This window comes from Calliphora vicina, chromosome 5 (genome assembly GCF_958450345.1).
Source record: "Calliphora vicina chromosome 5, idCalVici1.1, whole genome shotgun sequence".
In the NCBI taxonomy this organism is placed as follows: domain Eukaryota; kingdom Metazoa; phylum Arthropoda; class Insecta; order Diptera; family Calliphoridae; genus Calliphora; species Calliphora vicina.
In genome coordinates, this window is record NC_088784.1 from 81,929,063 (window position 1) to 82,001,151 (window position 72,089).

Genomic DNA, 72,089 nt, shown 5'->3' on the forward strand with positions numbered 1-72,089 from the left:
GGACAGCCAGCCAACCAGCCAGCCAGACGGACATCGTTTAATCGACTCAGAAAGGGATTCTAAGTCGATCGGTGTACTTTAAGGTGGGTGTTAGACCAATATTTTTGGGCGTTACACACATCTGCACAAACGCATAATACCCTCCCCACTATGGTGGTGTAGGGTATAATTAAGAAGTTTTGGGAAAAACTTCACATACTCAATTCATACAGTTTATGTATAAATTGTGTAAGCGTTATGTTTGTTCTTAGCATTTCTACTACTATATAAGTACTAAAATATTCGCTTTGCAAACGCATTTCTAAACTTCTGAGCTAATTCAATTTTACCCTGATTTTCTGCATTGCAGCACACTAAAAAAGTCAAACAAAAAACACTCTAATATTTATGCATACAAAAATTTTACAAATTATGGTTTTATGATTTCTCTATTTTTATTTAAATATACAACTAAATTAACAAATAATATTTAATTAAATAAAAAATGTTGTATTTAAAATTTTTTGTTCACCCACGATTTGTTTATTTTGGCCACAAATGAGTACTTGTCTGCAATTGTTGACAACCCTTGTGGCTCGTAAATTTTATTTTATTTATTTATTTGTTTATTTATAATTTTAATATAATGCTTTTATTATTAGTTTGTTGTAGCTGCTGCTATCAAGTTGCTTCTGTTATTGTTGTTTAATTTTTCTATTTATTTATGTCTATTTGCTGAAAAAATTAACACGTTCATTATTCTTTTGTTTGTTTTTACGAATGACAAATACTAGATGGACATTTAGCGGTTGAGGGCCAGCCATATGAAATGACACAAAAAAACACATTGGTCAGATAACCCAGCGAAATTGTTATTTATTTATTTACTATTTTTTTACAGAAACCATGTAAAATACTTATGTCTATATCAGTTTGTAATTTCTTTATTTGTCATTTCCGACTCCACAAAGTATATAGTGATGGCTTAATATAAAAAAGGCGTAACTCGATTTTTTGTTACTTTACAGGAGAATGAGAAAACTTAATAAAATCCATCAATTTTAATATATGTATGTAATTCTTTTTTCATTGATATTTTAGAAAACAAAAATTAGTTACGCCTTTTTTATATTAAGCCATCGATATATTCTTTGTCGTTATAGATAGCGGATTCGATATAGACAAGTCCGTCTGTATATTGAAATCAACTTTCCGTAGCCCTCAAATAACTTACATACATGATGCACTAATCATTATGTCGGCTATAGACCCGGTTCAATTGATATTTAACATCAGCCCAGTTTAGATTTTTCACCCATTCTTGATCTATATCTGGATTACTATGTCATTAGTATAGACAATATGGATATCTAATCATAGATATTTCAAAGGCCTTTGTAGACAACGCCATAATAAGTCGGACCCTCAATGGGTCAAAATCGTAAATTTTTTTCACTAGGTAATAAATTAATTTTTTTTCCAAAAATATTTTTAAAAAATTAATTTTGAAGAAAATTAGTTGGTCATAAAATTTAAAAAAAAATTAATAAAAATTAAAAAAATCTTTATTTTTAAAATTTTGTTTACCAGAAAATATTTAAAATTTTCATTTTAAAGTTTTAGTTATACAGAAAATAAAACAATTAAGAAAGTATGGTCGGTCAAGCCCGACCATATAATACCCTACACCAAGTAAATGAGTAAAAATATTTTTCTTTTAAAATATCAATAATTTATATTCGTGAGTGATTTTCGGAAGTGGGCCTTATATGGAAGCTATGACCAATTAAGGACCGATCACCATAAAATTTGGTCGTGTGATTTATGTCTATATTAAAGTTAACTATGTTGAATTTTGTGTGTATACCAACATTTTTAAGCGATTTATGCACGTTAAAGTGATTTTCGGAAGCGGTTCTATATGGGAGCTAAGACTAATTATGGACCGATCGTAACAAAATTTGGTGACATGAATTTTGTATATATAATATATATATAACTTATTTAGAGCGAAATTTGTGTAGATACATAGATAAATTAAACATTTATGACCGATAAAGTCCAATTTCGAGGGGACATTTGTATGGTGGCTAGGTGAAATAATGGACCGATTTCAGCCAGTTTCAATAGGCTTGGTCCTTGGGCCGAAAAAGTACTATGTACCAAATTTGATCGAAATATCTTCAAAATTGCGACCTGTACTCTGCGCACAGGGTTTACATGGACAGCCAGCCAGCCAGCCAGCCAGCCAGCCAGCCAGCCAACCAGACGGACGGACGGACATCGTTTAATCGACTCAGAAAGTGATTCTAAGTCGATCGATATACTTTAAGGTGGGTGTTAGACTAATATTTTTGGGCGTTACAAACATCTGCACAAATGCATAATACCCTCCCCACTATGGTGTTGTAGGGTATAATTAAGAAAATCTTTTTTTTTAAATTTTGTTTACCAGAAAATATTCAAAATTTTAATTTTAAAGTTTTAGTTATACCGAAAATAAAAAAAACATTTTGGGGAAAAAAAACTCTGCGAGGTCCAGAGTTTTACAAAGTCTATCCATTAAATTGTAGACCAAATTTTATCGAATCGCATAGCTGCTTACAAAAAATTAGAACCAGTTTTGTATGAACCAATATTTTACTAAAAATTTAGCAAAGAGCATAGAGCCAATGATAAAAAATTTTATTTTTGGGATTTTTGAAAAGTCTTTTGGGAATTAGGGGATTCTCAACAATAAAGAGCTTAGATTAGATTATCAGGAATCCGTCGTTGTCCCTTTGTGTTAACTGAAAAATAGAGAAATAAAGAGGTCCGTATAGAGATGAAAAGAGAAGACGAAAGTCAGATAGAGTAAAGGTAGAAAGATACTAGGTGACCCAGAGGTGATGTCCGTGTGTGGCATGTGTGGTCTATTGCTATTTCTAATAAAGGCTTTGATGAAATCTAACTTCATGTCCGAGAGTTCAGAAAGACAATTGAAGGAGCGATGTCCTAAAAGTGACAAAATAGATCAAAAATCTTCATTCTGACAGCTTCTACAGAAGTCATTATTAGTAGGATCGTCCAAGCCTCCTTGCAAGCCTCATTTACAGTGTCCGATTAGCACCGCCACTGCATTACTTAATATCTTGCCCGCTATCGGTTTAGTCGAGACCATATCATTCTTGTAATCATACAGGTTCAACTCAATCTTGTCTGAGCAAGCTTAAAGTTACTAATTCGTTATCTAAATGGAATCCCGCAATACTTTCGCAATGACCTAAAATACTACCAAATTTTTTTAGTTTGTTCGAAAAAGGGCAACAACCCGTGCCGCTCGTCGCTCAAAGTTTTGAGGTGCATTTTCCGGGGGAAAAGATGCAATTTTGTCACAGTTTAAAAGAATCGAAATGTGTACGTAATTGCCGTTCTTAAGAGCACTTGGAGTCATTCGCCAAAATATGGCCCAAAAATTAGTTTTTTTCAAAAATCGCAAAATTTATATCGCACATACGGAAAAACTGTAGGAGGTATTGACATAATTTTTTCACATTTTTATTCTCTATTATGTTGTCAATAAATCCATATGTGATGATCGAAAAATTCTAAAATTTGTTTAACAAAATTTTTAAAAATTTGAAAATGGAATTTTGAAACTGCCATTAAAAAAAATTATTTTTGTTGGTCGTACAGGCGTATAGGTTAACGGTTTCCTACTAAGACAAAAACTCATATACAAGTAAATATATATATATATTTTAAGTAAAAATTAGCTCTTATTTCAATATTTCTCAAAATATGTTAATTTTGTTCCTAAGTTTCTTGTTCTAGTGGCCTGAGACACGTTAATGGCCTGGCGATTTTTTAATATGGTTGCCAGAAACATATATTTGTTTGCTGTAACCATATATATGGTTGATACAATCATGTGAATCGTAAGTTAACCATATTATGGTTACCACAATCATGTAAATGGTTACTGTGACTATAATATTGTTAAACATTTTGTAACACTATATAAATGGTTACAGTAACCATGCCCAATTATATTTTTTCTCTGCGTGTACCTCTAGGTACCCGAACAGTTGGAAAAATGCAAGAGTTGTGCCAGTGCCTAAGGTTAAAAATCCATCGGAATTATCTCATTTTCGTCCCATTAGTGTCGTGAATATTTTCTCTAAGATTTTTGAAACTATGATCAACAACCAAATGACAGGGTATGTAGAGGAAGAGAGATTTATATCTGAGGGCCAATCAGGCTTTAGAAAGGGTCATAATGCTGCGGGTCTTTCATTGAATATCACTGAGGAGGTTCGTATTGCTGTTGACCGGAAAAAACTAGCCTCTATTATCAGCCTCGACTTTAGCAGAGCGTTTGAATCTATTTCTCACGAGGTTTTACTTAATAAATTATTTTCCATATATGGGTTTTCGACCTCAGCTTGTCGCTTGATTGATACGTTTATTAGGGGCAGATCACAGTATGTTCAGTTTAGGGATTCAATTTCATCGACGAAAAATTTATTTCGGGGTGTCCCACAGGGATCTATATTAGGTCCACTATTATTTTTGTTGTATATCAACGATATTTTAAATAATTTATTTCCCTTGAGAGGTTTTCTGTATGCAGATGATTTACAATTAGTGGCAGTTTCTAATTCTGTTTATGAGCTGAATCTAATGATTAATCGGTGTATGCAGACTATTGATTCCTGGTGTGATGAAAATTTTATAATTTTAAATGTTTCTAAATCTAGGGCGATGTTTTTTGGCGTTAACGGTATGATGAGACCTGCAATTTCAGTAAATTGCGCATATATTAACATAGTTTCAATTATTAAGGTCTTAGGAATTCATGTTGATGAAGGCCTTATGTTTTCCCAAAATATTAATTTCGTGATTTCGAGAACTATATTTGTATTGAGGAGAATCTATAACACATGCTACAACTTGCCAGGGAGAATTAGAAAACAAAATGGTCATTTACTTCTTATGCCACTTTTGATGTATGGGTTGAAAATATTTTCTGGAACTAGTGCTACTAATTTGATAAGATTGAGAAGAATGTGTTTTAATAAGATCATTCGATACGTCTACCAACTGCGTCCTAGAGATCATGTTTCGGAATATGTTTTTGACTTATTGGGTTGTACTTTTGAGGATTTTATTAATGTTAAGTTACTTACAGTTTTTTATAAAACAATTAGTCATAATAATCCATCATATTTAGTCTCTAGATTTAATTTTTCGAATTCTTCGCGAACTTGCTCCCTAATAAGTCTCAGGTTTAATACAATTATTATGCAAAAATCCTTCGTTATACGTGTAATACGTTTATGGAAAAACTTAATACCATACAGTGATAGAAATTTTTCAAAATCTATCATAGTTTTTGTAAAAACTATTATTGGTCTCATGAACTGATTTTTAACTTATCGTTGTTGATAATCAATTTTGTTAAATAACTTATTTTTCCCTAAATTTATTACTCCATATTCGTGTATAGATATTAGTTTAGTATTTAATATTTTAAATTTCTTATAAAACTTTTGTGTTAAAATTATGTTTTAAATATGTAATCACACTTTGGCCTATGTTGGCTTTTAGATTACAATTAATAAATGAAAAATGAAAATGAAATGATAAATTTTAAGCAAAAATGAGCTTTTATTTTAATATTTCTCAAAATATGTTAATTTTGTTAATACATTTCTTGTTCTAGTGGCCTGAGACACATTAATGGCCTGGCTAATTTTTAATAACTTTAAAATTTTTTAACCTTTTATATCTTATTAGAAGGATATAAAAGGTTAAAAAATTAGAAGGACAATTATGTACACATTTCGATTCTTTTAAATTAACTTGCAAAAGCAATTACTTAATAGCAAAATTTTCAAACGCAAGTCGGCACGGGTTGCAATCATGATAGAAAGATTAAATTTCATATTTAACTATAGTTTTATATATGTAAAAAAATAGAGGGTACCCGTTCTAAAATTCCCAAAAAGGGACACTCTAATGAACATGTTAAGCCACATTCACTTAAATAAAATATTGTCTTGTTAATAAGCCAGCATTATTAAAAAAATTATATCTTTCGAGTTGTTTAAATAAATTTGTTTGTATTTGTCATGTGATATTTGTCTAATATTATTTCATAACTATTATAAAAAAAAACATCTTAAATTATTATTTAATTATGTAAGCAATGTGGCTTTTCAAGTTAAGGAAATCTACATTTTCGCAAGTATTATAAATTGAAAAAGCGACCTGACCGCCAATTTATAAAATTTTTTTTTTTTAATTATTGAAATCGCGTGTCTTATTTATTTAATGAACTAAGCCCTTTTAATTGTTTAATTTTTTTTAATATTTCATTTCATAATCGAAATTGTTTTAAAACGAAATTTTTTAACCGCCAAATATGTGACTGGGTAATGTTGTTTGTTATTAACAGACACAAAATATAAAATAAAACTAGTAATAAAGAAAATATCCATAAATCACGTACAAGTGGATTCTAATGATACATGTAGACAAAATGCATGTTTAACTACAAGCCATAACAGAAGAAAGACTGTTTGATGATTCAATGGCTAAATGGATGAATGAATGAATAAACGAATGCATCGTGTGTCAAAATAAATAAAAACACACTCTATTACGCGGTTTGCTTACTGGCTGATGAATCTCCCCATGGAGCTGTAAATCATCATGTACATACAATACAATATTAAATATATGCATAGTTTCTTTTTTTTCTAATGACAACTTATCGTTAAGCTTTATTTAAACATTTGTCATTTCTGTTATTAGAGTGATTTAGTGCACTTTATTCGTTAGTTTTGTGGTGATTTGTTTCATTGTTAATTTGCCGTAACTTTAACTCATTCTAGTTACTTGTATCGTTTGGGTAATATTTAGTAAATGAATGTTTTGGTTGTCTAGCACTCTGTTTTAGTACTAAGAACTAAACAAATATACTGGGTTTGTTTTGAGGTGGGAACAGTTGCTGCACCAGTACTGCGCAGAATCTCTCCTTATGTTATGGCAAATGTAAAGTTATATATTTTAAAAATAAAATTTAAAAAACCTTAATATTAATACAAGTACTTACTCACATTCAAATTGTTGAAAAAATTGTATTACTTTTTAAAAAAATCAGCCATTAGATTTGTTTATTTTAAGGCTTAAGTTAATATAGAATTGAAGGGCATAGAGTAGTACCTCGATAAGCCCCACGATTTAAAAAAAAAACCATAGCTATGCTTATTTAAATGTTTGTTAACAATTTATAATATTTGCGAAGAATTTTACTTCATAAACATCATAAGCCACATTCGTTATTTGTTACATCTTTGAACAGAATTATTAATCTTGATGAAGATAAATGTATAATTGAAGATTTTAGTTATATTAGTGATAATACAATGTTAGAAATTACCACATTCACAAGGAAAACGAATTTATTTAAAAAAAACCAAGCGAGATATTTTTAAGTTATGTTATTGCACAAACAAATGATTCATTTAAATAAATGTGTTATGTCATGTTTTTGCTGTAGAAAATCTATAGCGACACCACAGCAAATTTTTTATTGAAAATTATACATTTTTAGCGAAAAAATTTAAAAACAAGCTCAGAAATTCTTAACTTAATAACTATAACATTTAACAATGATAGTTTATAAACAAAAAAAATAGATTTCTTCTATTAAATAAATATTGACGAAATTGAAAGATATTTTTAAAACAAGTGACGATTAAATTTTTAGATGGATAACGATGTTCTACCGGACCAATCATCATACCACTAATTTGCCATCAGATACAGATTTTGTATTAATAGAAAAAGCCAACAGAAGTTTGCAATTCAAATTTATTCTCCAGAAGGTTGAAGTACAACAGTATATAGTTAAATCCATAAAAAAATAGAGGCATCATCATATAACGAAAATAAAAATGACCATTTTATATAGAATTAAAATGAAAAATATTCTAAATATCTTGTTTTTAAAAATAAGAAAAATATTCAATAAAATTTAGGCAACAACAACTTGATAAGCCACTTTTTATGCCCTTCAAAATAAATGTTTTATTTTGATGTATATTTCTCTCGCCTCCCACTAAGCGACCAAAAACCAAAGACCAAGTGTCCATTTTGGATTAAGAAAGCTAGATTTTGCAAAAAAAAAAAAAAAATAGAGGTTTTATGTCTTGAGTTGCAAAATGTTTATTTTGATATATATCCCACTCGCATCGCACTAAGCACCCAACAAGATCTCCAAGAAAACGACATAAGTTTTCATTTGAAAAAAAGTCAAAAATTTTATGTTTTGAGTTACAAATCATTTATTTTGATAGATACCCAACTCGCATCCATCTAAGCGAACAAATAGGTCTTCAAGGATAAGACCTAGCTTTCCTTTGAGAAAAAGGTCCCATTTAAAAAAAAAGTCAAAAAAGTTTGATTTCAGAAAAAAAATCCAAAATTTTTTTTCGAATCCAATAATTTTGGTGTTAATTTCATCCCGATCCGAAGACATCGATTGGACCGACTTGGATGAAATCTTCAGTGAATCTTCAGAATACCCTAGCGTGTGGGCGGAGGGGCGTGGCATAATCAAACCCTACACCAAGTAAATGAGCAAAAACATTTTTCTTTAAAATTTCAATAATTTATATTCGTGAGTGGTTTTCGGAAGAGGGCTATGACCAACCAACAAGTGATTTATCCTCGTTGAAGTGATTTCGGAAGCGGGTCTTATACGGGAACTATGACTAATTATGGACCGATCATAATAGAATTTGTTGACATGAATTCCGTGTATATAAAATTTATTTGGACAATAATTTGTGTAGATACCATTATAAATTAAATATTTAAGATCGATAAAGTCCCATTTCGGGAAGATATTTGTATGGGGGCTAGGTGAAATAATAGTTACAATAGGTTTGGTTCTTGGGCCGAAAAAAATATATGTACCAAATTTTATCGAAATATCTTCAAAATTGCGACCTGTACTTTGTGCACAAGGTTTACATGGACAGCCAGACGGACGGACGGACATCGTTTAATCGACTCAGAAAGTGGTTCTGAGTCGATCTGTACACTTTATGGTGGGTGTTAGACTATAATTTTTGGGCGTTACAAACATCTGCACAAATCAAATATGAGAGAGTAAATTTGATTTGGTAGTAATAGAGTATATTTGATATGGTAGTTTATAAAAATATATTGTCAAAAAAAAAAATGTTGATTGACCTTTCAAAAATGCTGATTTGCCCAAAAAAAAAAATTTGTTTGCAAAAAAAAAAAAATTTTTTGCAAAATTTTTTTTCTCAACAAAATAAATTTGTCGACCAGAAAAAGTTTTTTTTTTTCATTCGAGAACTAAATGAATAACTCTTCGCCTTCCACTTATAATAAAAATATAAAATAACGGTGAATTCATAAAAAATTATAGGTTTATTCAAATAAAATTTTGTTGTCATTTAGTCACTGAAAAATCGGGAAAGGGCATCTATGTCTAGAGACGCAAAAACAAAAGAAGAACACGGATTCAGTAAATGCGTCGTAGTGCATCTTCATCGGGAGCTGCCGAGACACCCCACCACAAAATCGAAAGACTAGAAGCCAATCGCTCCCGAATGGCTCGATCAATAAACAATTCTCAAAACATTTGTTGGACATCGGAAATGCAAGAATTCCAATTGATCCCGCCACAAATTAGATTGATTTCCCGCCGAACTTCTGCCAAATGCAAAGCCGTTGTCGACAAGTTATTGGACCATGAGGTCCAATTTCAAAACTTAAATTAGACAACACTTTCGCGTGTCAATTTTAAATTAAATCGGACTATACGTTTAGAATTTACATATTTATTTGCCACTTTTTTTTCTTTCTATACCACTGTGTGATATTTAGAAATAACTATTTACTTTGTATGGGAAGTGCCACACCCCCTTTTCCGATCTGTACAATTTTGGTTAAACTTTATGCACTGATAAGAATTTGATTTTTATAAAGTTTGAAGACTGTCACAATTATAGTTCTGCAGATATTCGAAAATAACTATTAACTTGGAATGAGTGGTGCAGCGCCTATTTTTAAAATTCCGTCCATTTTCAGCCAAGAAGTGCACAATGGTATCAAAATAAATTCCTCGAAGTTTTGCGTCTTTCACAACTATAGTTCACCAGATTCAGCAGATATTCCATAATAAATATAAACTTTTTATGGGATGTGACACGCCCACTTGAAATTTCCAAATAAAAAATGTCCAAGATATCAAGGAACATAAAGAAAAAATTTCAAGAGATTCGCACCAGTTGTTTTGGGTCGTATAAATCATAGACTAACAAACATATAATCCAACATACATTAATTTTTATTTATATAGATATATACAGTGGTGGCCACCAATTTAAGACAAATACTTGAATTTTTTTCATCAACTGAATTTTAAGTGCGATAGAGCCAAAATAAAAGAACCTCTAAGGGTATGAAATTTATTAATAATGTTTCTAGTTTCTGAAAAATGTTTGGAAAAATCGGTAAAACATATATGGACAAAGATATGTGGAAATACGTTGACCCACCTCAGCGAACATCCGCTGTTAATAACCAGTGTTTAAAAAACTAGACTACAAGTAGCAGTAGCAACGATAAAACACAAGTAGTCTAGTTAAAAAATTAATAAAAACTCGGAGTCAATAATTACTACTACTACTGCTACCTTCACATTTTGGTAGCAGTAGTTGTAGTAGTACTAAAAAAAGAAAAATTTAAAAGTAGCAGAGTAATTTATTTTCTATTGCTACCTTAAAAAAGAAAAAGTTTTGATGTAGCAGTCATTAGTTTTTTATCAATTCTGCTACTTTTAAAATTTAGTAGTAATAGAAGTAGCAGTTGAGGTAGTAGAAGAAGTAGTAGTTAAGTAGCAGTTGAATTAGCAGCTAAGTAGCAATTGAGGTAGCAATAAAATAAGTCAAAAATAAAAATCTTCAGCCAAAAAAGTGTGTTGTTGTGAATGTATAATTGTGTAAGTTGGTCGTGTTATAAACAAAACCTCGGCTTTTTTGTTATACACACAGAAAACACGATCTTTCTGTTAGAAACACGAACATCTAAACGAATAAAAGCGAATAATTCTTTCAAACTCTCTCAAAACAAAAACAACACACCGTGTTTAATTATGTCAATTTTGGTGTTATGACTGAAGATTTTTTTTTGACTACTTTTATTGCTACCTTAACTGCTGCATCAACTGCTACTTAACTGCTACCTTAAAAATTAAAACTCGATATAGAGCAGTAGCAATGATTTGTATTTTTATGCTACTACTCCATTTATAATTCATGTTTTATTGCTACTGCTCTGTTAAGAGTTTTATATTTTGAAGGTAGCAGTAGTTTTAAAAAAACAAGAAAACGCAAAAAGACAAATGCTACTGCTACTGCTACCGCTACATACACTTTTTTGAAGCAGTAGTTGTAGCAACAGTTAAAAATTTGTTAGTTATCGTAGCTTTTTAAACACTGTTAATAACATGATATGACCGAAACTAATGGAACTAAAAATACGAAATTTGGTCCGAATATTTTATAATAATAAAATTATAATGATATAAAAATGAGAAAATAAGTTGTAGAAACATTTTATGTGATCATGGTGAATATGTATGAATTGACACAGTCGAATAAAACACACTTGTGTGTTAAAACAGTCCTCATGCATACATATTTGTGGAAATATTTGAAAAAATAGTTGACAATTACATGGAATTTAGCAAACAATTTTTGTCTTAAATTCCTGGCCACCACTGTAGATGATTGATGATACGTTATTTTGATTAAGAAAACCATTCACTTAATGATACGTTATTTTTAATTTTGGCTATAACTTGATTATTTATGATAGCTGAAGTTTAAAATTTTGAACAGGTCAATGAACTTAACTAAACAAACTTATTCCGTTTTGCATATTCTACTACTGGTCATATAATAGGATTAAAATTAATTTAAAGGTTTTATTCACCAAATTTATAAAATTTCATTAATAAATTATCAAAATTGTAACACACATGGACCAGTTAAGTAATATGTCCTCTTTCCACAATTCACCTTTGAAGCAATTGGCATAAGTTTGCCTCAGAGCAAACTAAATGAATATTTAAAACAATATAAACATTTTTAAAGCCATGCAGTTGGAATTAATTTAATCTCTCACTTTTTTTACGACACTTTTTTTATTTAATTCTTCCTTGCAGGTTTTCTAGTTTTTGTTTGTCAATGTCCCTACCAATGTCACTGCTATAGTAGTTTTAATAAATATAATTTCTTTTTTTTTTGGTGGAATGTGTTGATTTGTAAATTTACTAAATAAAAAAGACAATTTTAAATGTTTTTTGCACACCTACACAACGACTTGGAATTAATGTGACTATAAAAATAAATTCCAGAGGGAACCGAAAAAAATAACAGATTCAACTAAAGTTCTGCCACATTTACTTTGTGCTTGTTTGTAAGCAGGATTCAGTTGTTGGGAGTAAGTTTTTCTTTTCTTTTCATTTTTTTTGGAACAAAACAGTCTCTGTTTAAAATTTTGTTGGCGTCATGGTGAAGAATAAACCCGCTAAATTAATGTGAAGTAAAATGAATAAACAGCAGGAAGAACTGCAAAAGAGTAGGTTTTATTTCTAGCTAAATTTTAAGGTACTACTGACAATAGGTTGACATTGGCCCGATAACATTTAATGAAAAGCATGAAGAAGTTAAGGGATGTGTTACGATTTTCTTTATGTTACTTATTTACAAAATTAAATTCCTTTAAATACCTGCTAGTACAAGTGATTGCTGTAATATGTAGTGGCAGTAGACGTTGTGGCAGTTGAACTTCTCTATAAGATGCATTAAAACTGCAGTCATATTAACACAGCAATGAAATACAATTTCCAACAGTGAGAACTGGGGCCAAGAATTGTGTGGGTTGCAACTGCTGGCAAATTGGCGAAAATGAAGAGATACACATGTTGCCAAAATAATAAACATGGATAAAAAAGAAAGGAAAGGAAACAAGGAAGCAGTGGCAGAAGAGCAAGAAACTGCTGCACTTAAAAAACAAGTTGGCAAATGAAATTTAAAAAAATGTCGAACAACAAAAAACTCTTCAAATGAAATAAAAAATTATCAAGAGTAAAACTTAAATGCCAACCATGCCGCCAAACATGATAAAAAACTACAACTCTACAAAAGAAGAAGTAAAATCAATTTACAAATTTTTTTTTGTTGTTTTTGCTGGTGTTGTTGTGTTTATAGAGGACCAGGAGTTACAGGGTGTTTTAGGCAATGATGAAATGTGTGATTTGAAATTTTAGAGAAATATTATGACTGTTTAGTGAATGGTATCTTAAGTAGATAATAAATTATCTTCTGCTAGGTGTCCAAATAATAAACTTTTTTTGTGATAAATAAATTTTCTTTTTCAAAACTTTATATGAGGAAAATTAAAAAAAAATTGAGATTTTGACAAAAATATTAAAAAATATTAAAATTTTTCTCGTCGTCCAAACATAAAATACAATATAACATTATCGGATAACGATTAGAGGTTACACACTTTATTTGAATTACAGATTAGTTTATAAGGATGACACGGGTTCAAATCAGAACCAGCATCCATAGAAACCAATAAATGCTTGAATCCTTATCCTTCTCAAAAAAACTTTGAAGTTTGAGGCACGGTGGTAAATTCCGGCCAAAAATTTTTATCTTTTGTTTATTAATTTTTATAAAATTTTGATGGTAAATTTTTCTTAACACTTAACACAGTATCATTATTATTTTGGCTATAAAGTAACTATATGGTTATTTATAGTGCTGTAAAGTCAAAGGTTTTTCTTGTCATTTTAATATTAGAAAAATGTGATTTTTTTACTTTTGAATCGAAGTAGCCTATGCTTTTTTCTTTAAACAATTTTTTTGCAAATTAGCACATGTTTTTATAAAACAGTTAGCAGTTAACTATTCCACCTGATTATTACGGAGTTTTTGCGTGTTCTTTTTATATAAAAGTGATTTGATTAAGAACTAGTTTTAAATCAATAGAAACTAAATTAAAAAAAGTTTGAAAGACCAGTACCGCAATTCTGTAACTTTTTAACGACAAAATTTTGTCGTTAAGTAAACAAAATTCGTTAGTTAACAATATTTATCGTTAAGAGATATTCCGAATTAAATTTTACCGATTATTTTCGTTAAAAATAGTCGGTAGATAATGAAATTTGTTGGTAGGTTAACGACAAATAAAATGTTCTAGTTAAGCCATAACGATAATTGTTTAGGATTTAGTTTTGTAACATAAATATTCGAAATAAATTGTTTTTTGAAAGTACGGTTGGTCAACTTTTTGTGTTTGTTAGATACGGACTGATTTGGGTTCTTATTATAAAAATTAACATGTTTTAATTATCTTTTTAAGATAAATTTGGACATATATTTGGTCAATTCACAAGGTCTCTTATCAGTCATATTGTCATAATGTCCTAACATATCTCGTCTCGGCGGCTCGGTTTAAACGACTCTTAGGCATTCGGGACAGGTCTCTGCTGGATGGTTACGATAACACAATAAACATAGCATAAATAGTAGTTTTATTTTAGGACTTTTTTTAGCTTGAAAAGCATAAAAACCACTGTGAAATATTAGGACATTATGAGACCTTGTGAATTGACCAATTATATTTATTTTGAAAAGCAATACAAACCACTGTGAAATATTAGGACAATATGACATGATAAGATACGTTGTGAATTGACCAATTATATTAATTTTAGAAAATAATATTCGAATTTTAAGAGCAACTTTGGGGCATAATATCCATAATTAACACATTTCTGGAGTGTATAATGTTTATCCCTATATTCAATTTCCATTTTTGGCGATGTGATACGATTATAAACTTATATAAAAGTTATAAAATCGTTTTTAAGACAGTATTCTAAGAAGGAAATTCATCTGAATTTGTCGACTGTCCTTATAACAACACATATCTAAATTGTGAATTAATGATCACTTGTGGTGGCATAGACATATGTATTACACTGGGTTACTTTTATTTTTAGAAAAAAACTCTTGTTATTTTGATTTCAGTAGGTTTCGCGAACATATTTGGGTGAATTGATGCTTGATTTTTATATATAAATGAGATTATTTATTCACACGACTACGAATTTATCTGCTAACACGAAAAAATAGTAAATATTTTTATGATTTTTTAATTTTAAAAATATTGACATTTATATTTTTAACTATATTCGTCGTTAAAATTTGTTATCGAGAGATATCGTTAACTTCAAATAGTGAATATTAAATTCGTTAAAGCAACCGATAGTTTTCGTTACTTAACGACATCGGTAGGAAAGTATAAAAAGTTACAGAATTGCGGTACAGAACTAATTAAATGAGCCTACTAGAGCTTAAATGTAAACTACATCTAATACTGTAAAGTATCAAGAGTACGTACTATAAATTTCAGCTGCAATTATCTGTCATTCCAATAACCAGAACGATTTCAGTGCCTTCATATTTTACACATTTTTTGTAATTTATTGACCAATTTCAAAAATTATGTAAGTTTGAGAGTTATTTACGTCTATGCTGATTTGGCCAAACCATGTATTTGTATGTCGAAATTTTTTCAATTCAGGCATTTACATCAATAACCTAATTTTTCCGATAATTTGAAAACGTCCATGATTTTTTGGACAAACCCGGTATATGTATTCCGAAATTTGTACGACCATTTTTTTCAATCACTTATGGTATTCTTCATTTAGGAATTTACATGAATAATTTAATTTTTTCAATACTTTTAAAACGTCCATGATTGTTTGGCCAAACCTTGTATATGTAATCTGAAATTTGAATGACCAATTTGGTTTTCGATCAGATATTTTATTCTTTATTTTTGGACTAAATTTCAGTCACTTACATGCAATTTGTTTGATACTTTTGGAACGTCCATGCTTTTTTGGCCAAACCCTGTATTTGAACATCGAAATATTTATCGATCGATCGGTTATGTTATTCTTAATACAAAAACCAAATTTCAAACATTTTTATGAAGAAATAAAGAAGTTATGGATTTTTGACCGGAATTGACCACCGTGCATTGTCTCATGACATTTAGAAGAGTGTTGAGGAGTCTTTGCTTTCGTCAATTACGAACAGTGTTCTCCTTGACATTCAATGCTATAATATAGCTTTTCGTGATCCCGATAAGATCCCGATGTGTCTCTCAACCACTTCGTTCTTATTATGCACAGTTGGGGCAATATAAAAAGTTTTTGGAAATAAATCTAGCATTTCTTTAAGTTTAAGTTATAAATGTGGACCCTACAAATACTCCAAGAGCGGCTCTATCGGTGCTCAAAACAGGGTACCTTGTACCTGTAACATTTTTAAACAAGTGCCTTTTTTTCCCCATCCTATTCAAAGATTTTTATATTTTTGAAAAGCGCTCCACTAGTTCTTTTAAAACTGACTCACTTGTTCTGATTATCTCTTATAATTTCCGAGTTACAGGCATTTCAGAATTGAAATTTAAACATGATGCCATACTTTGGTATAGGGTTTACTTTTAGACCAAATGGACTCGATTTCTTTTTTTAGTTAGACAACTAAATTACTATTAATATAGAAGAGATTTCAGATCAATATCAATTATGGATCCAAAAATAGACTATTTTCAATATAAAAATTAAAAAAATAGTAGTTTTTTTGCTGTTTTTGGGCGAAAATGTGACTTAACTCTTTTTTATTAAAGAACATATAACAATTTTATGTTTTTCAGTAAGATAGCTTTGCGGCGGAGAATTTGGTATAAAATACATGTCCCATTTTTCGATCATGTCGGGCCTACGCCCTTTGAAATTTTACTTATTTTTTAACAAAATTTTAAATTTGGGCCAAATGTTCACAAATCTCAAAGCTGAGATGAGAAAACGGAAAGCAGCTTTAGAAATGTTGATGTGTTCTATATTTATATCCAAAGTATTTTCTTATCTCCGAAGGAAATGTGGATCCTATAGGCAAAATTGTAAAAAATACCAAAATTTTTTTCAATAAAAAATTAAATTTTTTTTTAAATTTTGTTACCTGAATACCATAATTGTGTTTAGAAATAACAGCACTTGAAAAACATTAATTATCGAAAGATTTACGGTAATTCTGTGAATCGACATTTTGCTGGAAAAAACACGAAATAGACTTTTTGGACGAAAAAAGTCGAAAAATCCTTTATGACAATTTTTTTTGTTTTTGAGATACTCAAAAATTAAAAAAAATAAAATTTTCTAAAACTAATTTTTTTTATTTTTGAGATACTCCAAAATTAAAAAAAAATAAAATTTTCCAAGACTAAATTACTAACTGCTCTTTCCACACTCCCCCTTTAACAGTTGGTATAACATTTATATTGTTAACTTGTATGTGTTAACACACTCATTAAAACGCAGCTTACTTACTCAAAACAATAGCAGACTTTTAGGAGCCGTTTGGCATTTTTTTGTCTTTTTTCGATTTTTTTTTTAGTTATTCCTCAACATCTACAATTTCCACTGCTGCAATTACTAAAGATGGCAGTTCATTTTTCATTATCCCAACATAAAGTATAATGAACGATATATAGTTTTTTTCTTTCTCGGCATTAATTTTTGTTCTCATTTCGCTTTAAGGATGTTACAACAGAAGAATAAACAGAGCAAAAATTGCGAAAACAGTACATACACCTATATATGTATATTAAACCTGCCCCTTTAGAAATGATTTTAACATAATTTATTATACATTTGAATTAAATCTTATCATCTAGAAAAAAATATCTTATAAAACATTGATAGCAAAAGAAACAACAAACAAGAATGATATGTTGGGCCGTGTCGAATCATCCAGTTTTGTAACTGGATTTGCGCACTGTTTTTCGTTATATGAGTGGCATAAAATGTTTCGTCAGTTAAGTTTAGGGGCTGGTCTAATGTACTATATACAACACACATGTTTTATAGGACATTAAACATAAAAACTGTTTGTGTTTTTATAACAGTTTTTATGCTGGTTTTTGCCATTGTGAGTCTGTGTGTAAATTTTATTTTTTACTTAAAGTGCGTATGTGCTACAAATTAAAATATAATAATGAGATTGTTGTTAAGGGATTCGCTTTTTTTTGGTTCGTTTGTATGTGCATTTTTTCTTTTTGTTTTTCCTTATTATTGTGACATATACATAATTTGTCAAATGATTGTTAAGGAATGAGATCAAACAAACTACAGATGCGAAACTTACAAACCTACTAAATTAAACAAATCAGAATGAGTTATCTTAAATGAGCAATTTCAAATATATTTGAGAATCGTTGAAACTGAACTCAGATGGCTTTAATTTCTTTTACATTTCAAAATTTTTAATTAAAATTACAGCTGTAAAATTAATCTATCATCTGACTTCCGAATTTCATAATAATTTTTATACCCTTCACCATGAGTGGCAAGGGTATATATAAGTTTGTCATTCCGTTTGTAATTTCTACATTTTTCATTTGCATTTATATACAAAGTATATATTAGGGTATTCATTCGACTAATGATCGTTCGATTAATCGAATAATTTCTTACGAATAATTATTCGAACAATTTAAAAATGGCCATTTTCAAATAACGAATAATTCGAATAATTTTATGTAGAATAATCGAATAAAACGAATAAATGTTCATATATATTTAAATTTATTAAATTGCTTAAAATTTTTCATATTTCCAAATTTAACTAAGTAATAATGACTCACAAAAATTGTATTGTTTCTGAAATTCGACAAATAACTAAAGACAAAGGGACTTTCTATCACTGTAGATGAATGTTCCGATAGCTCCTTCTGCAAGAAGTTACTATTCTAAAAACAAATCTTTCAACATTTTTAACTTAGGACTTGAACCAATGAAAATTAAAGGTACGGAATAAAATATTTGCTATTTAGCTGGCGAAATATTAGAAGAATCGCAATTAATAATCAAAATTTTAACTTAGATTAAAGTGGAGTTGAATGTGATGTAGAATGTGATTTTGAAACGGTCGTCGAAAGTGATATTGAGGATGACATTTATAATGATTACATTGAAATAGATGAAGGCCATGATCTTAAAATATATGTATAGAAGTGATGTTATTAACCGCGTACATAAGTGTTGCAAAATATTTTATAAATCGCATGATAAACACAAATATTGCAAACTAACGTTTTGCTGCAACAAAAGCATGGAGTTCGTCTTATACATGATTTTGAACATCGTTGAACATCTTTGTCTTCGATGGTAATAAACTTTTTGCGTATTTGTAAATGCGTCAATCAGTCACTGCCTGATTTCAAATTAGAAACGTTCACTGACAATGATATCAAACTTTGTGTAAATCCCTAAGACAACTTGATTAGGCAAATATTCGGAACCCTGATAGAATTTGAGGGTATAATACAATTTGTTATGAATAATTTAGATAAAGTGAATAATTCATTTACTAAAGAATTAGTTATGCATTTTAAAACCCGAATTAATGAACGACAGAATATTTTTGATGAAAATTTAATGATGGACTTTGTTTTCGAATGTTTTTTTAACATTATCAATACTTGAATTGTTTACTTTAACGTTATTTTTTGTTTTTCCTTAACAATAAAATATTAAAAAACCGACATCAAAACTTCATTCTTAACTTTTTTAAAAAAAATTAAATTATTCGAATAATTCGATTAATTTTAAACGCGTGATCGAATTATTCGAACGAGTTAAAATCTCTTATTCGAATTATTCGTTTTATTCGAACAAGTGAAAAATCGAATAATTCGAATACCCTAGTATATATATTCTGAATCGTTATAGATAGCGGAGTCGATATAGCCATGTCCGTCTGTCCGCCTGTGTGTTTGAAGTCCCCAAATAACTTACATACACGAATTATACATCAGTATCTCCGAAATTCTTTCGGCTCGGTTGCTATTTAAAATCGAAAAAATCGGTCCACAAATGGCTGAGATATAAGGAAAAAACCAGGACAACATATCTGGATTACTAAATCATTAATATAGACAATATGGATATCTAATGATAGATATTTCAAAGACCTGTGCAACGACGTATATAAGACCATAGTAAGTTGGACCTACAATGCGTCAAAATCGGAAAAAAATATTTTTTAACCCGAATTTTTTTCACCAAAATTTTTTTTCACAAAATATTAAAAAAATTTAAAAAAAAAATTATAAAATTGAAAAAAAAAATTATAAAATTTTAAAAAAAAATTTTAAAATTTAAAAAACAATTTCGTAAAAACAACTGGAAAAAAAATTTAAATTTTGTTTACCTAAAAATATTTAAAATTTTTATTTTTAAGTATAATTTGGTGAAGGGTATATAAGATTCTGCACAGCCGAATATAGCTCTCGTACTTGTTTTTATACCATTCGCCATGAGTGGCAAGGGTATATACTATAAGTTTGTCATGCCGTTTGAAATTTCTACATTTTTCATTTGCGACCCCATAAAGTATATATACTGGATCGTTATAGATAGCGAAGTCGATATGTTGAAATCAACTTTTCGTAGACCCCAAATAACTTACATACACTATTCATACATCAATATACCGGAAATTCTTCCGGTTTGTTTGCTATTTAAAATCAACAAAATCGGCCAACAAATGGCTGAGAGATAAGGAAAAAACCATGACAACCACGATTTTTGATCTATATCTAGATTACTAAGTCATTAATATAGACAAAATGGATATCTATTGATAGATATTTCAAAGTCCATTGCAACGATGTATATTAGGCTATCGAAAGTTGGACTTACAATGGGTCAAAATCGGGAAAAATAATTTTTAACCCGAAGTTTTTTTCATAAAATTTTTTTTTGGTCAAAAATTCTTTTTCCAAAAAAAAAAAGTTTTAAAAAAAATTAAAAACTCTTTTTAAAACAAAGTAAAAAACAATTTTCTAAAAAAATTAAAAAAAATAAAAAAGATTTTTAATTTAGTTCTTGTACTTGTTTTTCCTGAATATGAGTAGGTGTAGCTACTACGTATTAAATTAACCGGGTTTCTGGTTTAATCGGTTAATCGAGCAAATAATTATTCGGGCTTTAGATTTAATCGGTTTATAATCGGTTAATTTTAAATTATTCGATTAACCGAATAATTTATATTTTAATTTTAAATTGAAAATAAAACCACGAATTTTGTGTACTTTATTTTAGCATTTTATTAATAAAAACAAAACATAAAAATCAAACAAAACATAACAATTCATCCAAAAAATTAATAATGGCAAAACACATGTTAGTTTTTTTAGGATTTTAGTGAGATCTTCTGAAATAATCTTTAAAAAAGAATATGATATAATCTATATATGTACTTTTAAACGATTTTTGCTTTAGCTTTAATAAAACTTGACGTGGAAAAAACTATCTCGCTGATTGTAGATGTATGAGGAATCGAAAGTTAGGCATGATCAAGAATATCCAATATCTCAGTTCTTTATTTAGTATTATCCATCCATATAAAATCCTCCATTATACCATTGGAGTCCTTTTTGATTTTGAATACTTTTAATACTTATTTATGTTAGGTTCTGATAAAAGCCTCATTTCAGTAATGTCTCCAGAGGAATTCATGATAATAGACTAATATCATGTATTCCTCCGACAAATACATATAAATTAAATATGTCAGTTGTTACTCATTAAACATGTTTCTTGGATGTTCTAAAAATACGTAATTTTACTTTGACATTTGAATTAATACGGAAAAATAAATACCAAAAAATATGTTAAAGTGCAAAAAAAAAGAAATTTCGTTTAATCGAAACAAATTAATCGGTTTATTTGTTATTTGAAAATCTACAATTTTAAATTATTCAAACAGTTAACCGACCAAAATTAATCGGTTAACCCATTAACGGTTAATCGATTGAATAGTAGCAACATATGTATCGAAGTAAACTTTTTTTCTCTATTATACCTCTTGGGAGCATATGGGTTCCACAAATCATCTGCATCTTACACGATTTATTGCAGTTCTTTTTTTTCTTCCACTGTAAGATTCCACTGTCCTAGTTCTTGGAGAATCGTGCATTTTCATGTATTCTTTGGCCGACCATGGCTTCTTAAGCCTTGAGGCTCATTGTCCCTACCATTTCATTGGTAGGGTTGCAGAGAAACATGTTGCTGATATTGTTAGGCCAGAATATTCTGTGTATGATTCTGAGGCACTTGTTGATGCATACCTGTAGCTTTTGCGTGATGGTGTTCGATTCTAACCAAGTTTGACTTCCGTACAACAGAGAAAACTTTACACATGCGTTGAATATTCTAAGTTTGGTTCATCTGGATATTTGTTTCTCCATACTGCAGTCTTTATAATGCCTCTCTCGCTTTATTGAGCCTGTCTGTTTTAGAGCCGACATTCGTTGATACTGTACTGCCTACATAGCAGAAGTTTTCTACGTATACAACTGGTTGGCATTGTAGCTTGATGTTGTCGGTGCTAACGTTGTTGATTCTCATAGCTTTGGTTTTCTTTACAAATATTATACATTTGCTTGCATGTTGGAGATCTTGTGTGCGCGATATATCATCCGTTGTAGCAATATTTCAAGTCGCCATTTTTCCAAGTTGGAGGTAGTCTTTCCTCCTCCCAGACTGATGTGATGTGTGTTCGTAGAAGTTCAGCTGTGGTTTCTATGTCAACCCGGAGAATTTCAGCTGCTATTCCATCTTCGCCTGCTGTCCTGTTATTTCTTAACTTCCCTCCTTTATCACACTTTAACTGGGGGGCTGCTTGATATACTTGGGATATTTTCTTCTACTTAATAAATTTCGTTGTCATTAGTAGTTGCATCCGAGGAGACTTTACTAATTTCTTCGAAATCTTCTCTCAATCTTTGTGTCTGTGCATAATTTTTTGTTAATAGTGCACCACTGCTATCAGCGACTGGTTGGCTCCTGTTACACTTTCGATTGGTGATACAGTTTATTGTCTGGTGTAGTTTTCTCATATTGTTCTAGGATTTCTATTGCCTCTTCTTGCTTGTTTTTCCAGTAGTTGGTACTGCTGTCTCAAAGTGTTGTTGTTGTTTAGCTCCCTTCTTTGAGAAACCAGGTTCCAAGTGTAGTCTGATAACCAACATGAACACCGCGGCTGTCCTTGACGAAGCGCATTCTGGACATCCTATTTTGAACCACTTTTTCAAGCATTCCTCGAACAATGCTGGCCTCAAATGCATCAATTGTTGCAGGTTTATCAGCATAAATCAGTGACTTCAGGAAATAATCGAGATGTATCAAATCGCACGATTTGGAGGCCAATTAACAGGTATAATTCTTGAAATCAATTTTGCAGTAACGATCTCCATTGGCCGTAACGTGAGCTCCGGCTTCATATTTGAAGAAAAATAGGGTCAGATGATGCCACCAGCCTGTAAACCACACGCAACGGTGCATTTTTCTGGATGTAATGGAGTCTAGTGTAGATTGGTCTCACTCCATATACGGCAATTTTGTTTATTAACAAATTCGTTAAGCCAAAAATTAGCCTCATCGCTGAACACAATTTTGCGATAAAACAGTCTTTCAGATAGGCGAATCGATGACATATTCATCAAAGTAAATTTGAATAATTTGGCAGCGTTGTTCAACCATCAATCTTGATGGTTTACCAGAGTATGCTAATCATAAATGTCAAAAAGTGAAAACAGAATGATAGTTCGTTTTGACAGTTATCCCTTTCGTATAAAAATACCCTTTAGTTACATAAGTATATATATATATTAATTCCTGTTGTTCCTATAAGGAGCATAAGTGGACCTGAGTAAAACACTTAGACTAGAAAATATTTATCTTTTCCAAAAACTTTACCAGTTTGACTGATCAAATTCCTTACAGAAAAAAACGTACTCATATAAAACTTTAATATGTTTGTATTTAGTACTCGGTACTAAATATAATATGTACTAGTTACTAGAATGTTAGAATATGTCTGTTCGGCTGTGTACTCGAGCTTTGTATCTGTATTAAGTAGTTTATTTTTAATGTTTTTTGCAAGTGTGTTTAATGATATATTTTTTTTGTAGTACTTTCATTTCCCTTTAATCTTATTGCTCTACTTATTTTCTTTGTTATCTGATCTTGAGTTCTTTGAACTACAAATAATTTGATAAAAATTTAAAAGTAATTTTGTTACTCGTTGAAATGTAAACCAGGGCAAGAGCGTTTTAATGTGGTGAATGAAAAATCACTAAATTATGCCAGCATTGTTTAAAGCCTAGAAAAATACTATATAAAATACATATTTATTATAGGAGAGGTTGAAAATTAAGGATGATTTGGTATTGAGATATAGAATTTTAAAAATAAACAGTTCTTTGTCCAGCAAATATAAAATACGAAATCCTACATAGCTTAGAGCTTAATTTAAAATAGTATCACATTTAATGAAAAGGTATGACGAAACCAATATCCAATCAAGAGCAAACATCAGTTTTTCAATACACAATAGTGAGAAGTGCATAGTAAGCACTGTTTGTCATAAATAAATATAGTAAGGACATTTTTCACAAGCTGTGTCTTCAATGTTTTACAGGTGTTTAGTAAAATACTAGGCTATTTTACATATGACTTAGACTAAATAAAGATGTTTAATTTTTTCTACTATTTAAAAACAAATTGTCTTTTTAAAAACTTAATGTTAACAATTTATATATGGGCATTTCCACCGAAACCAGAAAATTAAAAGTTTTTGTGTTACCATATTTTCATAATAAAGCAATCAAATTTAAATTATGTAAAGAAATTTTACATTTATTCATAACTTATTTCGAATAATTTAAAATTGCCGATTTTCAAATAACAAATAAACCGATTAATTTGTGTCGATTAACCGAAATTCCTTTTTTTTTGCACTTTAAAATTTTTCCCTTTCAATTCAAATACAAATTTCAAATTAAAATTAGATATTTTTTGAACATCCAATAAACTTGATTAGTGAGTATGTATAACAACTGACATATTGAATTTACATGTCTTTGAAAATTTGTTTGTATTTACATGTATAGACGAAACTTTTTTGTTGAAATGAGTCTTTTATCATAACTAAAAGAAACTATTAAATTAAACAAAATCTAAAACAATCCAAAAAGGAATATTCTTTATCATGCTTTTGATTTCTCCAACATATACAATCAGCGAGAGAGTTTTTTCCCAAGAAAAGTTTTATTAAATCTAAAGAAAAAAATCGTTTAAAATATTATATTTGTAAAAGATTATTTCAGAAGATCTCACTAAAACCATAAAAAAATCAAACATCGCTCATTTGCTGCAACAACGTCATAATTCAAAAAAAGTCGTTTCGAGAAAAACGTCTTTGAATGTTTTATGACATTTTACTATTTCTTAAATAAATTGTCAACAAATCATGCGATTTCAGAAATATAAATAGTAGATGTTAATATTTTTTAATCTGTATTTAAACCAAATTTATACTTATCAAATATACGAGAAAACATGAATTTTAATTTTGAAGTTTACAAAATACAAAATAATTGACTTTTTTGAAAACTGATAAAACTAGATGAAAGATTATAGAACGGCGCATATTTTGTATTACTCAGTTTAAAAAACAAGGATTTTGAGTTATGACGATGATGCACCAAATAGGCGATATGTTTATAAAAATTATCTCAAATACCTCATTTGCCGTTTTTTATGTTTTTGTACACAAAATTCGTTGTTGTATTTTCAATTTAAAATTAAAATAGAAATTATTCGGTTAATCGAATAATCTTAAATTAACCGATTATTAACCGAATAAATCTAAACCTCGATTAATTATTTGCTCGATTAACCGATTAAACCAGAAACCCGATTAATTGAATACCCTAATAACAACAGACTAGCAAACGGATTGTTGGTGGTTCGACTCGTGGCTGCGACTTATTTTTTTTTTATTTCTTGTTTGCAAATACAAAATTCTATAAATAACTCTACTAACAAAAAAAACTTATTTCCGGCCAAAATATAAAGGATTACTTTTGGGACATCGCGAACAAAAATAATGACTTCTTTCAGTAGAAAAATAAGTAGTCGAATCGTCAAATTCCCCTTATTTTTCGGCTTATTTGAGAAATTCAAAATTATTTTTAGAAAATTCATTTATTTTAAAGTAAAGTATACATTGTAGTTAAAGCATTTAATAAAACGAAATAATTTTTCATGGGTTTCTGATTCGATTCGGTTCGTAGAGATTTGAAAAAATAATTTGTAATTACAACATGTGTTGATTTATTGTGAAATGTATCTCTATAATGCGAGGGCTCTTTCAATATTTGAGAAATTTTTAAAAATTGTTTCCTACTTCTGGCCACAAATTTTTGCAACAGCCTTTGAGCGTTGATTTTTTGAGTGCAGTATAAGTCAATGCAACATTCTTTACACAATCTAATATTGAAAATTTTTTTCATATACGACAAAAAAAAAATAATTTTTGCAAAAAATATTTAAAAAAAAATTGCTCTTAATAATAAATACTAGACTTCATGTTATATTTTTCTTAAATTTCATCAAAATCGGGCCAAAAATATATAATATTTCGCTATCTCTCCATGAAAAATTCCAAATATTTAAAAATTTTACATTTGACCCTCAAGATTTAAGGCTTAACGTTTTCCGATTTTAGTAAAACATTCAGACTATATTTAAATTGACCTGGACTATAATATTTTGTATTTGTTTTACTTAAAATTAATAACAGTAAGGCAATTGGGCTGATTCGCTAAAATATGGCCAACTAATTTGTTTTTCTCGAAAATCGTAAAATTTAAATCGCAGGTACGGAGAAACTATAAGAGGTATTGACATACATTTTTCATATTTTTATTCTTTACTATGTTGTCAATAAATCCCCATGTGAAGATCAAACTATTTTTTTTTTTAATTTTTTTTACCTAAAAATATTTAAAATTTGCATTTTAAAGTACAATTTGGTGAAGGGTATATAAGATTTGGCACAGCCGAATATAGCTGTCTTACTTGTTTTATTATATTTTTGTACATTGCATTACCAAACATTGGAGATAACTACAAGATGAAGCTAATTACTGCGTTTTATGTATTTTGAAGTCATTAATGAGACTAATGGAAAATACCAAACAAACCTAATCAATAGAGAGTATTTGTGGAAAATTACAGCCAATTAATTCCTTTCGTTTGGGCCCTATGTTTTCAACAGACAGACGGACGGACAAAGCTAGATCGTCTTAGAATGTTGGTCAGAGAAAAATAATTTGATATGTTACAAACCGAATGACAAAATCAATTTTTTTAATACTTTATTTTGAAAGTACCTTAGAAACAGTAGTTTTAAGGTCAGTGAACCAGTGTTAGTCCAAATTAAATAAATATCTGTACTTTCAGTTTATTCAATTTTTTGTATTAAAAAATCGAAAGTAAAAATAAAAGAGAAATTGTGGTATTATTTAAATTGTTTATGCATATTAGTAAATAGTTAGCATAACAATTCTCTGTCTACCATAAGAAACTTTTAAGAGTCAATAATATACCCTTATTAACATAAGCAATTAGCAACTAATATAAAAATTTCTTTTCGACTGCTTTTCTCTGCTCACATTAAGTATAAATAATCTAACGGGCGGACTGTTCAACGTTTATTTAGTTAACGATCTCATTTGAAACCAACAAGAAATTTTTGATAATCTCCAAAATGAAATTGAATTTCAAATATATATTTTTCTTTGCTTTTTTAACATTTCAACTAGTTGTTCATTCCAATGCGGAATTAAGGCAAGATTTTCGTGATTTTCTTAATCTAGTGCCCAGAAGACGGATAGGCTATATTGCGGCCCGACACTATATTGTGGACGAACAGTTTCGTAGCTCACTCAAGTATTTGCAGAGTTCACGTTTCACCCAGAATTGGGGTAAAATACGTAGTTCAGAGGAGTTTGTTGATTTAATCGATTACGTACGAACGCACAATGTATCGCTGACGGCTTTAGAGGATGTAGCCAGCGTCATTGATAAATTACCAAATCAATTGCGTACATTTCGCATACCAACCAAAGTACCCGTCATGATGATGATGCAAAGGAATTTGGTGTCATTTATGCGCGAAGTTATGCAGGCGTTGCCACGTGCACGTTTTTTCAGTTTAATGGCGCGTAAAGTTACAGAAGGCGGTGATTTTGCACGACTCTATAAAGCTGTGCAACAAAAGGAATTTAAACAATTGCTGGATAAAGCCAAGGTATGTGTATTCATGTCTACAGTAGATGTGTGTGTATTTTTTTTTCGCTGGTTAAATGACAGTCAGTCTGTGGGTGATGGAAATAAAGGAAATTGTTTAAATGTGTGTTTCGGCATTTGTGCATTTGTATCTATGTAAATTCAAGTGCAATGTGCAGATGTTCAGTTTATTTTATGTTTTTAATGCTTGCTTTTATTGTTGTTCACACAGGCATCTGACAATCTGCAGCCATCTTGGTCGGAATTAAGAAGACATTATATTGAAGTTAATGATCTGATTGATATGTCATACGAAATTATATCTTGGGGACCTTAAATGTGCTGAGTTGTAAATTAAAATGTGCTTTCGTTATATTATTATGTGATATCTCTTCAATTGTGTTGGCAAATAAAACTAATTTAAATATTTTTGCGTATTTTATGGTTGTAGTAATGAAAGGGTAAGTCATTAAAAATAAGTGTAGAATATGTGAAATTTGTTCAAGGTAAATTAAATAGGAAAATTTTCGACAAGACATCGGACCTTAAATGTTCCAAAATTCGATTTGGTTTGTCTTTTATCGGAGTTCAAACAGGCAAAAAGCGTTGTTCAAACGTCAATTTATTCATGATGATATTCCAGAGTATAAAGATCGTAAATATTAAAAGGTGAGCTCAATATGACAGTTCGTTTGACAGTTAACCCTTTCATATGTTCTATCAGGCTCAGAAAAACACCTTTTATTAGCACACTAAACTACATGTAATCTTCAATTGCCTAAATTAACTTGTTAAGCGATTTTCTCTCTACAAAAAAAATATAATAATAATAATAAAACAAAGAAAAAAAAACATGTTAATTGTAATTTAGCTACTTTGAAGCTTAGAAAGAAATAATAACTGAGATCTGTTTTAATGTGGTTAAGAAAAAGAAAAGTAAGATTTTGAATTCTTAATTATTTCCCTTGAAAATACTACAACAGACACTTGAAAGAAGATGATAAAGAAGAAATTGTACATATTTAAATAGGGCTCTAGATAGAAATTACCTTAAGAGCATTTTAACAGCAGCCGCAGCAACAAGGAAAAAAACTCCGACGAATCAAAGTAAAGGGGTAAACAAAGAAAATTATTTTATTAAGTTAAAAGAAGAAAAAAAAATATCAAAAAACAAAAAAAATCAAGACTGATTTAAAAAAAAGAAAAAAACATAAAATTATTAAAAAGAAATTGCTACAGCAACAATATTTCTTTTGGTAATTTTCTTCTTATTATTTTTTCTGCTTATGATTTTTGTATTTTTTTGCTCTTACTTTCTCTGTCATTATTTCAGCTGAATTTGCCTTTTTAAATTATGGACAGTGGTTAAAATGAAACAAATTGATTGGTATATGCTTAGAGAATATTCATAGAGCGGAAAATCTCTTGTCAAAGACCTAACTCAGTTTTCAAAAACCTAAGTGGTGAGAATGTATTAGTATAAAAAACTATGTGAAAACAAAAACAACACTCCTATGTGGGATTATTTTGAGTAATTTTTTTGTTTGAGTTTTTTTCTAGTTTCCGCTCTATGTTTCTGTATTTTCTCTATGGCTGTGTATTTTATTAAATACTAGTTGATCGCCCCCGGCTTCGCCCGGTAGCAATTACTAATGTTAGTTCTTCAATTTTCTCCAACCCACGCACACCAGCCAGTTCTTATTTATTTGCAAATAAAATATCTAAATTTGTACTGCATACTTTAGGGAGCTTTTTTATTACAGTTGACTGGACTCACAAAAAAAGGAATTTCCGAGTTTTACCCGGAATTTCTGATTTTTTTTTCTTTACAAACCATCTCTTGAAAATTTCGAATCGAATAAAAAAATCAGCCAAATCTCTCCAGCCGTTCTCACGTGATGACATTACGTACATGGACCATTTCATTTTTATATATATAGATTTTGGAAATGATTGCAGATTTAACTAAGATTGTATGGAAAGTTATACATTTGATATACAAATGTTTACATTAGCTAGATTTTTTAATTTATTTCATTATGAAATTTAGTTGTACCACTGTTGTGTTTTTTAATTTTTTCAGTTTACATAACCTTCAACCCCTTGCTTTGGCTGGGTTTAACGTCTTAGATGAAGGAACAAACAAATTTATATAGCAAGACATCCACTGATGGTCATATACGAATTGTAAAACACCTTACATTTAAAGGACACCATGTAAAGGCTGTTAACTTTCGCACTCCCGAAACCTACCCGGGTGGGATTTTCGATTTTGAATCATTGATAACTTACTGAATTTGTGAATAATTTACTTTGTTTTATCGAAAAATATTGTGTCAGTGAATAGCAGAATTTTTCTTCTAAAATTTGTTCAAACCTTTTTCTTATTAAACAAAAAATACCTTATACGTTAAAATATATAGTATATTATTATTAATTATTTTTCTATTGTCTTAAATCATATAATAAGTTTCACATTTCGTTTGTGTAAAATAATGTTCAGTACAATTGGCTCCTTTTAAGCAGGACTCATGACACACATCTGATGTTTGTCCTCACGACACACATAGCATTTGACTTTTCATTTTATTCGACCACATGCATCATGCTCTAGTTCTTCGTTTTTGATAAACCGATTCTTACTATTTTCAGCAGATTTTGTCCTTTTATCATATGAATAACGTGCAAAAAGTATCAATAGCAATCATATATGGAAAATATCAACTTTTAGGTGGTTTTTCTCACATTTGGGTCAATAACGTGGCACAGTGGTTTAGAAACGTTTTTTTTTGGAAATAATTCGGTATCACGGGAACTATTGTTATTTTTACGAAATTTCAAATGGTTGGAGCTGAGGTGTTTTCGAGCTGATTTATAGTTGTTCAGCTTCCTAGTGGTAATGGGGGCCTGTGCGTGGCCCCTCAAAGTTGATCACTTCGGGTCTCATATTTTTTTTAAAAAAAATAGCCAAAAATGATCCGAATGAGCTGAAAATTTAAATATAAATAATCCTTGGGATCCTTAAATTTTTTAAAAGGTGGAGAGTTTTGTGGAGCTACTGAAGGGTAAAAAAATAAACTATGTATATATAAGTATTTGGTATTTGTATTGAACAGTGATATCTTAGTATAACGAAATAATTTTATGAATTTTTCGGTCGTTAAAAACAAAAAAAATATAATATGGTGATATTCCATGCAGAAAAGTATAAAATTTGTACAGTTAAAGCTATCATAACAGTATTTGAAATTAATGTATATCAAAATATTCTAAAATCTTTTAAATACCGAAATTCCTAAAACTGAGTTTTTTTTAGAAAAGTGCATACCGTAGCATTATTTACCTTGTGATAGTAAAAAAACTTTGTAAGTATTTAAGTAGTATATAGGGTTACGCAAATATGGAGCTTTCTCGGGGATCCATGCTTTTTACTCAAACAAATTTTTTTTAAGGTGGGGAATAGTTCCGCTTAAGTGAGCCAAGTTTTACTTTACACGCTTTTTCATTAAGTTTTTTTTCGGTCTATCGGAGTTGTCATAGAATCCAATCATTGTCGGAATCGCTTTTGAAAACGACAGAAAAAGTACATCGGTCTCGTAAAATCGAAAGTTATTGGTGTTATATTCGATACAGAATTAAATTCTTTATCAGTTAAACAAAAAATAATATTGAATTTCATAACTCAAATGTACCTTTTTGTCGTTTTCAAAACCGATTCCGACAATGATTTTATTCTATGACAATCCCATATATATTTTTTATATAGTGCAGACGAAAATTGTTTTCTACAAAAAAAAAAATATAGGGACTTTTTTTGGGAAAAAACGTAAAAAATACGACCCTTTTTACATGTTCCAAATTTAGATCCGTGTATATTTTTATAGAGAGGAGAGAACTGTTAGCAATATCATTTTATTTAAAAAAAAAAATCGACCCTCTGTTGGACCGGCTAGAAAAAATCCTAAATATCTCTTCAAGTAAAAGAGATAACCTAGTGTATTTTGTAGATAATCTTAGGGACTATTTATATTTAAAATTTCAGTTTATTCGGATCATAAATGTATTTTTGTGGATTTTTTTTAAAAACGTGAGACCCGAGGTGACCAACTTTGACTGGCCTCCATTACCCTAGCTGAACAACTGTAAATAAACTCGAAAATACCACAGCATACATTTTGTAACAATATCCTCAATAGTTCCCGAGATACCAAATTATTTCCAAAAAAATAAACGTTTCAAAATTACAGAATCAAAATTTTTTGGAAATAAATCTGGCGTTACTAAACCGCTGGTCCGATCGGGATAAAATTTTACGTAGGGGTAGACAAGGAGTATTTATGTTTATGTTATACAAATGCTCCAAGTGCCGGCGCAATGGGGACTCAAAGTAGGGTAACTTCGATATGTTAAATTTTTAAAAACGTTCCATTTTTTGTTTCCTATCCGATTTCAAATATCTTTATATGTTTGGTAAGCGCTCAGCTCAGATCTTGTTTGCGTTACCTATTTATCTCTTATAATTTCCGAGTTATAGGCACTTCAAAATTGTAATTTAAAATTATAGGGCGTATTTTTGGTCCGAATGGACTCAATTTAATAATTTAGTTAGTTACACAACTAAATTGCCAATAATATATAAACGATTTCAGAGCAATATCAATTATGGAACCAAAAATAAACGATTTTCAATATAAAAATTTAAAAAATAGTAGATTTTTTCTTTTTTTTTGGGCGAAAATGTGACAAAACTCTTTTGTTATTAAAAAATATTTTCTTTGAAAATATATAACAATTTTATATTTTTCTGTAAGATATCTTTAGTGAGAACATTTTTTAGAAACAGAAATTTGAAACACTGATATGTTCCCTATTTATCTCCAAAGTATTTATACCAACCCCGACTGAACTGAGGACCCTATAGGAAAAACTGTAAAAACACAATTTTTGGGATTTTCCTTCCAATTTTTACGAATTGCGGGATTCCCTGTGACATTTCGACAAGTATTTTACAATTTATTATTTAGAACAACAAATTTAAAAAATTTTCGAAAATTCGTTGATTTTTTTTAATAAATAAAGCTTTTGTTACATATTACATATTTATTGAATTTTTAAAACTAAAATTTGTATCAAAATTTCAATAGGATTGCAAATATTAGAAACAATTGGATTCACATTTATCCTGAACTAATTTTTTTGTTGTTTACATAAGTCAATTTTTGGTGTTACAAAAAAAATTTCAGGTCAAAATCTCAATTATCTTCAAAAATATGCCACTTTAAAACTCCGTCATTCAAAAATATTTCACTGTAGGCTTTATGGTGGTTTTACCTATATAGGTCAATTGTGAATCTAAAGCATCCAGGGACCCACTCAAACACACAACAAATTTCATCGAAATCGGCCCTGCCGTTAAGGAGGAGTTCAGTTACTAACACACGTACAGAAGAATTATATATACAAGGTGGCGCAAAAGTAATCCTCATCCTATAAATTTTTCGATTGGCCCCTAATGTCAGTTCTGTTTTGACATTTGTGTCAAAACGCGGAATATTGCTGACTATTTATTTGACCAATAATTACAGCCAAAAAACATCGGAAGTTAACTTTTGCGCCACCTTGTATAAAGAAGATATATAGTGGATCTACAGCCAATATTTCGATATGTTACAAATGGAATGACAAAATCAATATACCATCCATATTTTTTATGTTGGGTATAAAAAACAGCAAAACAACCTTCTTCAGTTTTAATACTAAACCAACCGCTTTCACATGAATAAGCAAAGACAAGCAGTTTGTTGGCAAAACTTTTTAATAAGGCCCAGGTAAAATGGTTTGAATTTATATTTATTCACATTTTTTCATTATTTTTCTGGATGTTCGTTATTCACATAGAATTTGGTAGAAAGCAAGAATAGACCGAAAAAAAACCACCAGCTGTTTTCGTCGTTGTTTCATTTTTTTTTTGTGAAATGACCATGATTTTGTATTTCCTGTGCTTTTCCAAACCTTTTCAAATTTCTTATGCAAACATTATAAATTAGCCAAGTGTATATAAACTGAGTGTGTGTTGTTTTTGTTGTTGTCGTAAAGGAATCTTAGACTCATTTTTAGACCCTTTTATGTATTCTGTAAAAAATAATAAAAAATAAATTATGAAAGTCATGTAAGAACGTGTTAAAATTTAACAAAAGTGTTGTTTTTTTTTGTTTTGCATATAAAAAAATTTAGTTAAAATTTGATGTTAAATTTTTTAAGGTTGGGTTGCTTCATTTTCATGGGACTATTAAGTTTTTATCATTAGACTTGAAAAAAAAAATTGTGAATGTTCCAATGATGGCATTAAATATTGATTTTTATGGCAGAGAAATTGGAAAATATGTTAAATTATTTTTATTGCTGGCACATTTTATTAGAAACTTTAATAAAAGTTTTATGTAAAGAAAGAGTTAGTGCGTAGAAATCCAATAACATTAAAGAAGAAAAGCAGTTTGTTTAAAATTACTTTATATTTAGATAAAAATAAATCAACATCAACTCGTCATCGTTCTCAGGAACTGAACATTTCTCATACTTTTTTGAGAAGAATTTCCCATAAAGATCTTGGTATGATGATCGGATAAGGTACTGCCGAGCCTGTAGTGGTAGTCATATTAATTATATTGTGTTCCATTCTTAAATAGCAAAGTTCAAACTTTCCAATAAATTCAGTAATAAATCCTTTTTTATAGCCGATTCAAATTCTAGGTACTGCTCATGACTCCCGGGACTTTCATCTCCATATCGAAATATATATTTACATTACATAGAGATAGATTATTCCAATATAACCATCATTCCCTTCTATATTCCCTTGTACATTTTGCTAGTAACATCAATTTATATTGCAACAAATATTTACTATAAAAGCCATTAATTTCACCCAAAATGAATTAAATATATAATCGTTTCCACTTTAAATCTATTTTCCCAGTGAAATGAATAAAAACAAAACAAACATTATATAGAATGTCTGTATATAAATTGTCAATCAACCATCATATTACTACAATCAATTATGTAATAATTTTGGAGCACTTAAAAATTATACGCAAAAAGTTAATTATATAAAATAAAAAATTTGGCGCCAATAAGTGATGACAGTTTAAAAACATATGAAGAACATTAAACAGCAACAGAAAATATAATAAAAATAAAACACCAATAACAACAAAATTGTAAACATAAAAAAATAGTAATAATAAAATGATAAACTTTATTGCTTATACAAAAAATAAAACGAAAAAAGAGTTCAATAATCTCTACTTATTTTCACTTTAAAATCTCTATTATACTCGTAACACTGACATCACACATGATACTCTTCATTTTGTTAGTTCATATAAGGGACGCTAAGGGAAATTAAAACAAACTTGGTACTAAGTACCAATATTTTGTACGTATTAAGTACCAGTGCGTTGTTCCCTTTGAACGATTGTATAAAAATACAATAAGTTGCTGTACACGAAGTTTTGATGAGATCGGCCCAATATAATATATATTTGGGGAATTTCATGTCGAAGTGAACCAACTTTTGAAATAGGTGTCTTCCGAGCAGAATGAAATTTGCACCAAGTTAATTCTTCAAACAAATGATCATTTTAACATAACATATCCGAGATGTCCTACTTTGGAGACCACTGGACGCGCCTCTGTTGAGGGCTACTTCATCTTTGTGTATTTGAAGTTTCATTCAAATCGGACTAAGCGCTTAGAAGTTACATATTTATTTCCCTCTTTTTTTCTATAGCAATGTGTGACGTTCATTACGTATACGCAATATTTTTTATTTTTATTTCACAGAATATTATTAATTATACGCGTGAATATTTTGTAAATAAAAACCCCAAATCATAATGTGTTATTTTATGTCATGGTTAAGAAAAATATAAAATATACATAAGTAATAGTGATTAAAAGGCTCATGTTTCTCATTTGTCTATATGCACAAATGCAATCTTAAAATCTTATCAATTAATAAATTTTTTGAGTTTTTCATTACATTTGTTTCACTAAGTTAGTAAGAAAAACTGAAGGAATTATCCCCCATATGCATAAACAGTTTTTAAATTTGTCAAAGGTTTATAAAAACAATTTTGAATGGAAATTTTGTTTTATACCGTAGCCAGACGATAGACTTAATTTGCATTAACAGCACACTAATGTGAATTAAAATTTAACTCTGACAGACGACAGTTTTCGTATTTAGTAAACTGTTGTTTGTATGTAAACTGTTTAATGTTGAAAAAATTTGTTGCAAATCGGTAAATTCTCTGCTAGATGTTAAGCTTTCCCAGTGTTATATATCAATGGATAGGCGATTTTGTCTTTGTTTTCCAAAATATATGTATATAAAATTTGACAATTAAAGAATTCATGGAATACTTTTTTGAAAAATATGACAAAAAATGCTTTTTATTGAGTTTTTGCGAAGATAAAAATTTTGCAAATTAAAACTAAAGTTTTATTTATAAATATTTTTAAATGAAATTTTACATTTATATAGATTTTTCCATTGAAAATGCAAAAATAAAAACAAATTTAACATTTGTCATCAGGAATCCCGCAATTCCCAAAAAAGTGTTGAAAAATCCCAAAAATGGGGATTTTTTTAGTTTTTTTTTGGCTATAATATCCATACCAGGGCGGAGCGGGCAACCTTTTACAAAATAATTAAGAACATATCTGGGCATCTAAAATGGGTTACAATATTTTGATATCGACTATGCGATTTGAGAATTTTTGCCCTAAACTTGAATTTAAAGTACATAAAAAATAGGCGTTTTTTGAGTGGATCTGGTCCCCTCGGTATCAAGAATTTAAAATCTTTTTTCATTTAAAATATTTGATGAAAAGTTAGCTTTTAAAAAAGTATTAATTCCTTATACGTCGTCTTAGAAATTGTTCGGGATAACATGAAAGGAAAAAAGTACTTTTTTCCAAAATTTTTCAAATTGAAATGCATATAACTTTGGAGTTAGTCATTATTTACATGTGCTGTTATTTATCTACATGTGTTGTTAGTCCAATAATGGAAAATACGACAAAATCGGCAAATATTTAAATCCGCTGTTATCAAAAAACTGGAGTAGGGTGGGTAAAAATTTTGAAAATTTTATTTTCAAATGCGAATATCTCCTAAGCTTTAGCTCCTTAGTTTTTGGTGCTCGATGAGGAGATTCTACATTCATAATTTGCTTGAAATTGGAACACAAAGGAAGAAATAGGATCGTTTTAAAATTTAACATACTCGAGGTGTGCTACTTTGGGGTTCAGTTGCCGACCTGTGGTGAGCCCAGGTGGTACGAATTCAAAACTTAAACTCTACAGCACTTCCTCTTTGCGAGTGTGAAATTTCATTCAAATCAGGCTAACTGTTTAGAAGTTACAGCTTCATTTTCCTCTTTCTTTTCTATTCTACTGTGCTACGTTTTTTTTTTTTAACAATAGTAAACAATTTCCCAATAGCTGATTGATTGTCGACGGTATTGCCATATTGAAATAGCTAAATTCAGTATAATTTAATTTTGATTTTGTGTATTTACGTCAAAGCTAATGCGCATTATTATGGGGATAATTCACAAGTTAATTTGAATTAAGACTGCTAATGTAAATTAACGCTGTCGTCTGTCTACGGCGTAGACTCTACGCTATTATATACCTTTGATAAATTTAAAAAATGTTTATGCATATGGGAGTAAGTGTTTTAGGGCATAAACTATTAAATTATTATAAAACAAAGCATACTTTTAGGCAGCCTTAAAAAATGTATATCTAAATTTATTTCGATTTTTTAAGTTTTTGGCGATTTTGATCTTGAAGATGAAGTTTTTTTGATTTTATATGTTCACGATTTTTGTTCTCTATGACAATGGCTACGACTTTTCCACAGAGAGTAAATCAAAATTCCTAACTGTTTGCAAGATAAGAGCCTGAGAAAATTATCACTTTTTTGCAAAAATGACACCGAGGACCCAAATTTTTAAATGACTTTGGGCAAAACTGTTAGGCACCGGTCTTTTATCACGTAGTGGTGTCCGTATCTTACAAAATCTTTCTATCAACAACAAATGATATATCAAGATCTTGACCACCATATAACGCTTATATCAGAAAAAAATTAGAAAGTATGGTCGGTCAAGCCCGACTACATAATACTCTACACTAAGTGAATGAGCAAAATCATTTTTCTTTTAAAATTTCAATAATTTATTTTCGTGAATGATTTTTCGGAAGAGTGCATTATATGGTAGCTATGACTAATCATTCACCGATCGCCATGAAATTAGGTCATATTATTTATGTCTGTATGGAAGTTAGAAGTGTTGAATTGTATGTGTATACCAATATTTTAAAGAGATTTTTGCTCGTTAAAGTGATTTTCGGAAGCGGCCCTTAAATGGGATTTATGACTAATTATGGACCGATCATCATAAAATTAGGTCGTGTTATTTATATCTACATAAAAGTTATTTGTGTTTCATTTTATGTGTATACAAACATTTGTAAGAGATTTGTGATCGTTTAAGTGATTTTCGGAAGTGGGCCTTATATGGGAGCTATGACTAATTATGAACCGATCATCATAAAATTTGGTGACGTGATTTCCGTATATATAAAACATATTTGGAGCGTAATTTGTGTAGATACATAATTGAATTAAACATTTATCACGAATAAAGTCCATTTTCGGGAGGACATTTGTGTAGGGGCTAGGTGAAATAATAAACAGTTTTAAGCCATTTTCAATAGGCTGTCAGACGATCGGTATACTTTAAGGTGGGTGTTAGACTAATATTTTTGGGCGTTACAAACATCTGTACAAACGCATCATACCCTCCCCACTATGGTGGTGTGGAGTATAACAAAATATCGAAAATTGTACAATCTGTGCATTTTTCCACTCTCCGAACTGAAAAACTTAAAAAAAAAACAAAATAACGAAGATTACTTCAAAGCTATAATGATATAATGTTCCCTCAATATGTTTCATATAAACACAACTCTCGTAGGAAAGGTCAATAGTAGATCCTAAACTCCAAACAAAACTTTTTCCCACAAAACAGTTAAACATTTACAATTCTCTTAAAATGTTATAATGGATGTAAATGTGTCCCAAATTACTCTACTAAATTCAGCTGAGACCGCTCTGTCATATAAGGACAGTTTTCTCCAAAGGAATTAATTTCAATACAATTTTTATTTCGGCAGCTAGAGTTAATCTATAATTTGTCTATTGCGGACTACAGTTTCCTATTTGTTTTCGAAGTTTTTAAATGCATTTTTGTAAATTTGTACTTTTCGGTCTAGAATTGTACCAAAAAAGTACAATTGTGTCGACATTTCCTTCCCATCTTATTTGAGTTTATGAAATGAATGTGTGTTTATACAAATATTAGTGAGGGAACTTTCCATGGTAGTATCCTTTTCAATTTGGCATGCATGCATCTAGTGCAGTTCGCCAATTTCATGGAAATATATCTGCGTTTGTGAGGATGTATATTAGGGTGGCACCTGCGACTTAAGAAAACCCCACAAGCAAAAGTCTAACATGGTCAAATCGCACGCTCACCGTGACCAATTCACATAACCTCTATGTGAGAAAGTTTGCTTGCTATTTTGAACGAAAACTCGAAACTTCAAATAAAAATTTTGATAAAATTTTAAACATTTGGTTTTTAGATGATGGAGAACAATTTATTACCTTGGGAACATTGAAAAATCCTTTGTTATATTTAGAATAAGAGCTACCCTAATATATATGTGTGATGATTTTGTGTTGGCGTATACTATAGTTTCATATGTTAGTTCGTGTGCAACAAAAATAATTTTGATGTTTATTGACTTTTAACTGTACTTTTAGTGTAATGCAATTAGTTTTTAATACATTTCAATTTCTCTATATATATTTGTATGTATGTGGAAATTTGTGGAAGTATGCATGTGGTTATTCTCTCATTAATTTAGTTTGTATATTTTGTGTCCTCTTGTAACAATCAAAGTTTTTAAAAACCAATATGTGTGTGCAGTTTACAGAGCTGGAGCTCTAAATATGATAGTTCAACATTTTCGATTAATATCTACTATTGAGGTTTGGTGATAAATGGCAAAATATCAGCTCCAATAACCAAAAGTGAAAAAATTGTCCTCTAATATCATCATTACAATAGCGAACAATTTTTTTTCTCAGCCTAGTGCATTATTTGGTAGTGCAAACCAAATTTCCAACACTGATGTTTCGGATTAAATGTAAACACTGTGGTAGAAGCTAAGAAAAATCGATTTATTTCCAATACACATATTTAGTGAAATGCTTAGTGCACTCAAAATTTAGTGCACTACGAGTACCTCCAGCTCTGTTATTTTTCAATATAAATATAAGCATTACTGTATAAATACAGTTTAAATGTTTGTGTTTTCATGATTAATTAATAAAGCATTACTTTATTGCAATTATAATTGAAACATTTTTTCGTTTCTGGAATCATTTTATTAATTTAAAATAATGATTTATGGATAATGAATGCTAGAGCATGGATTACTGTGTGTATCATTAAGAGAATTTGGTTTAAATTAATTTCATTTTATTAATATGAATTTTAATTTTAATTTTATTTGAAAGTGATTTAGGTATGCACAAAAAGAGTGCACTAGTTTCAAATTTGTATCCATTAGTGTTAGGCGAGAGGAGAGTTTCATCATTTTTAATCTACCGAATTCCATTCAGCTCAGAACTAGTCTGTTTTTGATACTGCATTTTTGGCAAATTGTAAAACGAGTAAGAAAGTATAGTCTGTCAGCCCGACCATACCTTTAGGTATATTTTAGGTATATTTTCAAATTTCTATAATTTATTTTTGGAAGGGGCCTCATTTACATGGGAGCTATAACCAATTACGGACCAATCGCCATGGATTTTTATTTATATTGTTTATATATTCTGTTAAATTTTATTTACATACCAACATTTTTAAAAGAGATTTTCGGAAGTGGGCCTTGCATGGGAGCTATGACCAATTATGTACCGAGCGCCATGAAATTTTAAATTGAACTTATTTGTGTTTAAAATTTTCTTGATACCAACATTTTCAGAAGTATTGCTCCCCTTTAAAGTATTTTCCGAAAGTAGGCCTGCCCCGCACACAATTTTTAAGTATGATTCGTGGAAAATGTGTAATGTAAATAGAACACTTGTGACTGATAAATTCCTATTTTTGGAGAACATATGAGTGACGTCATTTGAATTTTTTCGTTGCAAAAATCATAACTTTTGAATCAAATGAGATAATCAAAAAAAGACATATAATACTCGTAGATAATTGATCAATCTATGAAACGAGTCTTCGAAAAGGGTTCTACGACTTTTAGGTGCCTACCTATATGTTAGTATTTGAAATTTTTGGAAAAATGAATTTTATGGGAAGTAAAATAAAATATTTTTTTATTTTTTTAAATTATTTTTAAGGCTTTTATAATTTAAAATTATTTCAGAAAATACTTAAAATTTTTTTTTTAATTTTTAAATACAGACACCACTGTGCGACTCAACGACTCAAAATCCTGTTCCATCGGCCAAAACTCTGTAACTTTTGAACCGATAGAGATATTTTATTATTATATTTTGCTGACGGAGAGATATTTTCCTGAACTTTTCTCCAGTTTTAATTAATCGGTTCAGCAGTTGTTGAGAAATGTAAAGCTAAAGTTAAACTTTTATTTTTTTATAGCATTTAGTATGAAAATGCAGATTTTTAGAAAGTATGTTCGGTCAAGTCCGACCATATAAAACCCTACAGTATAATTTATTTTCGGGAGCTATGACTACTTATAGACCGATCGCCATACAATTAGGTCGTGTGTTTTGTGTCTATATGGAAGTTATTTCTGTTGAATTTTATGTTTCTACCAACATTTTTAAGAGATTTATGCTCGTTAAAGTGATTTTCAAAAGCGGGCCTTATATGGGAGCTATGACTTATTATGAACCGATCGCCAAGAAATTAGGTTGTGCGATCTATGTTCATATAAAGTTTATTTCTGTTCAACTTTATGTTTATACCTGTATTTTAAAGAGATTTATGCTCGTTAAAGTGATTTTCGAAAGCGGGACTTATATGGGAGCTATGGCTAATTATGGACCGATCGCCACAAAATTAGGCTGTGTAATATATTTCAATATTAGGTATATTTCTATTGCAATTTATGTTTCTAACTGTATTTTTATGAGATTTTTGCTCGTTAAAGCGGGCCATATATAAGCTTAGGTGACTTGAATTCAGCATATATAAAATTTATTTGGAGCGAAATTTGTGTAGATAGCTACATAAATTAACCATTTACGGCCGATAAAGTCTAATTTCGGGAGAAGCTTTGTGTGAGAGCTAGGTTACTCAAACAGTTTCAATAGGCTTCGTCCTCGGGCCGAAAAAGATTTATGTACCAAATTTTATCGTAATATCTTAAAATTTTGACTTGTACTTTTCGCCAGTCATATGAACAGGTAAAATAAGAATGCAAAAAAATGTTGGGAGTAATTTCATTCAAATGAAAAATGTGTCCTACAGACAGGTCAAAATAGGTTAACAAGTATATATGGGATTAAAGAGAACTCGTTCGCCTTTCTTCTGGGGTAAAAGTTCTATTCCACTAAAATTAAAAAAAAAATTAATAACACAGCAGGTATACACGGTACTGCGACATAACATACCAGATCTCAAGTACTATTATCCTACCAACATAACAAAAAAATTGAGCAACAACAGTTTGTGAGTAATGATAATTTACTTCCGATCAAATTTACAAAAATTATTTTTATACCCTACACCACCATATGGGGAGGGTATTATACGTTTGTGCAGATGTTTGTAACGCCCAAAAACCCACCTTAAAGTATACCGATCGACTTAGAATCACTTTCTGAGTCGATTAAACGATGTCGGTCCGTCCGTGTGGTTGGCTGACTGGCTGGCTGTCCATATAAACCTTGTGCGCAGAGTACAAGTCGCAATTTTGAAGATATTTCGATCAAGTTCGGTACATATTATTTCTTAGGAGCAAGCCTATTGAAACTGGCTAAAATCGGTCCAGTATTTCACCTAGCCCCCATACAAATGTCCTTCCGAAATTGGACTTTATCGGTCATAAATGTTTAATTTATAAATGTATCTCCACAAATTGCGCTCCAAATAAGTTTTATATATACAAAATTCATGTCACCAAATTTTGTTACGATCAGTCCATAATTAGTCATAGTAATAAGGACGCAGCCTCAGTAGCCAGTTCCTAATTTCTAATATTGATATGTAAATTTAATTTGCTATTAATAAATAAAATAATAATAACATAGTGAACTTTTATATAGACACAAATCACACGACCTAATTTCATGGTGATCGTTCCATAATTGGCCACAGCCCCTATATAAGGCCCACTTCCGAAAATCACTCAAAAATATAAATTATTGAAATTTTAAAAGAAAAATGTTTTTGCTCTTTTACCATACTTTCTTACTTTTTGTCATTGCGAATGCAAGCCGTACCATAATTGCAAGCATTTAAAATCGAATGGCATGACATGTTGGTCGGAAGCAATGGGATCCCTGGTATTAAAACGTCGTCTTCTTTGTACTTTCCTTTAAGTATTGTTGCTTCGGTGACGTTATTGATCAGGTTTTTTACCGCAAGTCGGGCGCCATTACAAAGACGTGGTTGGTTTATGTTTCGTACATTATGTATACCGATCCGACTTTCGTTTGGAGATTGTGTGGCGGTTGTTCCAGCGAGCTTAAAAACTCGGTTGAATAGTTGAAGACACAAATTTGTTCGTTATCAATTCACTCTGAATCTTAAAATTCAAATCGTCGACATTAATGTTTATCGTAGTCAATATAACACGTTCACTCAACCAATCATTATTTTTTTAATTTTGTGCAATGTTTGGAAACACTTTTCGGATGAGTTCGGATTTTGATTCGTTGAACTGGCAGAAAGCGACGGAAAATGTAATGCAGCCGGTCGTAATTTCAACCGGGATTTTGCCGTTGCCAATGTTCAGCAATTCTTTTGAAAATATTTCTCGAGCTTGATCGTTCTGCAGCTCGCTTGTTCATAGTCAATTTGAGTTTCTTGATGTGCTGCCACAAAACGGATGACTTCAAAAACATTAAGTTCATTGGCTGGAATCACTGGCAATGTTTGCAATGCAACCTAATGCGTCGGCGAAAAATAAATGGGGGAATCCTGGAATAGGATTTCCTTGGTTCCGCCGTTGAAATTTCTTTGACAATTGATTGATATCTTGGCATTTCGGAGTATAGCAGCTTTGTAGATGTCAGTCGATCAACTCTTTGTAATAAATTCTCCTCAGTAAAGTACACTGAGTACACTATTCATGAATGGCAAATGAAAAAATGCGTCAAATTGCTTCGTTACTGCTAACATAGTGGCCCATTTGAAACTCAATAACTTCACAGTTATGCGGTGAATTCGCACTAACTCTAATTACAGCCATGTCACTGCTTTGGTCACATATTTACAGATGTATTTCACGTAATAGCAAGATTCCACGTTGATAAGTGTTTTAATGTTTTGGAGAGTAGTAGCGAATAAGGAATAATCCAACGTATAATATTAACTGGCCATTTAATAAAAGTAGGCTTGGACAACTTTTCTGTCTGTAAGAAACTTTTGTTGACTATTGCGAACATTTAAAAAAAATCCAAATCTGCGGTTTTAAATATATCAAAAAAAAAGTGGGCGTGGTCAATTTTCTTTCAGTAAAAATAAATTGGATTAATACAAACATTTAAAAAAAATTGCCATATCTGTGGAGGCGTTTTCCGATTTTAGATAAATCAAAAAAGTGGGCGTGTTAAATTTTTCTCGATTTTAAATAGCAACCGAATCGGTTCTATGCGGATATATTGATTTATGAAGCTCGTAAATAATTTGGGGGCTATGGAAGTTGATTTTAACATACAGACTGACATACGCTATATCTACTCCGGTATCTATAATGATTCAGAATATCTATACTTTGTGGTGAACAAATGAAACATGTTATTGATGACAAATCATGATTTTGACTACAAAAATTATGTTGCTAGTGCAAAATACGTAGATAAACCTTATGTATGGATTACAACACACGAGGGTAAACAAAAATTTTTTTTGAGGATGAGATGAATAATTTTGGAAACTTTAAATAATTCAAGTTGAAATCGAATTTTCATGATTTAAGAGACGTACGATAAATGAACTTGAGATAATTAAAAATTTACTTTCAAATTATTTAAAATAAATAGTTCAAATAATTACCAAAAATCTATAAAAAAACAATTTTTTATTTATTTCAAATAATAATTTCGTATTAAGCTCTATAATTAATAAAATTAACTCAATCAAACTATATAAGAATATAAACGAAAGACAATCACGTTCCAATATGATAAAAAGAAGTGATAGAAGAACTAAAAAAACCTTTTTTTCCAAAACGTTTGTCCTTATCGGCTATTTAAAACCAAAGACACGAACAAAAGCGAAATTAATACCAGAGGCAAAATCATTAACAGTATGGCAAAATAATAAAAAAAAACGAAAGAAAACATATGCATAGTCAGACAATGCCGACTATAATATATGCTACAATTCATACGAAAATACAGTGCAAATTTAATTCATAAACTACATGCTGAAAATATAAATTATATTATGAACTCATGATTTTGCAACATCCGTTTATGATTTCGTCTATCTAAACCAGACGCGTCTAGACGGAACAAAGCGGTGTAGCATATTTAAATAAAGGAGATCTAATTATGTTATTATATAAGTAAAATAATAAGTACAAATAAGCTATTCACACGGTGTGCTATCAGGTCATATTGTCATAAAATACTGAAATTTTATAATAGTTTTAAAAATTGTTGTTGTGCTTCAACGAAAAAAGTCCTATAATAATAGGACCTTTCATGCTGTGTTTTTTGTTTTGTCATAACAAAACAGTGTAAATCTAACCCGAATGCGAAAAATACTTCAGTGTGCCCTTGCAACGACGAATATAAAGACACATTAAGTCGGACCTACAATGGGTCAAAATCGGGAAAATTAATTTTTAACCCATTTAACGATTATTTTTTTCACGAAAAATTTTTTTTTTATCATAAATTTTTTTCAATAAAAAAAAAATTTAAATTAAAAAAAAACTTTTTAAAAAATGTTGAAATTAAAATTTAAGCAAGTAAGAAAGTATGGTCGGTCAAGCCCGACCATATAATACCGTACACTAAGTAAAAGAGCAAAAACATTTTTCTTTTAAAATTTCAATAATTTATATTTTTGAGTTATTTTCGGAAGTGGGCCTTATATGGGGGCTATGTCCAATTATGGACCGATCACCATGAAATTATGCCGCGTGATTTATGTCTTTGAGTATATGTATGTTTGTGAGTATACCAACATTTTTAAGCGATTTATGCACGTTAAAGTGATTTTCGGAAGCGGGTCTATATGGGAGCTATGACTAATTATGGACCGATCATAACAAAATTTGGTGACATGAATTTTGTGTATATAAAACTTATTTGGAGCGGAATTTGTGGAGATACATATATAAACTAAACATTTATGACCGATAAAGTCCAATTTCGGGAGGACATTTGTATGGGGGCTAGGTAAAATAATGGACCGATTTCAGCCAGTTTCAATATGCTTGGTCCTTGAGCCGAAAAAATAATATGTACTAAATTTCTTCGAAATTGCGACCTGTACTCTGCGCACAAGGTTTACATTGACAGCCAGCCAGCCGACCAGACGAACGGACGGACGGACATCGTTTAATCGACTCAGAAAGTAATTATAAGTCGATCGGTATACTTTAAGGTGGGTGTTAGACTAATATATTTCGGCGTACAAACATCTGCACAAACGCATTATACCCTCCCTACTATGGTGGTGTAGGGTACAAAAAAAACATAAGATTCGGCACAGTCGATTATACTTGTTTTTGTCATTCTTATTAAAAATATTTATAATTGTTTGTTGACTCACAGCAGTCATATTTTGTTGTGTTATTATTTTATAACAAATGACTTTAAGACTACCGTGTGAATACCCTAAATGTATCAGCAGAATTTTCATTCAGTAAGATCATCCGGATTACTCTCTATCCGAGTCTATCATTCCAACTTTATGTGATGTAGGGTATAGCAACTACAGTAATTCTAGATATAAACTTGCTGTATTGAAATAAATATCTTTGAGCCAATAGAAGACAACAAGGAAGTTTTAAAAATGTCAGATTTTTTTCAAAGAACTCTAAGAAAAACTTCAAAATGAAAACATGCAACCGGTGGAAAAAAATTAATTTCAAAAACAAAAGCTGCAAAAAAGTAGGAGTTGTACTCTTGCTTTTTGTCGATGCGTTAGTGCTGTGGTCGTATTAGAACTCGTTGTTGGGAAGTGGATTTCAATAAAAGACTCACGCACTTGCCATCAGCTATTAGGAGAAAAGAAACTGTCATGACATGTACATACTAATCAAATGTCTGGAAAAACAAACACATACTTACATACAGCAACAATAATGTCAAACAAAGCTTTTGAAAATTTTCATTTGAATCTTAAAGGAGCCAGATTATGGGGTAGGAATTTTCTACATATGGCCAGTTTAAAATAAAATCCAATTTTAAATATGGGCTTTTTATTCACCCATAGATGCTTAAAAATGTAAAAATAAACGAAATTTCTAAAATTTCAAAAAAATTTTAATTGTTAGAAATTCAATTAAAAGATATTCGATTTTGTTAAATTATTCAAGTTTTTTGAAATTGACAGATTTTACTTTTTTATAACGGAGTATAATTTTAAATCATGAGAGCCCGAAATTCGAAATTGAAACTATGATACTTACTGGAGTCTATTGTCTACTGACATTTTGATATTGAACGTTATGACATTCGAAAATAATCTGGCAACTACTTCCTTATAAAATTTATTCGGCAACCGAACAAAAAATATGACTTGCTTTCACTTGAAAATTACTGAAAGAGATACCACTGCAACAACACAAACAATTTTCCTCTAGTTTTTGTCTTATTTTTTGTTCGTATTTCATCATACTCATCAAATGAGAAGACACTTCATTGTCTAAAATTTTAAAAACAAATGTTCTTTATTGAACTGATGTTAGTTTTCATTTCTAAAAACTTCTTTCTTACTCCAGTTTTTTTTTTCTTTTTTGTACAATAACTAACGAATATTTTACCAAACGTGCTGAAATTATTTTCAAACATAAATACTCTTATAAAAAAAAAATAAAAAATCCTTCGTTAGAGAGGAAAATTTGATGTTTTTTTTTTGTTTGGGAAACTGTCTGACAAGCATTTTAAGCAGCAATTATTTACTTAAAAATACTAGATATGGAATACGAAATAATTGTACTCATACAGTTTGAAATAGAAAACAATGTTGTTTTTGTATTTTTTGGGTTTCTAGAAAAGCAACAGTCGTATGAAACTAAAATACAAATATTTACAACAAACAATCATTCTTAACAACAATTGAAATTGAATCCAACTTTTTTCAACAATCTATAATATATCTATACTTCTGCACACGCAGAGAAAAAAACATGGTTCGGCATGGTTACGAGAACTATAGTATATTCATTGTAACAATAATTACAAATAATTGTTAGTTAAATTTAATTTCATTTGATCATAAATATGATTTTGATGGGTCATACTATTATTACTTTGGGTTATATTATGATTGGATTGGATCATAATATGGTTACTTCATAACATGTTGTGCTCATTTATGATAATGATAATACGACTATATTTTATCATAATATGATATTTCATGACTCTAATAATGATGATAATATAATCGGACTACAATCATAATATGTTATTCTAAGATTATATTTACTTTAACCATGCTTTTTCTCTGAGTGCATGTACTCGTTTTAAATTTCGATGTACGAATGTGTATTTGCAAGATATCATCATAACATTTCTTTTCATTTTATGGCTTTAGGTTGTTATTAAAACAAAACATCCATTATAAGAAGTTGTTCGCATACGTAGATATGTGAATTTGAGTAAAACTAAATGCATCCAATGTTTGATGGTCTGTTGTTTGTCTGTCGAATGTGTATATGGTATTTCATTTTTTCAACATTTAAGTTACATCCAGCAATTGTAGTTAGAGTAAAGTGTTTAATTTCATAAAATAGCAGAATATGGCTAAACTGAATGCAAACTACATATCGTTGTCTTGTTTGCATAATGGTCTATGTGATTTTTTAATAACTTTTGGAAAATGCAAAAACATACTTTATATTTTGTGAGAAAATCATAGAATCGGTAGAGATATTTGAAGATATATTGCTACTTGTATATACGATGTAAATGCCTCTCAAAAAGGAGGTATTTTTATATCCATAAACAAAACAAGTAAGAAAGTATTGTCGGTCAAGCTCGACCATCTAATACCTTACACTAAGGAAATGAGCCAAAAATATTTTTCTTTTAAAATTTCGGAAATTTATTTTCGGGGGCGGGCCTTATATGGGAGCTATGACTAATTATGGACCGATCATAATCAAATTTAGTAACATTACTTCCGTATATATAAAACTTATTTGGAGCAAAATTTGTGTTGATAACTATATAAATTCATACATTTATGACCGATAAAGTCCAATTTCGGGAGGACATTTGTATAGAAGCTAGGTGAAATAATGAACAGATATCAACCAGTCTCAATAGGCTTCTTCATTGGGACGAACAAATTATATGTACCAAATTTTATCAAAATATAATCAAAGTGATTCTGAGTCGATCGGTATACTTTAAGGTGGGTGTTGCGTGATAAATTGCGTTTGTCCTTTGAATCGAAATATTGTTCGTAAAACCAAAAACAGTAACTAAAGTTACTGAAAATTAGCATAAATCAGAGTCCAACTGTTGTTGGCTCGATATGGCCTTCCGATAAGGGCGTAACGGGAGGAAAGTATCCCCATATATTCATTGTTGGACACAAAAGTTACTGAAAATTGGCAAAATCGGTCGAGTAGATCCAGAGTTATGGAACAAAATATCAGAAAACCTTTAAAGAGTTTATATTTTTCAAAAATATTTTGCTATTTTCTTTAAATATATTGCAGATAATATCATTCAGTTTTCCAAGCATTGCACAGTGGGCGAACTGAAAAAAATGAGGAAATAAATCTATAACTTCTATACGAATAGCCCGATTTTAATAAAATTCCTAGGGGGGAGCGTGACACAATGCCCCAAAGTGGGGCACCTCGGGTATATCAAAAATTTTAAATAATTCCAAATTTTTGTTCACGATCCTATTTGAAAGATTTTTATATCTATAATCTACTAGACGAGATCTGCAAAAAACATAGATTTAGCCATATATTAGCTCTTATAAGTAGTTTACGAGTTATTTGCATTAGAAAAGTAAAATTTTATTTTTTCAGCCAATTTCAATATGCTTCGTCATATACATACTTTGCCCACAAGTTTTACATGGACAGCCAGCCAGCTGGAACTGGAAGCATTACTCCAGGAAGATTGTTGCAAAACTAAACAAGAGCTTGTAAATTCAATTGGGAAATTGAGTACCATACGAATTGAAGCCGATATATCTTGAACAACGATTTTGAATGTCCGAAATTATGCTTGAACTTTATAAAAGAAAATCGTTTTTACACGTAATCATTACTTGCGATGGAAACCCATTACGATAAACCGAAGCATAATAGATCGAAAGTGAAGCCCGGCCAACCTGCCGAATCGACACCATAGACAAATAATTCTGTATTTGGTGGGATAAAAGCGTCCTATCAATTATGAGCAGCTGGAATTTGACCAAACCATCACAGGGACTTAGTACCGAACACAACTGATTCGTTTAAAGCGAGCTTAGGACGAAAAATGCCACGATAACGCTTGGCCACATGTTGCAATTAGAGATGCTAATCGGGACTGATTTTTGAAAATCCCGGGGTTCAAGATTTGGTAAAGAATATTCGGGAAATCTAAAATCCCGAAAATTATAAGAAAGAAACGTGCATAATTATGTCTTTACAATTGAAAGATAATTTTTTATATAGCAATTAATTTTTATTAGACACTAAAAAGCATAAAATACTTGCATGAGTACATTATATAAGAAGAAATATTTTTTTCATGAAAAATAGTATAGCAGAAATGCATTCTACAGAAAATTCTAAGAAATTTTCCCCAAGAAACCGTAGGTCTAAAATGAAATCCTATCTTGCGCATTTCGTCTTTTATCCAATTATATTTCAGTAGTTATTAATATTTTAATAGTTTTTTTTTAATAAGAATTAATAGAATTTGATTTTAGACCTATGGTTTCTTGCGAAAACTTTCTTAGAATTTTCCGTAGAATGCGTTTCTGCTATACGATTTTTTACTTTTTAATCGTCCATACAAATCGACCCAGCCTAATGTATATACTGGTAAAAACAGTACCTTATCTTTTAGCCTTTTAGCAATCGAAATATTTTCATTTTGTTCGAGCTCCTCATCTGAGATAAAATCTATTTCATTTGAAGAGGATTTAAATTGAGTTTTGTTAGACAACTTACAAAAAAGGCGAAGAATTGATTTTCTAGGGCCCCACTCAAGGAAAACCAAAAATACCGTTTTCGGTTATTAACTATATTGTAGCAGGAGTTGAGCTTAGCAACTTTTCTGAAAATCACTTTGTGATATTCGGGCATGTAGAATGTCAAAATGCATGAAAAAGGCACACAAAAAGGACAATTTCCCCTATTTATTTATGAAAAACGGGATTTAGAAAATTCCGAAAACCCCGGTATTTTCGGGAACGGGATTCCCTGTTTGGAATCTCTAGTTGCAATACATGTTAAAAAGTATTTAAAATGAAGTGGTTGGGAAGTTTTACCTCAGCTGCTTTATACTGCAGACCTTGCCAGTTCAGACTACTATTTGATGCGATTGATGCAGATTGCTCACTCTGGTATACGCTTCTCCTTGGGACAGAGTATCCGATATTGGCTTGATTCTGCTTGGCTTCAAAAGGTTAATAGATATTTTGGCTTTGAATTCATATGTTGCCAGGATAAAGGAAAAGGTCATTACTAATTACTTATTATTAGAATTAGTTTTGTCGATTTTCAATCTGATATCGATATTTATAAGAAATTTATGCGTATTTAAGAAAAATTCGTTTGAAATAATTGAATGGGATGGTAAATCGGTGGAAAATACAGTCACCATTAGTAGGGTTAAATAAAGGATAATTTTTTATTTTTACCAAAAAGACAACAAAATTAATATGTCGTTGCCCCGAAGTTATCTTCACGTAAGTCCAAACAATTTTTTTTTTGGGAAATTGAATTTAAATTTTAACGATTTGTATAAAAAAAATTGAGTCGAAAAAAGTGGTTCGATATTTCTGTATTATGTAGTGCTTGAAATTCTACATCTATTAGTGTAAAAATTTCCAAAGTCATGGAGGAAATTTTTCAAGTTATTGGCATTGTTAGCTTCAAAAAAAATTACCATTTTGTTGTATACTCCACTTTTTACGAAATATGCATTAATTTATGGCACATACGTGAAAATGTACTGATAAAAACTGCACTAATTTTTTTCTCCAAAATTATCTTCACGTATGTATATGAGTTATACTTTCAGCATTCAAAATTAACATATGAATTTAGTAAATCGCTCTGGAAATGTTATGGCAAGTTCTAAAGTGTGTTTTTTTAAGCCGAATAGAACTTGAAATTGTAAAAAATTTACAAAAGAAGTTATTTTAATTAAAAAAAATTTTATTTAAAAAACATGATGATTTCAAGAATATGCCACCATGTTTTAATGAAGCGCATAATGGACAATGTTGGCCTGCAAGGCGTCAATTGTTGCTGGTTTAGCATAAATCAGTGACTTCACTTGGACCTAGAGGTAATAATCGAAAATGTCAAATTTATCGTCCCTGGAAGCCAATAGACAGGTCCATTTCAATAAATCGATGGTTGCGTTATCCATATGGCACGTAGCGTCTCCTGTTGAAACCACATATCGCCCGGCTATATGTAATCCATATTTTCAAACAAAAAATCATTGATCATGGTTCTTTAACGATCTCCAATGACCGCAATACGAGCTCCGGCTTCATTTCTGAAGAAATAAGATCCGATGATGCCATCAGTATGTAAACCGCACCAATCGGTGAATTTTTCTGGATGTAATGAAGTTTGTTGAGTTTGTTGTGGATTGGTTTTACTCCATATGCGTCAATTTTGTTTGTTAACAGACCCGTTAAGCCAAAATTGAGCCTTATCGCTAAATGTGAATCAATAACTGATTTTCAAAGTACATTTGGATAATTTTGTTGCCACAAACATATATTTGTTTACTGTAACCATATATATGGTTGATACAATCATGTGAATCATAAATTAACCATATTATGGTTACCACAATCATGTAAATGGTTACTGTGACTATAATATAGTTAAAAATCTTGTAACACTATTTAAATAGTTACAGTAACCATGGCCAATTATATTTTTTCTCTGCGTGTACGTATCCTAAATGTCAAAAAGTGAGAATAGTGGAACAGTTCATTAGACAGTTAATTCTTTCGTAAGTTCTGGCGGGCTTAAAAAACCACACTTTATTATTAAAATTTTGGAAAATGTATTGCAAGATTTTCTAATATTGAACATATGATTCTTTGAAGCGACTCCTGTGTGCCACAAAACAGAAAGAAAATAGTATCGTCTGATTCCCTTGACATTTTGTATAAAAGAAGTAACTTGAAAACAATTGTTCAAAAATAATCACAGCCGGGACTTTCTCAAATTCAAGAGATTTACACTGTACATACTGGAATAGACCGATTCCTAAAATTAAAATAAGTCACTATCATTTTAGATTCGACAACAAAATCAATCCATTTGAAAAATTATGGAAATCGGTCGGAAGATTTGAAAGTTTATTCGTTACTAGCAAGCCAATATAATTTTAAAAAAGTTCCATTTGCCAAAATTAAAGTAATAAAATATAATAAATTCAATTTATTTTCTCTACTCAATAAAACATCCATAAGTGAATAAATATTTCTCAAGACAAAATGAAAGCCATTCAAAGCATATACGTATACCGTCGTCATCGGATCCGTGAGGTCATTTGACAGATATTTTATTCCGTAGTTAATCGGAACATGTCGTCTTTACAATCCAATAAAAAATCACAACTATCTCAAAAAATACATGTTTTTATTTTAAATTAAAAAATTGCATTCCTACTCAGATACCCTATATATAAAAATAGCCGTTATAGATTGTATGCTGTAAAATTTACGAATATAGAACGAATTCAAAATGCCTATTATAATTAAAATAAAATATTTTTTCTTTTTTAAAAACTTGTTAAATATTTGTATCACATACGTGAAGATAACACAAGATTTTTATATTTATAAAATTTCATAAAAATTTTATTGTATGTCCACAAAAATGGCACATACGGTATCATAACACATTAAATTTTTAGCAAAAATGGATATACAACAAAATTGCTACATAATATCTCTGAAGTTATAAGAGATATAAACCAATCGATTGAACAGATCGATGGATCTCAGAATTTTACCCCCGAAAATGGTCTTAACTCATTTTTTTTGGATTTTGTGATATACGTGAAGATAACTTCGGGACGACGATGTTTGACCACAGCACTTTTAACAATACCTATGAAAATGTGTTTAATATGAATATCCGTACACTGTTTGGATATGAGTCCGATTTTAAGAAGGCTTAACAGACATTGAATTCATGAGTCGGAAGAGCTCTTGTCAGCATCGATCTACTTATCGGACAATAATGTTTCAATAGATATACAGTAGCCGAATAACTAGCAGAAAGGCAGCACAGATGGACGGACGAAGCTAAATCGTCTTAGAATTTTACCAGCACCGATAATATACACAGAGAAACCAGATTCGTAATAGCAACCAAATTTCTGGACAATCGAATGATTTGGTTGCACATATCGAATTTTTTGGTTATATCAACAGAAAGTCAGTAGATAAAGAAGAATTTTGTTTGCAGCAACCAAACTTTTGTTAGGCCCTCTAAAATTTTGTAGTCACTAAGGCAGAATCACTTGATTGGCAACTACGAAGCTATTTTCTCTGTGTATATAACTTTTGGGTCTGCGACCAATATTTCGACGTATTTATAATTTATAATAATGTTTAAATCAATATAATGTCCCATCTTTTTGATGGTGGGTATAATTACGTAGTATCAGATAACATGTGTAACAATTGCACTGAAAATGGAAAAAATTGTGGTAATTGAAAACCAAGCATCAAAGAAAAGAAAAAACTATTTACATAATTGACTTCAGTCACTCATATATTCAGAAATTAAATATAAAAATTTTTATATTTTTTTGAGAATTTTACAACCTCAGCTAGTAAAATTTAACTCAATTTTTGTTTGTTAATTAAAAATACAAACTTTGTAATAAAATATTTTTATTTTTAGTAAAATTCCTTACACTCCAACTACCAACATTTAATTCTACTAAGGAAATATAAAAATTTATTTAATGATGACGTCAAAATGAAATGAGGAAAATTATAAAAAAAAATTTAATAAAAAATGTATAATAAAAATTAAAAGGAGGGTAAAAGAAGCTCACATAAATATCCAAACAAGAACCATAATCATTATTCAATAGTTAAATGTGAAAAAAAAACATCAAAATTGTAAATGATATTTCATTTACGTAAATGCAAAAGAAAGCTGAAAAATAAAATCCCTTTCGAAATACGAATCGAAGAAAAGTGCATTAAACTGCCGTTTAACTACAGCCATATTATACATTTAACGATATTGATTTTTAACGGCCAAATGTTGTAAATTTTTATAATCATTGCAAAGAAACGAATTGTCATTAATTTTCCTCCATTTTAACGAATCGAATAAAAATCAAATGACATGAAAGTAAAGCCACATGTTAAAGAAAATCATTAAGAAAAGTTAAGATGCTTAAAGATGGTAAAAACTGTGTTATTTACACAAAGTAGTTTACAAAGGGAACATGATTATTTAAATGACAACACAAGTCATTATGGATGCCATTTATTTATAATGAGCAATGGTAGGAGTAATATGACAGAAGATTATCTTAAAAGGAGTTGAATGTAATCAAAAGTTTGTAATTATATTGAAACTATAGAAGATGACCAATTTCTTGGTCAAGTTTTTAGCTTTTATTTTGAAACATTTGTACAATATAAATTTATTCAAAGTATTGGCCATTGCTTACTATGACCTTTCTCATCTTTCTGGCAACATATGGACTCCGAGCCAAAAGAACTGCTAATTTTTTGAGGCCAAACACGAATCAAGGCAATAACGGATACTATGTTCCAAAGTAAAGCGTATCCTAGAAAGAGCATTCCGCTTCGATCGAAGCATATGATAGTCGGAAGGGCCAAGGTCTAAACTATAAAGCTGGTGAGGCAAAACTTTCCATCCACTTCATTCGAAAGTCTTTTTAACAGATATTGCAATGGGATATTCAGTTTAATATCAAGCCGAATATTCTGGGCGTTTTTCGGCCAATGATCGTTTCAAATGAATCAGTTGCGTTCGGAACAAGTTCCCTGTGATATGGTTACATTTAAAAAAAAAAACACAAACTGCGAAGCGTTTTGCTTGTCTGCAGTTACACCCAGAGTCTCTGGCGGAAATGGAACCCGCAACCCTCATATTAATAGTTCAGCATACTATCGACTGGTCTATCGGGGCACCCTAATAGATAGCTGTTAATAGATAGGATCCAATTGGTCCCTACAAATACAGAGAATTAGCACCATGGATATTTGGCTTTGGTATCGATTCGACCGGTCGGCCGGGCTTCACGTACGATCTCTTACGCTTCGGGTTAAGGGATCCATTTTTCACCGCAAGTAATGATGCGGTGCAAAAATGACTTTTTTATAGCATTCAAACCACCGGCACTCTTTTTACTGTCTTTGAATTCATATATAAATGCCAACAAACTATTACATTAATTCTGGTAACGCTTATTACAATCAATAAAATATTATAGTCTATAGAAGTAATCAATTAAATTAAGAAACTAGAGAAATTAACAATCATTAGTATTGTCAAAGGTCCGATTAAACATTACAAAGCTTTTATGCTGAAACAAAAAAATAAACATAGAGAAATCATAGACATTTGATATTATTTAACATATACATACTTCAATATATACACAAACAAGCATATTATTGAACTTAAATATTGTTTGGGAAAAAAGTTTGACATTTTAATTAATTGCCTGTCAGCGACATTCAATATGATTGCCAATCACATTTTACCAAATACATACGAACACACACAAAATTATATGAAATGGCACTTTGTAGTCTAATACTCACTCGGTACACTTTACACGCACTCATATGCTCATAATAGTACAAACAAATCATACATATTATTATTAGTCCTGCTTAGAAAATAAGTTATCTCGGGGTCTTCAATTGAGAGAAAAATTGGATTCATTGAAGTTGTTTGACTTGACTAAAATTAAAACATCATCACTTAATTACAGCCATAATGCTATTGGTTTTAAGCATATACTTAGTTTGAAATTTCAAAAAATGAATTCATAACCTTTGGATTTTCTTTGTTACATTGATGGCGTGCCGGTCTAATTTACATACATATATACTTGCAATTTTAAGGATACTAATAATTGTATTTGGTCACTTTTGTAATCATACCTAAAGCCATGTTCTTGATTTACACATTCAAAATTCACAAACAATCTTACTCTGTCTTACCCTGCAGTTCATTAAGGGTAATTTAATTTAAAATTATTCGATTAACCGAATAATTTTTATTTTAATTTTAAATTGAAAATACAACAACGAATTTTGTGTACAAAAACATAAAAACAGCAAATAAGGCATTTGAGATCATTTTTGTAAACATATCGCCTATTTGCAACAACGTCATAACTCAAAATCCGTGTTTTTTGAACTGAGTAATACAAAATATAATCATTAATATATTTTTATCAGTTTTCAAAAAAGTCAATTGTTTTTTGTGTTAGAGTGTTTTTTAGTTGTTTGTAAACATCAAAATTAAAATTCATGTTTTCTCGTATAATTGATAAGTAAAAATTTGGGTTAAATACAGATTAGAAAGATATTCTACTATTTATATTTCTGAAATCGCATGATTTGTTGAAAATTTATTTAAGAAATAAAATGTCATAAAACATTCAAAGAAGTTTTTCTCGAAACGACTTTTTTGAATTATGACGTTGTTGCAGCAAATGAGCGATGTGTGAGTTTTTTAAGGTTTTAGTGAGATCTTCTGAAATAATCTTTTATAAAAATAATATAATTTAAACAATTTTTTTTCTTTAGATTTAATAAACTTTTCTTGGAAAAAAACTCTCTCGCTGATTGTATGTTTCAGAAATCAAAAGCATGATAAAGAATATTCCTTTTTGGATTGTTTTAGATTTTGATTAATTTAATAGTTTCGTTTAGTTATGATAAAAGACTAATTTCAAAAAAAAAATTCGTCTATACATGTAAATACAAACAATGTTTCAAAGACATGTAAATTAAATATGTCAGTTGTTATACATACTCACTAATCATGTTTATTGGATGTTCAAAAATATCTAATTTTAATTTGAAATTTGTATTTGAATTGAAAGGGAAAAATAAATACAAAACAAATTTTAAAGGGCAAAAAAAATGAATTTCGGTTAATCGGTTAATCGACACAAATTAATCGGTTTATTTGTTATTTGAAAATCGGCAATTTTAAATTATTCGAACAGTTAACCGTCCAAAATTAATCGGTTACCCGATTAACGGTTAATCGATTGAATACCCTAATATATACCAATTAGGGTTTTTGTCCCAGGAATTCTAGGGCCAAATATCCTGGGAATTTTGACAACTTTTCACTACACGATTTCTGCAATTGTCGGGTATATATAAAACCAGCAGGAGAGCTATATTCGGCTAGCCGAATCTTATATATCCTTCACCAAATTATGCTCTAAAATTTAATTTTTTGAATATTTAAAACAAAAATTAAAATTTTTTCCAAAATGTTTTTTTTTTAATTTTTTTCCAAATTTTTTATTTTAAATTTTTCCAAATATTTTTTTTAAGTTTTAAAATTTTTTTTTTTAATTTTTTTGTGAATAATAATTTATACAAAAAAATTCGAGTTAAATTTTTTACCCGATTTTAACCCATTGTAGTTCCAAATTACTATAGCCTAATATACATCGTTGCAATGGACTTTGATATCTATCATTAGATATATATTGTCTACATTAATGACATAGTAATCCAGATATAAATAAAAAATAGGCCAAAAATCGAGGTTATCCCTGTTTTATCTTATATCTCAGCCATTTGTGGTCCGATTTTATATAGCAACGATTTATTGATGTATCAATCATGTTTGTAAGTTATTTAGGGGTTACGAAAAGTTGATTTCAACATACAGACGGACATGGCTATATCGACTTCGCTATCTTATAGATGAAAATGTTGAAAAATGTTTGAATAAATTCTGTTATCAGTTAACTTCAAAATTAATTAAATTTAAATTCAGCTATTGATGAAGCTAAAGAATTATACATTGTAAATGGATTTATGGAATGAGAGGCTGACATTTTTTAATTAAGGATTAAGATTTTAGTGAATTAAGCTCAAATTGAATTAATTAATACGAAGTTCTATATATAATGGTTATAACACTATGTTTTTATATGAAATATTGCTATAATATTCCAAATTTACAGTATTGTTATATATTTCGGGAATAGCCAGGTACCCGGGATTGTAGAAACAAATTTGTCCGATTCCCGGGAATCAAAAAAGGTCAGGAAATTAAAAACCCTAGTCAAAAGTAATCCTTAATGCAGTACTTTCGATTAGAGTGGCGAGTCCAATAATAGCCTACCTATCAGTTATTTCAATAGGAGTATTATATGAGTGTTTATTCTTTACAAAGGGAGTTGCATAAGTAATACATACACTGGTGCATATTCCCATAAACGCGCTTAATTTTTTCTGTATTTATACCCTACACCACCATAGTGGGGAGGGTATAATGCGTTTGTGCAGATGTTTGTAACGCCCAAAAATATTAGTCTAACACCCGCCTTAAAGTATACCGCTCGACTTAGAATCACTTTCTGAGTCGATTAAACGATGTCCGTCCGTCCGTCTGGTCGGCTGGCTGTCCATATAAACTTTGTGCGCAGAGTACAGGTTGCAATTTTGAAGATATTTCGATGAAATTTGGTACATATTATTTTTTCGGCTCAAGGAACAAGCCTATTGAAACTGGCTGAAATCGGTCCACTATTTCACCTAGCCCCCACACAAATGTCCTCCCGAAATTGGACTTTATCAGTCATAAATGTTTAATTTATATATGTATCTCCACAAATTCCGCTCCAAATAAGTTTTATATATACAAAATTCATGTCAAAATAAAATATTATCGATTTTATTTTTTTTTTTTCAAACAAATGTACGTTCTAATATTAACATCTCAATTTACTGCAACTTTTTCTAATTGAATCAATAAATTTCATCACTTTTAAAGATGCCCAAGGGAACTTTTTTTCCGATCAAGAAAAGATTCAAATTAAATTTTTTTCACGACCAAGGATGTTCCAATAGAGAAATTGGATGTAAAATCGATCGTTCGGAAAGTGTGGTGCGAAATTTCTAAGAAGAAAGGTCAAAATTATAGAGTGCGCAAACCTACAAAGGGAAATTCAAAACTAACAAGAAGAAAACTTAATCAAATAAAACAAGAAGCAACAAATTGAGTTCCACACAAATCGATGTATATAAAAATAAAATGGTCCATGTATGTAATGTCATCACGTGAGAACGGCTGGAGCGATTTGGCTGATTTTTTTTTATTCGATTCGAAATCTTCAGGAGATGGTTTGTAATGAAAAGCCCCTAAAGTATTCAGTACAAATTTAGATATTTTAATTGCAAATAAATAAGAACAGGGAGGGTTGGAGAAACTTGACGAACTAACATTAGTAACAGCTACCGGGCGAAGCCGGGGCGGTCAACTAGTAAAGAATAAATTGAATCTTCCAGTGACTTCCAAACACGTTGCACACATTTTACGAAACGATGAAAACATAAAATGGAAAAAGTCGAAATGTAAAACCAATGCTAAAAAAGCACCATAAAGAAAATCGTCTAAAATTCGCAAGAAAATATATGAAATGGACAGATGAGTGGAAAAAAGTAATTTTCTCTGACAAAAAAAAATTTAATTTAGACGGTCCTGACTCATACTCATGCTATTGGCACGATTTGAGATCAAACGATGTTCGTGTTATTGTTTGGACAGCGATTTCTGCAGTTGGCAAGTCGAAAATATGTTTTGTTCCGACAAAAATTAATAGTGCGATTTATAACGAACTGTTGAAAGATGCTCTTCTCTCATTTATGGATTTTAATTGTTAAATTTAATTAAAAAATTAAAGAAGATTGCATATTCCAACAAGATAATGCTGCAATCCAAGTTTCTAAGCAATCGAAATCTTGGTTTAATGAACATAGCATTCCTCCGTTGGACTAGCCGGCTTGTAGTCTGGACTTAAACCCAATGGAGAACTTGTGGGGATACATGGCCCGTAAAGTTTATGCAAATAATGCCCAGAATGAAAGCTTAATGAATGTGATAGAGCTGAAACTAAAAATTAAACAAGTATGGGAAGAAATTGATTCCGATCTGCTTAAAAAATTAATGGAATCAATGCCAGACCGTATTTTTGAAACAATCCATAACAAAGGATCATCCACACATTATTAATAATGCTACAGTGGTCCATAAATTAAAGTGCGTTAATCGGAAAATACCCTTAAAATGGCTGTTAATCTCGAAAATTAAATATAAAAAAATAAAGTACAAATTAATTTTTTTTGTAAACAATATTTTAAGTGAAGTCTTAACTAATTTAATACACAAATTTGTAGCCCCTAAATATGTTCTTGTTTAATTTTTACAATTGTTTCAAAAAAAATTGATTACGTTTATAGTACACAGAGAGAAGTGTTTAACTTTGGTACCATCCATGTTCCAAAGACTTAATTCCCCAACAATTTACAATTCAAGATCAATATTTTTTTCTATCGGAGTTCTGTTTTCCTAGAGATATTTGGGGTATTCACATGGTCTGCTATTAGTCATATTGTCATAATGTCCTAATAAATTATAATTGTTGTTGTTGTGTTTTAAACAAAAAAAAAATATTATTTCATGACAAAACAATAAACATAGTTCAAATAGTGTTATTAGTTTAGAACTTTTTTGTTTGAAACACAACAAAAATATGTTTAAACTATCTAATATATTAAGACATTATGACAATATGCCCAAATAGTAGACCATGTGAATACCCCAATTATATTTGCATATCATTTGACCATTGGGCATTGTTAGCTATGAACTTTTCCCATCTTTCTAGGAATATATGGATTCTTGTTGAATTTTATAACAACCTTCATGTGGTAATGCCTCCAATTCTTGGTCTTCAAACTTTTTTGACTCGACTGGGCGATCTTTGTCTTCCTTCTCTTCGCAAGTTGTAACTGATGAAACATATTCACATGATGGAACATATTCATAGGGTTCGGTGTACTTCAGCGGCACTTTTTTCAAATTAATGAAGTAAAGCAAAACTTTTCTCATATGACGCTTTCATTGGTACATAATTCGACATCTCCAAAGCAAAAAAAAAAGTTTATGTTTACACTACAATGTTCAATAACTAATGGTGTTTGAATTTCTGGAATAAATGATGCCTTTATTTTACCTTTTACCCTTCTTTGTGCTCTCTTCGGAAAAAAAATTTAGTTTTGTAAGCGTATAAGGTGTTCTTTTCAAATAATGTTACCCTAAAACCCTGAATATATGCTATATGCTTCACCCGCAATTTTTTCAAATACTTTTCTTGTTATTGTTTTCGTATTTTTTGATTAAAAATTTTAAAATGGCAACTACTTTCTGCTTCCATTTTTTATAATATTTAGGAGCTACATACAAGCAAATTGCATAAATATCCTTCAAAATCTTGGAAATGAATCTAAAATCACTAAAATCCAACATCAGCTTCACTATGCGAATATTTAAACATAAAATCCAAGTAAATTCTCTTGAAAAAAAATAAGGCGTGAATAAAATCGCGATTTTTGATTTTTAGAAGAATACAAATTAAAATGTCCAAAGGACCTCAAATATTATTAATATTGTTCACTAAATATGGTCAAACTCGGAAGACCCAAGGTTAAAAACTTGTGCTTTTTCTGTGTTCTTTGGTGGAAATTATGATATAGGGAACTATGAATGAATACTGACATTAAATATTCCTACTATAAGTCCTGAAAAGCTCAATTTTTAATCTTGTTGATATAAAATGGTAATTTGTATGAGTATTTTGTAGCCCTGTAGTAAAGTGGCCCACAGCTGTCGTGGTTGTTTTGTGTTTATGTTTTACACAAAATAGTGTTAATGCAAGTGAGTGGAATACATGGCGTGTGTAGATACCCAGCGGATAAAATTGCAAGGTCTTGATTTAGAAGGCCTTGTTCTCAGTGTTCCCTATAGGAAGGGGAGCTATTGCTTACACTTCTAAAGCACACTTCAAAATCTGAGCTGTAAATGAATGATTTATTTTTTAAAGAACTTTTGAATCATTCATGTAATAAATAGTAATTTAAAATTTTAATAATTTTGTCATTCAAAAAAAAAAAAAAGAATTGAATTAAAATATAAAAATAATCATTTTGTTATAGACTTTTGTTCTAATTAATTTTTCTATTCACTTCTCAGTTTAGGTAAAAATGCCAAAAAAATAAACTCCGTTTTTTTAATAAAATAATCTCCATTACGATTCAAAGCAATTTCGTAATCGAGCTATTCAATTGATTTAAAAATACTTCTGAGCAACTTTTTAATTCTCACAAATGTTTTTCAATAAAAAGAAAACGAGTTCTTCATTGGAATTAAGAAATGCATTAAAATCCGTCAATGTCGATGAATTCATTCAAATTTTTATTTAATTTCTTTTCATCTTGATTTGAAAATCAAATATGAATCATTCACTTACAGCTTTGTCCAAAAAAAATCATAGAGGTAATACAGAATTATATTTATGTATGTTTTTAAATTCTCGTTATAAGTCAATTTATACTTACCTGTAAAAAGAACCGATCAGACAACCCCTTGTATTTGCAATTCGACTATTCTGCTTTTTTGCCATCAAAATATGGCCTTTTAAAAGGCCTACACACTGCCTAGTTTTGCCCGCTGATTACATTTGTTTGTCTCATTGTCTTAGACTCTGTTTGTGTATGAGTGTATGTTAGTTTATCAATAGAAGAATTTGTAATTTTCTTGCGTTAATTAGACAACTTATGTCTCTGACACCTTAATACTAGTTGTTTTCATCTTGACGTTTCTGTTGTCGCTATTATAATTGTTGTTACTTTCGGTTGTTGCCGCCATTGTTGTCGTTGATGTTATTGCCACTATTACCATCATCATTTTACGTTGTTGTTGTTGTAACTCTTGTTATGCAAATTATGCTGAAAATCATTTTGTAATTTGTTGTACGTGAGAGAGCTTTAATATTTCTACATTAATTACAAATGGATTTTGATACATATTTGAATATCAACTTCAGTGTTGTCGTACTTGTTGTTGGCGTACGAATGCAACAGTATGTAGAGAAATCGAAGGAATTTTGTACATTTAACTAATAATTGGGAAAAACAAAAATGTACATTGAATTAAATTGCCAGGATGAAATGTTGAATATTTATTGTAGATAACAAATTTAAGGGGCCATATTTTTGCTTAAATAATGGCGCGTTAAAGATGGGCCCATTTATTACATATCGTCACCTAAAAAGCAAAATAACGTAACATCACTTTTCATAATTTTATAGGAGAAGCAAAAAACGATATAAAATTAAAACTGCTTGAGATAACTATTGAAACTAAATTTTCAAATCTAAATTACAATTAAATAAATGCAGTTATATGTAAATGGGGATTTCATGTCAAGTGAATCAACTTTTGAAATCGATGTCTTCCGATCGGGATAAAATTATCATCTATTGGATAGTAATTTAGACACAATTTTTCAACAAGATCGGTCGAGAACTCTCTGAGTTGTTGAAGTAGCTTTTACTTGTTCAAAATTTGAAATTAAAATTTTTCTTAATTTAGTTAACATTGAATTTGTAAATTATATGGGAAATTTTATTCTAGGTAAATTGTATTGAAAATTTGAAATTTCATATTAAACTTGTTTAAAATTTAAAATTTTTGTTTTTATTTATTGAGTTACCTTAGCTTTTTGGAAATATTAAATGAGAAAATTTTTGTAGGTAAATTGTTGTTTTTATTTTGAAAATTGGAAATTTGTTTAGGAAAACTTGTTTATGAAAAATTGTTTGTATCATGTAGGCCAATATTATTGGAAAATTGTGTTTGATAGTTTTTGAAGTTTTTTTTTTGAGAAAAATTGAGAGTATGTGATAGAAATTCAAATTGTGCGGTTGAAAAATAAAAATTAAATATTGAAACGGAAAATAAAATAAATAGTAATAGAAAATTGACTAGAAAAAAAAAAGATAAATTCAAAAGGATTACGCAAGAATATTAACTAAAGGGATATGATTTTATACCAAGGATAGTTAATGAAAATTGAAAAAAAAAAAACATGATTGAAAGAAAATGATAATAAAAAAAAATTGTGAAAGTGTGAAGCATAAACATACAAATTCGAATAAAATTAAAAGTTAAACAATATTAACGATTTTTCTTAAATAGAATTTGATAAAAAAGTTAAAATGAAATAAAAACTTAAATCTATGAATATTTTTGAATAAAAGAAATTTATATAAAAGAAAATCAAAATAACATAAAAACTTAAAATTGTGAAGATTTTTAAATACATAATTAATATGAAAAAAAATATTGTTTTTTAAATAAACAAAAAATATATCATTTATAACTTAAAAATTCAAATATTTTAAATGAAATGAAACTAAAAATTTAATAATTCTTGAAATTTAATTTAAATGAAAATTTGTGTCATATCAAAATAAACAATGACAAATAAAACATTCATCATTAAGTTTTGAATGCATTTTTAAATTTTGAACATTAATCGCATGTAAAATGGATATAAATGAATGAAGAGTGTATGCTGAATATAAAACATTTAAAGAAAACCAGTGCAGTGACTTGTCAACATTCTTTAAGTTTGAATGGATGAATTAATTTTAATGAAATAGTAATAATAAAATATTTAATTAATTTTTTTTATTATAAATGTAATTTCTAATTTAAATTTAATTTCGATTTGTTGTGTTTTTAAATCAATTCTGTTTTGTAAAATTTTGAAAAAAAACAAATATTATTTTAAATATGCTGCTGATATGTACATATCGAGGGGTATAATATGTAAGTTGTTTTTGTTATATAATATTATTTTTATTTTAAAATTTTGATTTGTTTCTTTGTTGCTAAAAATTTATTCATGGCAGTAACATTGAATATTTTAATTTGTTTAAATATTGTATTATTATTTGTTTTTAATTTTCAATTTAATAAATGTTGAAATTATTCTAATTTAAAGAAAATTTAACTAAAATGGTGTACTAATTTTTTTTTGAATTTTTGAGTTGTGGAGAATTGAGGTAAGAGATGGAATAAAAATTGTGTTAAATTTTTTCCATTAACAAAAGAAAATTGAACATCACTGATTAGAACCCAATAATTGTAATAATTGTGTAGTCATGAATCAGTGACGTTACAAATGGCGCCCAACGGGAACAAGATATTTTGATTTTAAAGTAACTTAATTGTCAGACATGTTTGATTGATAATTGTACAATTGGAATTAAAATATTTTGAAGGATTAGTTAACCTATATCCTATGGTATGTTTTTCGTATCATAGTTGTGTAGTTTAATTAATGGTATAAAACTCAGGATCCATTATCCTATATATATTTTTATATATATTAGATGTGATGTACTTGAGATTTAATTGTGAATTAAATATTTGTTTGAATTCTAATGTATATGATTTAATACAGTGTCATCTTGAACTTTAGTTTTTCCACAACTCAAAAATTGTTTTATCTGATTGGTTGATTTTGAATTGTTGGTGATTCGCATACGTTGTTAATTTTTTTTATTTTTTTGTCATTGTTTACTTTATAAAAGTTTTAAATTTTTCTTAATTTGTTTTTCTCTTTTGTATGTTTATGCTTATTAACTTTTATTTACTTTGCATTCGCGAATTTTATTAGATTTTTTTTTCAATTTTATTTACTTTTCAATTTTATTTAAGTTTGAAACATGGCTTCAAATAAACCATTTACCGGTAGTCAGGCTAAATCGTTAGAAAACATGGGTAAAACAGCTAGTGTAAATCAAAGATCAGATCGAGTTGTTAGTGAATCAGATCTTAATGAAACCGTTCGTCATATAGATGAGAATCTATTGAAAGACGACGATGGTAGTGTGAAAATATCCAATAATTTTTCTATGGATAATATTAGGGAGCTAGTGTACGACGTGGTTCAAAATCAGGTAGTTGATTTAATATCCAATTTAGAACAAAATTTGTTAATTAGAATGAATGAAACAATTTCGCAATTATCTGTACAGGGAAATCGAAACCATGATAATAGTCATCAAAGAATGGATAATAGAATTGATATTGACAATTTTGAAGAAAGGCGTATAAGTAGTAGTAATAGGCCTTTAGAAATGCATAGGTGGAATGTTTATTTTTCTGGCGATGATAAGGAACTTCGTGTAGATGATTTCATACGCAGAGTTGAACATATTGCATGTTCTCAAGGAATTTCTCTTCAGGAAGTTGCTAACAACTTATACATTTTATTGAAAGGACAGGCCGCAAATTGGTACTTTCAGTGGGTTCAGAGAAATAGAAATATTACATGGAATTCTTTAAAGTCAGCCCTGGTAGTTCAGTTCAGATCGTGTGAAAGCGATTATGATTTGGAACACAGAATGATGAATAGGTTGCAGAAGTATAATGAATCCTTTGATCAGTTTTACAATGTGATACTTGATTTAAATTCGAGAATGAGCTGCCCCAGGTCAGATAGAGATTTGATTGAGATTATGAAACGGAATATAGCCAGTAAAATGTTAATATTTGTGCATAACTCAACTTCTAATACTTTACCGGAATTTCTATTAGAATGTAGACGCGCTGAACGAAATGTTTTAAAAATTGAAACAGGCTTTAATAGAACTTTATTTAAACCAAAGGTTAATGAAGTAGAATTTGTTGATGAGGTCTCTTCAGATTGTGGTGGTAATGAAGAGTTTATTGAGGCTTTAAGTCGTGGAAAACCTTCAAAGGACATTTCTGATATAACTTGTTTTGACTGTAAGGAAAAAGGCCATTTTGCTTTTAATTGCACTAAAAAATCAGGCAGAGTTTTCTGTTATAGGTGTGGCGGGGATAATTATGTCATATCTAATTGCCCTTTTTGCGCTGAGGGAAACCTACAAAGGAACAGGAAATCCGGGGACCCTGTTCAAAAGTAGATGAAACCCGGAAACCAGATTTGACAAATTTTACACCGGACATACAGGACAACTTTCATGATAGATGGGTCGAATATTTTAGAATTCGGACGAACATTTTTAGTGAAGTTGATAATACGGAATCGAAATCAATATCGGACAAAATTTTGAAAACACGGCAAAGACATAAGGAACTTAGAAATGAACACAAAATTGTTGAAAGTGCGATACTTAGCGGTGATAATGGTGACATACGTCCGTTCGCTGAAGTAGAAATGTTTGGTGAAAAGATAAAAGGGTTATTAGACAGCGGTGCCACAATATCGGTATTAGGTTTGGATTCAGTTGAATTTTTGAAAAAGCATAACATAGAAATGAAAAATTTTCAATCTGAGGTCAAAACGGCTAATGGTTCAACCATGCCGATTATAGGTAAAATTATTACCGATATAACTTTTAACGAACGAACTGAATCAATTACAATCTACATTTCTCCCGGACTTTCTCAAAAACTGTATTTAGGCTTTAATTTTTGGAAATTATTTGGACTTGATGCAACACTAAATTTAGAAGTTAATGAACTTAATGACAAAATTGATGACAATAAACACAACTTAACAGATATTCAGAATAAGGAACTAGGAAAAGTGATTAATATGTTTCCTTCGTCTGAGGTTTTAGGATTAGGTAAAACTTCAATATTAGAACATATAATAGATACTGGCGATGCGAAACCAGTAAAACGTAGGCATTACCCTATCTCACCAGCCAAACAGAAATTAATTTACGGAGAACTAGATCGCATGATAAGTCTTGGAGTGATTGAAGAAAGCAATAGTCCTTGGTCTTCTCCTGTGACTGCCGTGATAAAGCCAAATAAAACGCGAATTTGTTTGGATAGCCGCGAACTGAATAAGGTCACAATTAAGGATGCGTATCCTATACCAAATATCGAAGGTTTACTGATGAGGCTAGAGGATACTTTTTATATTAGCGCAATAGACCTTAAGGACGCATTCTGGCAAATTCCGCTAGAGAAAACTAGTCAGGAAAAGACAGCCTTTACTGTTGCTGGTAGACCGCTCTACCATTTTAAGGTTATGCCATTTGGGCTTTGTAATGCCCCACAAACTATGATGCGCCTTATGGATAAGGTAATACCTTCGGATTTAAGGGAGAGAGTATTTGTCTACTTAGACGATCTGCTTATATTTTCTAAAAATTTTGAGGAACATTTAGTTTTGTTGAGGAAAGTTGCGGAATGCTTAGCCAAAAGTGGCTTAACTATAAATGTTGCAAAATCTAAATTTTGTATGAAAGAAGTAAATTATTTGGGCTTTATAGTTGGTGGTGGCAGTATAAGAACTTCAGATGAGAAAGTTGAGGCCATCCGAAATTTTAAAATCCCTCGAACTGTTAGAGAAGTACGCCAATTTCTTGGTGTTGCAAATTACTATAGAAAGTTTGTCCCTAATTTTTCTTCATTAGCTTCCCCTATATCAGACCTTATTAAGAAAGGCAAAAAGTTTGAAATGACTGAGGAGGCTTTGGAAGCTATATCAAATTTAAAGAGGTCTTTAACAACAGCACCCGTACTTGTTCACCCAGACTACTCCAAGCCATTTATAGTTCAATGTGACGCTTCTAATACAGGAATTGGTGCTGTTTTATGTCAAATTGACGCAGCAGGTTTTGAAAGACCTATTTATTTCTATTCAAAGAAACTAAATAAGTCTCAGAAAAATTATTCTGTAACGGAACTTGAGTGCTTAGCAGCTGTTTCCGCTATAAAGAAATTCCGTCCGTATTTAGAAATGCAACCATTTAAAGTTATAACTGACCATTCTAGCTTAAAATGGCTAATGAGTCAGAAAGATTTGTCTGGGAGACTTGCTCGTTGGAGTCTTTCTTTACAAGGGTATGATTTCGAAATTGAACATAGAAAAGGTTCGGAGAATATTGTTCCAGATGCCTTATCTCGTTCTTTAGCGGAAAATGAAATTTCAGAACTCTTTGAGTGTATTTTAGATGTCAATTTGAATAGTGAAGAATTCGATAGTGAAGATTACAAATCATTGAGGCAGAATTGTTTGGAGAATTCAGAATCTTTACCAGACATTAAGGTGTCGGGGAAATTTGTATATAAGAGAGTAGGATTTTATGGGGGTAATCAGGTTACAGATACTCTAGTTTGGAAATTATGGGTACCAAACTCGCTTACTGAAGATTTAATTAAATCAGCTCATAATTCTCCTCAGGCTTCCCATGGTGGAATTTCAAAAACACTGTTCCGGTTACGCGAAAAATATTATTGGCCTAATATGGCTATTCAAGTTAGAAATTTTATTAGTAAATGTGAAACATGTAAGGTTACCAAAGCTCCTAATTTTATTACAAGACCACCAATGGGAAAACAAACAATTACCGAAATGCCTTTTCAGAAAATTTTTATCGATTTACTCGGACCATACCCTCGGTCAAAGGCTGGGAATACAAATCTGCTTGTGGTTTTAGATCACTTCAGTAAATTTTGTTTTATCCATCCCTTACGTAAAGCCGATGTTAATAATATAATAACATTTTTACAGAACCATGTTTTCAGTGTGTTTGGTGTTCCGGAAACAGTCCACAGCGATAACGGAAGTCAGTTTACATCTAAAGATTTCTCCGAAATGTGTAGGACATATGGCATAAATCAGGTATTTAGTGGATCTTATGCCCCTCAGAGCAATGCTTCTGAAAGGGTGAATAGATCAATATTAGCAGCAATCCGATCTTATATAAGTGACAACCAGACAACTTGGGACGAAAATATTTGTCATATTAATCAATCTCTGCGTAGTTCAGTTCACTCATCTATTGAAATTTCACCATATTTCGCGTTATTTGGTAGGAATATGATTTCTCATGGGTCAGCTTATAATATTCTCAGGAATTTGGGAAATATTAATGATGGTGAACTTGAAATAGTTAGCCAACCGGACCATGTAAAACTCATTAACGAGTCCATATTGAGAAACTTAGAGAAATCATATAGAAGG

At 30.1% G+C, this 72,089-nt stretch overlaps 1 protein-coding gene across 1 annotated transcript; it reads left to right on the forward strand.

Annotated features, from left to right (window-relative positions):
* Nucleotides 1–12,617: 12,617 nt before the first annotated feature.
* On the forward strand, nucleotides 12,618–28,640 carry LOC135961419 (uncharacterized). The gene is made up of 3 exons (XM_065512919.1): nucleotides 12,618–12,648; nucleotides 27,838–28,325; nucleotides 28,536–28,640. Exons 1-3 carry the CDS (start codon nucleotides 12,618–12,620, stop codon nucleotides 28,638–28,640), a joined length of 624 nt encoding a protein of 207 aa, XP_065368991.1.
* The last annotated feature ends 43,449 nt before the right edge of the window (nucleotides 28,641–72,089 follow it).

Bases quoted from the DNA above. Each gene is read 5' to 3' on its own strand.
- LOC135961419 (XM_065512919.1), top strand. From the start codon at position 12,618: ATGAATAAACAGCAGGAAGAACTGCAAAAGA. The intron at 12,649-27,837 runs GTAGGTTTTATT...CATTTCAACTAG, and splicing joins GCAGGAAGAACTGCAAAAGA to TTGTTCATTCCAATGCGGAA. The intron at 28,326-28,535 runs GTATGTGTATTC...TTGTTCACACAG, and splicing joins AATTGCTGGATAAAGCCAAG to GCATCTGACAATCTGCAGCC.